The 66689-nt window shown below is 38.5% G+C and overlaps 5 protein-coding genes across 7 annotated transcripts; 2 read left to right on the top strand and 3 right to left on the bottom strand.

Moving 5' to 3' along the window:
* Positions 1-10949: 10949 nt before the first annotated feature.
* LOC131777099 (uncharacterized) lies at positions 10950-14102 on the bottom strand. 2 transcript variants are annotated; one of them, XM_059093321.2, is made up of 3 exons: positions 13672-14102; positions 13072-13344; positions 10950-11869 (listed from the first exon to the last, which is right to left on the bottom strand). In XM_059093321.2, exons 2-3 carry the CDS (start codon positions 13253-13255, stop codon positions 11394-11396), a joined length of 660 nt encoding a protein of 219 aa, XP_058949304.1. In that variant the 5' UTR covers positions 13256-13344; positions 13672-14102; the 3' UTR covers positions 10950-11393. The 2 variants fall into 2 exon arrangements, with proteins under 2 accessions (XP_058949304.1, XP_058949305.1); XM_059093322.2 differs by lacking the exon at positions 13672-14102 and having other exon boundaries at positions 13072-13436.
* A 3338-nt stretch (positions 14103-17440) lies between these two features.
* Positions 17441-20296, top strand: LOC131777066 (uncharacterized). The gene is made up of 2 exons (XM_059093280.2): positions 17441-17727; positions 19012-20296. The coding sequence occupies exons 1-2, from the start codon at positions 17547-17549 to the stop codon at positions 19500-19502; spliced, it is 672 nt and encodes a 223-aa protein (XP_058949263.2). The 5' UTR covers positions 17441-17546; the 3' UTR covers positions 19503-20296.
* A 3025-nt stretch (positions 20297-23321) lies between these two features.
* LOC131777035 (androglobin) lies at positions 23322-47583 on the bottom strand. The gene is given in 40 exon segments (XM_066172743.1): positions 23322-23837; positions 24257-24440; positions 24597-24711; positions 25128-25254; positions 25363-25458; positions 25595-25654; positions 25839-25963; positions 26102-26213; positions 26527-26610; positions 26917-27062; positions 27692-27806; positions 28079-28160; positions 28347-28534; positions 28893-29046; positions 29482-29710; positions 30322-30643; positions 31023-31175; positions 31509-31623; positions 32040-32199; positions 32815-33121; positions 35363-35426; positions 35875-35893; positions 35896-36162; positions 36543-36864; positions 37492-37666; positions 38209-38233; positions 38236-38476; positions 39007-39041; positions 39044-39118; positions 39838-40064; positions 40334-40376; positions 40379-40422; positions 41056-41195; positions 41716-41864; positions 41867-42005; positions 42441-42521; positions 42945-43043; positions 43187-43237; positions 43663-43786; positions 47452-47583. Coding segments are annotated over 40 exon segments (5475 nt in total). The 5' UTR covers positions 47523-47583; the 3' UTR covers positions 23322-23627.
* Positions 47584-50391: 2808 nt separating this feature from the next.
* On the top strand, positions 50392-56170 carry LOC131777056 (snake venom 5'-nucleotidase-like). The gene is made up of 8 exons (XM_059093268.2): positions 50392-50498; positions 50772-51149; positions 51896-52104; positions 53021-53229; positions 53750-54012; positions 54499-54703; positions 55223-55378; positions 55766-56170. Exons 1-8 carry the CDS (start codon positions 50430-50432, stop codon positions 56164-56166), a joined length of 1890 nt encoding a protein of 629 aa, XP_058949251.2. The 5' UTR covers positions 50392-50429; the 3' UTR covers positions 56167-56170.
* A 465-nt stretch (positions 56171-56635) lies between these two features.
* LOC131777046 (histone-binding protein RBBP7) lies at positions 56636-66167 on the bottom strand. Of its 2 annotated transcripts, none has more exons than XM_059093260.2 (16): positions 66060-66167; positions 65836-65983; positions 64272-64322; positions 64038-64144; positions 63380-63455; positions 63068-63165; positions 62255-62370; positions 62099-62134; positions 61696-61752; positions 61296-61363; positions 60520-60583; positions 60320-60382; positions 59788-59942; positions 59002-59059; positions 58661-58771; positions 56636-57461 (listed from the first exon to the last, which is right to left on the bottom strand). In XM_059093260.2, the coding sequence occupies exons 1-16, from the start codon at positions 66082-66084 to the stop codon at positions 57393-57395; spliced, it is 1302 nt and encodes a 433-aa protein (XP_058949243.1). In that variant the 5' UTR covers positions 66085-66167; the 3' UTR covers positions 56636-57392. The 2 variants fall into 2 exon arrangements, with proteins under 2 accessions (XP_058949243.1, XP_058949244.1); XM_059093261.2 differs by having other exon boundaries at positions 64038-64132.
* Between the last annotated feature and the right edge of the window lie 522 nt (positions 66168-66689).

Genomic DNA, 66689 nt, shown 5'->3' with positions numbered 1-66689 from the left:
CCTTTTCTTCAGGTTAGAGAAAGATAGGAATATTTGTCATTTGCAAAGTGGCAGTAGTTAACGGGGTCGTTTTCAAATGACGAAAATCACGTTTAGACTTGTGTACTAACAAAAGAGTCAAGGTCGATTGCATATCATATTTACCGGAAATTGAATAATTGGTAAACAGACTACAGATAATCGTCATTTATTTCCATAAATATTCTATATTCTGTTGAACCATTTATTGAAGAGAAGAATGCACTGCATCACGTAAAACGAATTCTTATAATCGTTATAAAAATTAAACTTGAACTTTGCCAAAGAGGAATTCTTCTGGTCTACCTGAGTAGACTATGGCTATAACTGCCTGGGATCATTGTTGTTAATTGATTTTAACTTGTTTTCAGATAAATAATAATTTTTTTTTTGTGACATTGTCACTCGGAAGATAACTTCTTAACCTGTCGAATGAATTTTTTTCCATTAAAAATTTTGGTTCGTGGAATAAGCATCAAGATTTTCATGACTATTATTGTCCTCAAAATATTTTGGTTTCCTTTCAGCGGAGAAGAAATTTGAAACTAAATTTGCCTTTCTTGTTGTCGCCCATGAATTTCTGCATGTTGCGTCGCGGGTTTACGTGACCAGAATGTAAACTCGTTGTACTTGACATATCTTCAACCATTTCCGTTCTAAAACGTTAACACCAAAACAATAAAATGCTGTTGCTTTTGTAAGTTGGCAGAGAGCCTGGCTTTCCACTGAGGCAGACTTCTTCAAAATTTGCTTTTCTGCATGTGTCTAACTTGCTTCCCTTCTTGCTTGCACAAACGAATAAAGGACTTCGAAATTTGAAACTAAATTTGCCTTGTTTGCTGTCGCCCGTGACTTTCTGCGTTCTGCGTTGCGGGTTACGTGACCGGAATGTAAACTCGTTTCACCTGACATATCTTCAACCATTTCTGTTGTATGAAGTATCTACTTTCGTAAAAGCATACGAGAAACTTTTAATGCCCAAACAATAAAACGCTGTTGTTTTTGTAAATTATCGAAGTGCTTGCACGCAAATTGAAGAGCCTAGGCAAGAACGAAGAAAAGTGTCAGCGACAGGAAGCGAAACTCTTAAGGGAAATTTGTAGTTTAGGAAATTATAAGAGTCATGATTTATTTTCTTAAGAGCTAGCGTTTCCCGTAATTTCTCCTGAAAATGGTATCAACGATCTTCATATGGTAACATCAGACACAATTCTGTTTATCATCGCCAGTTTACTCAGTTGGGTTTAGGAGGCGTTGTTCGTGATGGAATTTTGATTAGCAGCGTTGGTTTAAGTGAACTTAGAGTTTTTCTTAAAATATCTAAATCATCCTGTCACGTTTGCTGTTACAGGCTGCACTGTTGGGACGATGTATATTTAAACTCCAATTCCTTAGAGTAGATCTTTTGGAACGAGCTGTTTCCCGGTCGCTAGTTCCGTATAAGACTGACTGTCTGCAAATACTTGACAAAAGGAAGTAATTATTTAACGATTCACAATAAAATGTATGCAACTTAAATTATTTTAAATGAGTTAAACCCTCTTAAAATTTTTGTAGTAAAGTATTGCTTTTATAGGTCAAGAAATGACATTATCCCGAAAGGGATACTCAAATATATATTTTTTTTAAGATTTCGGGGGAATCAAAAGTGCTTACAAGCACAATGCTCATTTCGTGAAATTCGCCGGTCGGCTATTTTCATCAACGCAAGAACACATGCAGCTGTCTTTTACGTGATGAAAGCGTTCTAACAGCATAGTCAGCGATCTTCCAAAGCTCAGTATATGATAATTACTGAAAAGCATATTTTAAAGCAAGCAGAAATTTTGAAATCGAATTGGTGAAAGCCGCCCTTACACGAAATAAGGGAATCACGTTTATCACAAGTTTTATTAATGAGCAATTGCATTTATTAAAAAATATATGTTAATCCGTATCCAGGTTAGCCATTCTGTCATTGTTCCAAGCAAGATAGATGTTTATTTCCTAATTTATAACAATTCATGTATTCTATTTAATATTTAAGCCGTTTACAAGGCGTTTAAAGATCGATCAAAAGTTAGTTGGAAGGGGAAACTCTTTAGACGCTATGAACGTTTAGATCAAACCACTCTACTTGTAGAAGGAATGGGTTGAGGAACTTGGTGCATTTGCGGAACTTTTTGAGGGTCTTTTTTTTTTGGGAGGGGGTGGAAGGAGAGGAAAGTATTGTTTTATTTCCAACACGAAAACTGTCTAGGGGTCGGCGAGACTAAAGGGATTTTGTTACACTTGGCAGTTTCGTTTCCTTGTGAATAAATTAAAGACGTTTACAAAGGCGTAATTTCCCAGTAACATAGGAAGCCCTGCAATTTCCGTCAACATGTCGGCCGCGCTATGTAGTAATCTATATGTGTCCATGCTTCTTCCAAAAGCATAAATTATACACTATTTTCTCCGTTATGAAACGGAATGAGTTAAGATTTATTCGTCGTGCAGCATACCGCAAATATAACCCTAAGTCTAATTAAAAAAATAATAATAATAAGAAATAATAAATAAAAACCCTATGCAATATCCAGAATTGAAAATCCAGCAAAATGTTCATGCTGATAGGTAACGTGAATCGATCATGTGTGATCAGAATGTTTATGGCTAGCGGGTTGAAAGCGAGACGGAAGCTAGAAAATCGGTAGGTTTCCTTTGCTGCGGCAATCGTACTCTTTCCAAGTTTGTTTCAGATAGAGACCACTTTGTACTGAATCGGCTCCAGACTTTTCACAAAAGGTGACTTCGGAGTTTTACACATAAGTTATGAAAATTTCAAGTCCAAACATCTCATTTACATCACTCGAGCTAAAATTCAGTCTTATCTGCGGCAGAAGTTTTCATGACCATTTAAGGTCACTGCAGCATATAGCTTTAGACGACATTTTTTAGGCTTAAAATAAATATTCAGAAAATTCTATAAGATTACGAAATATAAATTGCTAACAGGTATAAGTTTCCTGTGCGTTTTATTATAAATAGCGTCAATTTTCAACTGAAACTTGGGAAATTTATCTCTTTAGGTATTTCAACGTGGGAAATTTTAGGACTCTGCGTCACAGAAATAAAAAAAAATAAAAAGGGAAAAAAATGACTACCACTAAGTCGGAGTAAAAATACACAAATTCGTCGAACCTGAAAATAACGCTCAATATTTGCATCTTTTTACGTCTCCTCTTTTCTTTAATTAACGCGCTTACGCACGAATTGACGTCTGTCACAAAGGCGATCTAATATGCAAACTAGAATAATTTCCGGGATCAAAATAGCAACAAGGAAGTCTAAATTAGGTTTATCCACGTATTTCTAGCGACTTATTGTGTTCTAATAAGAAGGCAAGGATGACTAAAGGGAAATCGTTTGACACCGTAATCGAATAAATTTTTGACTTAATTGTTGGATTCAGAAAAATGTTGCTGTGAAATACGATTCAAATTAACTAAAATACCTACGCCATGTTTGTTTATAAAGGAGTCACGTGTCAGATATTTAGTTGTTTTTTTTTTAAATTCTGGCTACTTAGAAGCGAAATACGTGAGTTCCGGTTTTCGAATTCGATCTTTTATAGTTTTCTTGTCATCGGAAGAAAAACTGGAGAAATTGAGAAGCACGTTTACTTTGATCCTTTTTTAAATATTTGTGTAGAAACGGGTACTCGAGGGAAGTACAACAATTCCCAAAATTAAAGAAATAGCTAATGACTGTGAAATATGGTTGGCTCATAGGGAAAAAATTGTCTCCCTGAGGGTAGCAGCAGACCTCGGGGGGTTTTTATTGATGATTGGTGTTATGAATGATGGAAAATACTTTTCCACCGAAATTTGGAAAACTGTAAGAGTTGTATCCTTGTATTGGCCGTACCGCCCTACCACTTTTCATCGGCCAAGTTAATTCTTCCGGTCGCAGACTGTAGAATCCTAATTTTCACTTGAGAAAAAAATACTCTGTGCAAAAGAAAAAACATCCATTCAATTTTTTTTTCGACATGAATCCTTATTGCTTTTCCCCTAAATATAAATAACTAAAATCTGCGTGTGGTCACCATTATCTTTAGCTCTGAAAACAAAGCGCCAGTTATTCACACGAGGTCTAATTTTACACAATCAACGGGCCTCAGTCTTTCTCTAGGAGCTGAGAGGGTTGTTTTAATTAAATAAATGTCCTTCCGCTGTTAGCTTTAGGCCCTCTTGACACCGTTCACTAAAATAAATGTTCAGATAAAAGGAGATGGCTTAAAATAGGAAAGAATTCAGGAATGAGAGGTAAGTAAGGCCGCTCAGCTGGTAGGGGTCTGGGCACTGATCCCAGGTAAACCTTTCCTCTACTGATCCCAAATCTTTCCTCGGACAGAGGGCTGCGAGACCAATATTAAGGTTACTCAGCTGGCTAGGGAAAGGTTGTCCAAACTGTTTTTTCAACCATCGATTACCGTTCCCTTGGCGATTCTGCGTAAATAAACACACATATTGATTGTTTTTGTATTTCAGTGAGTGAGGTCAGGGGCCCCGGCTGAGGTGTATTTTTAGAACTCAAGGGCCGGAGTAAGTTTAATTTTGAACAATGAACAAGTCGCTTATTGTCCAGGTCAATTTTTGTGATTCAGTCGCATCAAAGGGGTAATCTAGATTTTCGAACTCTATGAAGGCAGCAGAACTAAATTTAATGACTGCATAATCTCACATTTGGACCGCTTTCTATTGTCTAACACTAAGCAATATCACCCCGACAAAGCAATTCATTTCTGATATCGTATTTTCCTAATAATGGTAACTCATTTACTTAATCTTCTAACTAATAACAAATTAAACCTTTCCCTGAAACATAAAGGCCTGTAGAACAAAGACCCATTCAAATTTCACAAACTTACTTCTTTTTTTAATCACCAACAGAGCAAAATAAAAAAACAATAATTAACTCTCTCTGAGTCTTTTGAGCTGAGCGGGTTTGCATCGAGGGTTTGTTTCTTGAAAATCAAGTCCACTGGTGAAGAATAAAGGTGAGAATTAATTTCTGTCGCTACCACTTCGACGGGATAAATTTTATGATAACAGTGATCTTTAAAAGCGTTTGTTTAATGCACTAACAGAATAAAAAGTCTCATTGCGATGGGCGCTATCTCTGCTCACCTTAAAGTGTAAAAATGATTGAGCTAAAGCAAAACTACAATATTTTTCTGGGCTTTAATGGTTTGGACTGAACTCGCTAAGTGCAAACAGAAATTGCTTTTAACAACATTCCGCACTGAAACATAAAAGCAATTGAATGAATCACTTTTTCACTTTAATTTTACCGAGCAGTGAATGCGCACAATGTATTAGTACACGGCACCGTGAACTTAACCTAAAATTGTTTGAGCGCTCAGTGCTCTTGAGTTTAGGTTAAACTTTCTGTTATTGCATAACTTGATCACACCACATCAGATAAAAAAAACCCACAAAATCAATTTTAACGTAGAATCAGAAGAGGCGCATGGCCAGTCGAGATCATATTAAAAAAACTGCAGGATAAAATACTGATAACAATAAGTTTATGTATTTTTTTTTTGGCTGAATAGAAAGATTACACGAAATTGTGACCTCGAAGTTTCCCTAAAAACTCTCAAATAATCACGGCCTTTTCTCATTAGGACTAAACGCTTTATTCAGTAAACAGCAAAGGCAAAACATTCCGTGATTGCTCGGAAAGTTTAAAATTGCTGTAAAAATATTGACCTGTGTAGTAGGCGCTGGTTGGCATTCGTATAACGCTTAAATGATTTCGGTCAGCGCGTGCAAAGGAGAAGACAAGTGTCTCCTTGCTCGTCGCATCATCTGAGGTTCTGGGTATCAAAGCACCATCCTAACTGGCTAACAAAAGCTCTGCTTAACAGCTCTAAGCCCCGTCTACTTTCTACATTCCATATAGCTGGTCAATCGGTCTCAAGAAGCTAATTACGGACGTATATTCCTCGTTCTTATTAAAGCGTGTTGTGCTGAAAAAATTGGCATCACTTACCCGCTTATAAGCAAACCCGAGATCTCTTTTGGGCGTGTGTTGGCCGGGGAGCCAGTCTTCTATCCGCTGAAAAGAAGAAAAAAAACCGAAACAACAACAACAACAGGCGTGCACGGAACAAAGGAGATAAAAATGATGAAGAGAGTTCAAGAGCAGTCTTACTCTTTTCTTCAAATGATCTCTTGCGCTTTATTTTCATCCCTTGCCGCTAATCGGAGTCGCACAACACCGTGAATCGCGCAGCTAAGTTCGATGATGCCAGCCTCTAGATTTTAATTACCATTTGTTCTTTATTTATTTTTTCAAAAGTAAAATAATCTAAGATTTATTATCTTCTCAGAGGTGGTTCCCAGCACTTCGTATGGATAAACCCCGCATACGGAAGCCCTCAAAATGGTGCAGCGAACAATGCGTCAAAAAGATGATGGCGCTTAACAGAAAAGAAGATATCATGCTGCAACAAACGTTGGATCAGCTCCATCGTGAAGAAAACCATCTCCTGCGAGAGTATGAGTACGACATTTGGAAAACTGAAAAAGCTTTTGACGCGCGTGTCAAAAAGCTCTCCAATGGATCAGGAGGGTCCAACTTGATGTTACGAAGAAATAGTTTACCAGCCATAGAACCGGATAAGCCCAGGGCGGGAATGATGAATGCAAGATCGCACTCTTTGACGCAATGTTCTCCACGTGAAAAGCCGAAAGATGAACATGATAAAAAACCGGCAAGCGAAGATGTTTTGTTTGAGATAGACAACGACTTCAAGTTTTTATCAGTCGCTTTTGGTACCGAAAAAGACCAAAGCCCAACAAGCTCTAGTGCCACCAAGTTTCCCAGAATTAGGAATTCTACACCAGGCTCCACCGGCTCGTACTCAAAAGCTGCTCTAATGCGCAGACGCCACAGTGACGTTACGACATTACGTGATCATATGCAAAGATATCGAAATGAGAAACGCCGTTCTAGTTTGGCTGATATTCATACGTTTGGATCTAGAAGCTAGAAATCCAAAGATTTCCTATGTGAATATGACAAAGATATTTTTGTGTGAATAAATCGAAAACTGAGTACTGCAATCGTCTAACGATCCTGCCAACCGCGCATGCTCTTTTCTTTACTTTCTAAGCCGCTAGGATAAACTGAGGAGCAGGCCGTTATCTATCGTCTCGGGGGGGGGGGGGGGGGGGGAAGGGATGGAGGATTTTGGGTAGATCACAAGGTTTTCAAGGGAAACTGAGGGGGGAACAGCCGTTGCCGAACCAAAATCTCCCCGCCCCCCCTCCCTCCCCCCTCACAGTCCCTATGATACCCTCACTGAAGTCACAATGTACAATGTAAGCGTAGGTAACCAAGCTCGGTGTAAGAATTTTTTCTGTCATCCATGGATATTATATAACAGTAGAAATATAGAGGTTTCTGCAAAGAAAAAGGTTGAATTGAGAAACACTGCTCATTCCTTCTTGTATCTTCTCCCAGGAAAGGATTGATAAAGCCTTTGCCAGGAAAAATGGGAGGAACGAAAACTTCCTAGATCGCTGAAAATCGACCAAAAATCCACAGGACTGAGTCGAAGAAAACATTTTAGGGGTTAAATCGCGGACAGCTTTTTGGTTTAAGCGCAACCATTGTGCTGATACAATTCTGGTTGCGTCATAACAATGCAGGCTCTGGTTGTTCGAAGGGTGCATAACGCAGTTCACCGGGAAAATCTCTATCCGGTAGATAGCACAATACGTTTTTTTAACACCTGTCAACTGGAAAGCGATTTGTCTGTTAGATAGCGTTCTCCGCCCTGTGAACAACTGGGCCCAGATTCACTGGTACATCGAGAGCTTGGGATGCCTATGCGCGATACAATGCACGGTGCAATTGAATCGGTAAAATATTTTGGGAAAACGATGCAATTTTTTAAGAATAAACTGTTTTTCACCCGTATTAGAGTAGAATTCCGTTATTGTTTAGTACCTTTACACTCACGTTAAATTCTCGGTTGCAATCGGCGTAAAGGTAACATCTGCGCACAGGTTACGTGATGCTTTGTAAATCCTTGGTAAATCTCATTAAGACCCACAAATAAAGGTTATTGTTTTTCGTATAATGATCGATATCTCTTCATCTTTACGCCTTACTTTTGAAGGATCACTCAGAAGAAGTTTTAACCTTACATCTTTGTTTACAACACGTTGTTTACTGATATGAGCAGATACAACCTTCATGGCCGGCAAGATAACTGAACCACAACTGTGGTTTATAATAACCTCACTTCAACCTTTTCCTTTCATCAATTGAAATTAAATTCCATAAATAGCGCAGAAATGTGCATAATTTATACTCCTTCGCACGACTTGAACTTGTTACAAACACTGTATTTACCGGCAGAGAATATCTTAATTCCGTTGCGGAAACTTTAAGGGTGAAAAGAATATCAATAAAAGATTTTACAGGTGTTAGTTGTTTAATTGAATGATACTACGAGGGTTCTTTAAAAGGAATCATAGTTGCCTCTTTTTGAATCGTTCTCTAGGGAACCGCAATAAGGACAGCTGAAGTCGAACGATATGAAAAAGTTTACAGAAAAAGTTTCAAACGCTTATTGGATACTTTCAAAGAAAAAGAATTAAGTATCATTTGAACAAAGTCTCGAATTTGTGAGGCACTTTTTTACCTTTCCAATGGTTGCTTAAAGAAGCTTAAAATTAGCATATTTGAATAGACGAGAACCGCACGCTTTTGCAAACTTCGCGCGTAGAGTAAATCGATGAAACCGTTAACTGTTTTACTTAAATAAATTCACAGAAATACTTTGGGTAAATAAAAAAATGTGATATACTGAGACCGTCCATCAATTCACGATGTACTCAGAAAGCTGTTTTCAATGAGAGACTTGATGTTCCCTTGGCGATGGTAGGTGAAAGGAAGAGGTTATAGCGCCACTCATTATAATATTACGCATTGTGATATTACAAAAGTGAGGTGTGTTTCTTGAACTGTAAGCATCGTAATAAATATCATTCCAAACACTGTACATGTCCCTTTATTTTCTTGGCGGTAGATCTTTTTGATTCAACAATTCAATGCACTAGAAAGACTCGTAAAGCAGTCATTGACTCTCTTCCGAGGCTTTTGGGCTTAATGAGTTTGCATCGAGGATTTAATTCCTGAAAAAACGAGAGCACTTGTGTGTCCCAGGTAAAAATGAATAACTGAACTACCAACAAGGGTAAATTGTACGTTCATACTCTTACGAGCGTTTGTTTATCATCAAAACAAATAGTCTTACTGCAAACTGCGCCATCGTTTTTCCTTTGAAGTCTAGAGACAATTTTAAGAAGAAAGAGTTTTCTCTAGGAAAATCTGGCTCGAAGAAGTTTGGACCAAACGCGCTAAGCTCAAGCAGAATTGCCTTTCGAAAGTATTCAGCAATGAAGCATAAAAGCGATTGTCAGCTTGAATGAGCTGCAATCGCAGCTTGTGATTATACTCGCAAGGTAACTTTTGGAATTTTCCTAGTGTCTTACGGGCAGCTCAGTCTTAAAATATTTAAGCATTAAGTTTCGTGAGGAAAGACTATACTTTCATATATTACGTAACATGTTTACATATTCAGTACCCAACATTTATTTTCTCCTCAGGTATCTGTTCTCGTTATTTCTTATGGATAAACACCGCATGCGGAAGGCTTCAAAATGGTGTAACGAACAACGCGTCGAACAAGTCATGGCGATTAATAGAAGAGAAGAAAGTATTCTGCAAAAGAAGTTGGATCAACTCAATCGAGAAAAAAACTATCTCCTGCAAGAACATGACCACAAAATTAAGAAAATTGGTAGAGATTTGAAGAAGGGCCCCACTGGACCAGAAAAGTCTAAGCTGATGTTGCGAAGGAATAGTTTGCCAGCCATAGAATCGACTAAGCTCAACGCGGGAATGGTAAATTCGAGAAAATGGCGCTCTTTAACTCAGTGTTCATCGTATGAAAAACTAAACGATGAAGTTAATGACAGAGAGGCAAGCAAAGATGTTTTGTTTGAGATCGAGAACGACTTCAAGTTTTTATCAGTCGCGTTCAATAAGGGACGAACGCAAGACTGTTCAAGCTCAAAAGTCACCGCGCTTCCCGGAATTAAAAATTCTACACCAGGCTCTACTGCTTTCAGCTCAAAACCTGCTTTAATGCGCAGACGCCACAGTGACGTCACCGCGTTGCTTGGACATGTGCAAAAGCATCGAGCTGTGGAACGCCGTTCCAGTTTGGGTAACATTCATGAGTTTAGAAGAAAATAAACGCGAACGAGCCAGCACGACAAGTCTGAGCTATGAACAATCTCATCAACCACGTAAGCTATTTGTTATCCGAGCTGCACCTATAAAAAAAAAGTATTATACCTCAGTACCATCGGCTATCCTGAATATTTTGTTTCTTTCTCTTATACTTACATTAAAATTTCACTTTGCTATAAAGAGGCCGCTTTTCACAGTCCTTACATCAACTCTTCGGTCGCAAAAGCTGCGAGAGCGTTTCGAGATGTAGAAGAGCTCTTCGTCACCAAGGCTAACGCACACCCCGACTTAAATTTTCCATCTTGCACTGCACTGTACGTGGTCATTTGGTGCTTGCAAACTCTTTGCAATCATTGTCCAATGTAAGCGTAATTGATTTAGGCAATGTATAAGCAGGAAGCTATTAAAAAATACCAGCAAGCGTGATGAAATGATTAGAAATTAAACACCGAGGTTGAATAGTCTACCATGCTAGTCTCTGCTGCGCTTGCGATAATTTGCGCAACAAAAAGTGGCAGGGAGGAGGAGAGGGGTTTGGGGGGAAGGGGCTGTTTCTCACTTTTTTTCGGAGGGGGGGGGGGGGTCAAAAACCTATTGCCTCTCCACTGTGACACCTATGAATCCTGCTTGAAATAGCGAGCTGGTTTGTTTCAGGCCAGTTAAAATCTCTTCTTCTCACGTGGTCACCAATAACTGAAGCCTGAAACTGACTGCTTTCTCTTTATTTTCTTAGGCTATGAGAAAGGGGTTCGGTATTTACTATTGAGTAAACTGAAAATTAATTGGTTATGGGGGGAGATAAATGCTGAAGTTCCTTTAAATTTTCTTTTACACTGAGTGGTAGGATTGTGATTCAAAGTCTGAACTGTCAACGTAAGCCTTAGGCATCTTGTCTTATTTCCGACTTGTCTAACTTTTTAAATAAAACTTTAAAATACTCTAAGAGATAGTCTTTCGTAAATTACAACTCAACTGAGCAAAGTAGCTTCAAAAGTCAGTTTTTTCCCTTGAGGTCGTTCTGAAATTTATTCGGGCAACATATGCATTAATTGGTCACGTGACATGTAGACAGCTCAATGCTTGTACCAGGCTTGCGCGGTTATACAGACTTTACCTCCTTTTTTCTTCACACCAGACTTCAACAGGTCTTCTCCAAACCACACACGGAGCTCTTGGCCCATAGCAACATAAATGGGATTTGATGCATCTGTAAGGATTATTTCCGGTGAGTGAGGGTCCACTTCTGGTTTGTCGTACCAATAGGATCCCTTGTTGTGTTGAAGAAAAAAATGTGTCGGAAAGAGAATGTCATTTCTGGGTGCCGTCGTTACGACAACGTTAAAGGGCGATCTGCCGTGTTCAGGATGATTGCGAGAGCAACCCCAGTTACTGTTGTATTGGGGAGAATTTCTTTTGCATGAGCTGAGTCCACTGACGTGGGTCAATTTGACTGACATTAGGAAGCCCTCTATTGGTACCACAAGGGTGGCATATTCGTTGCCACTCCCTCCAAAGCAGACAGCTCCTTTTGTTAAGCTCAGCCACTTCTCTGTGAAAAGATTAAACAAGTTAAATCAATTTGATGTAAATGGCGTCGGTGACTTAGTGGAAATAGATCCGATAATTTTTCATTTGTAATTGACCTCAATTTGCTTAGGAAATTTGGCTTATCTGTATTCCCAGGTTGAAAGCAGAACTAAGCTTATTCAGATATCAATCGTTTAAATTTCAGACCTATTTTTGGTTCAGTTGTGGGCTTTGGAGGGTTCTGTTTTTGTATGTTTATTTTAGAACTGAAAGTAAACTTAAATTTCTTCATTGGATTACAATTTTATACGCTTTGTGTGATCTACGGTGAACAAAGACTTAAACTTTCCTCTTGCATTGATGCCCAAAGCCTTTAGCTCACAACATTCACCAATTTCAAATTGAAAATCGGTAGAGTATTGCATTTTCCCGCGTGCCTATCACTACCGTTTATTAAGAAACCGGTACGATAGGGCATGCATCTCTAGTTGCGCAGTGAGCGAATACGTCTTAGGTCTGGGAAGGCGTAGAGGAAAGCGGGTAGAGCTTTGCGGGATGAAAACGGATGTTAAGTTTGAACGGATGTTAAGTAGATTCAACATAGAACAGTGACTGATTTTAGGTCTATAAATGATTCACTTCTATTTTGTATCTCTTTTGCAATTGGGTTTAGAGAAATGTCAACAAAGTGGTAAAGCTTTTTTAAGACCAGCAAATAAGTATGTCTCTTTGGTGTTACGAATAAAGGACTGCAAAAATAGGAATTTTCTGTTTACTGAGTTTGTTATGATCACAAGTTCCGCGAATTGCGAGGGTTTCGTGTTTTTTTTAATCAGGGTATTCTCATCATTTTTCACACATTTCTTATTACAAGCGTAAACGTGTTTCTCTCTGTTTCGAAGTTTAGCAGCACTGAAATTAGCTCATGCAACCTTTTCCAACGAAAGAATTTGCGAAGATTTAATTTCAGATGTGTAGGTTTCGCGGAATAAGGCGCATAGTGTTTCCTGAATTTGCTTTAGTATTTAAGCGTCTTGGCTCGATTACCAATAAAGAGGAAATTGGTCAAGTTGTGACTGAAATATATTTCCGAGTAAAGCAATTTTCTTTCATGCTTGCATTATGTAGATGAAAACTGTTTGCGTTATATAAAATTCCCCTTATGGTAATGAAGGCAGCTGGCACTCTACTGTGTTGTTTGTGGCGTAATTCTAGCAAACATACCTTTTTCATAGGAAAGACAAAAGTTCCTAAAGTCTGCTCCAAACGAATGACGTTCACTGACTAACACTCTGTCAATTCCCTTTGTAACATTCTGATGTAGTAAACCACAAGACTGAGATCCGTTGCACAAAATCGCACAACAACCAGCTGCGATTAGCATTACCAACAATCGGGAAGTCGTCATTTTTGAACTTCGGGGCCGAGTTGCTGGGACAATGCAAGTTCTTCAATCTTTTGGGCGAAAAAAATTGACGATGTCTTCACTGGATCAACCTAAAAGGTGAACGCGGTGATTAGTTATAAAACCGTAAAGTTAAAGTTTCACAAACTTATAATCGGACCAAGAATTTTAAGGGGGCAGAGGTCTCAGATATTTTTACTAAAACTATAACGTAAAAAAGGCAAATTAAATGTGCGTGGGCGGTCTTCCATTAAAAGGATAATCTTCATTGGTGATTGGGTTCGTTTTAGTCCACACTAAATGGAAGAAAATTTGAGGCGGCATCTTTAAAAGTCGTCTGCAAAGATTGAAACAATGCCGGCCAAGTTACTGAATTTAATCAAATTCACAAAGTTGCATGACAGTTTAGGATTACTTACATTCCTGAACTTTGAATTCGATGAAAACCGTTTCCATCACGTTCGGACCTTTTTTTCCTCATAACCGCTTTTCCTACAATGCAATCACGTCGACATGCGAAAGTTTTCAGCTCGCATGAATGGCAAACCTCGTAAGATTAAAGAATGTAACCATCAACCAATTCACGTTCCATTATGTTCGGCGTAAGCAGCTTATCGCCGCAGCTTGTAATGTACCGCCAAGTTCAGCACTACCAGAGGTCAGCGTTGAAATTCCGCGGAGAAAGAACAGCTGATAAAAGTATGTGAGTTTGCTTGGTTCCATATAATCTTGGCTGATCGCAAGGTCACCCTTTCAAATAAATGGAGCTTAAAATTCAAAGTACTCTACCATTAGAATAGCTAGAACAAAGTCTAACTTTTTCCGTTCGCGAAATCATGCTAAGCTTCTTACTTTTTGTGAGGAACACGGTTTTGTTTGAATGAGAGTATATACGTAAAGAATACATCAAACGAGTCTGCTCTGTGAAAGAACTAAAATCGAAGGAGGTTCACGTGAAGATAAAGTAGTTGATGAAATCTTTCTGAGCCTTTTACGAAATGTTCTCTTGGTTATAATTTCGAAAGATTATACTTGTTCGATTATAATTGTTAGCGTATTAAAATTGTAAGCTTCTTAGAAATAGAAACTGCTTGAGCCTTTGGTCTTTTGAGTGTTGGGAATATTTCGGCAGAAATTTAGGATCAAATAACCTGGTGCATACAGAACGAAGTTCCAAACGTTTTTGGACGCTTCCCAAAGAGATCTTTTGGAAAAAAGAGAAGAAAAGCTCGTCTTGATTTCTACTTTTATCCTCTTTCAGGACGGCAACTATTGTCGGTCATGACAATACACACCCATAGGAACGGCTTGAAATTCTAACGAATTGTTAGTGCGGCCAAAGATAAATTTTATTTTGAAATAAGTTTTCGCCGCTAGATTTCTTAGAGAAGAATTAAGATAAAGGTTAAGTTACGCTGTGCATTTCTATGTCGACATATGCAGGTAAAACTTCCTGTGGGATCAAGTTATTTTATTATTTTAGGAAATCAGTTGGTACATGTGCGGTCCTCTTGACGGATTCCAAAACGGAATTCGCGCTTTTTCAGCAGTAGTTTTATCCAGCCTAGTATCAAATATTTCCTTTCAAAAAACTTGTTACATGGAGTCTTTTTGACCGTGCAAACAGATATTAAAAGATATCAATTCCTACTACATAAAATAAAAGAATGAGATGTACTGAAAAGATTCGTGAGCGAAAAGCCTCTAAGAAAATGCAAAGGTCTTGCGGTATAAAATCAGTATTGATGTCCAGCCAATACTACGTTAACACCTTAGCAACATTTTCGATAAGCTTAAATTATGACTTTAGTAGTATGATTGTTACGTGGAAAATAAAGTCGAATAACGTCAGAGTTCACAGCATGTTTTTTTTGCTAGGAAAGTAAGTAAAAAATGTAAAAGAAGTTGATTGCCGTCATGCAGTCGATTTAGACGGGCTTGGAGACGTGCGGCGTTCTGAAAATTCCGGAAATTAGCTTTCCGTCGTGAAAAGATAGTATTTTGTTCTTAAACAATCAAATTTTTCGCTTCATTATTTTGTTTGCCAAGATTCTTTGAGTCTTTCCGTCTTTCCGCCCAATCTCGACCTAGTGTGGGTAACTGACCTAGGATCTTGACACGCATAGCGCGATAATATGATGCCAGTTCATGATGTAAGCCTTGAATTGAAGCTAAAATTTAATTAAATTTAGTTTAAGGAAAAAGTGAAATAACGGTAAATAAAATTAAAATTTAGCTAGGTTACGGAAACGGATAAAGTTTTCGACCATTTCCCAGCCTCCAGGGGCGTACAAAGATGATTACACAATGTCAATACAAATCACGAATTGCTACATTTCGTCATTTTGAACAGATAAATTTCTCGTTCTATGCCAGTGTAATAGGACTGTATCTATTTTCATTTTTCAAGAAGAGTCTTTCCCTTTTTCTCTGCTTTTAAAGCGAAAAGATGCTTTAGTAACTTACATCATCAGCTCCTACTGACCAGTTCTTGGCCATTTTCCCAAACTCTTCCTCTTCAAAACTCTATGTCTCTCTCCACTTAAACTGATCTAAGTTCAAAGTGCAAACGCCCTGAACCCATTGCGGACGGTCCTCCGCCATGCAGAATGACATAAAGATTTATTCTGTCATATCATTCCAAAACTATTTCGACTGAGAGGCAATCAAGATTGCGTGCACATCAAGCTCATTTTTTTCTGCTCTGCCGGTAGACTTTTGTCTCCTGCTCAGGTCTCTCCAACTGAGCGAAAACACAATAGCTTATGCGTCATTTCTGGCAGACTGGAAAATCCAACCCCCCTCGAACACACGAAGAAGGAGGTACTTCTTCAACTGACATTTTCATCATTATCTAATCTTTGAGCTTGAAAAAGATGCCCACAATTCATGCCTTAAGACCGTTTCTCAATGTAAAAGAAGCTGAAAATTTTTAAGCTTTTTTTTGTATAAGTTCAAACCAGACTTGAAGCGATAACTTCTAATCCGCCCACCTGCGAGTCCTCTTGGGCCTTCCTTTTCTTACATTTGCATATTTCCCCAAACTTCCACGTAGCTCACGATACAAGTTTTCCCTAAGGCGCTAAACATCAAAAAGCAATATTAACCCGATTTTGTTTAACAAGTTATAATTAAGGTACAAATAGTGGTTGCGCTTACCGACAAGCATCCGCTGTTAGACACAAAGCAGCTTTTACACGATATATTAGGATGTGGACCTTCGATGTTTATCAGGAATTGTTGAACAAAATCCGAAAATTGAAATAGACCACATCATATTTAAACATCGAAAAAAACTCCTTTTTCCGGGCATTTTTAGTGGTAATAATTTTTCCCGAACTGAGGCCGGGGCCCTTGTAACGAAATTTGAGCATATAATTCTGGAATTGTTAGAACCTCCCAGAATTCTCTTGCAAGAATTTAGACTTTGCAATCAGTATTGTACTACTCACTGAAAAAAGGAACGAGAAGAAAAGTATGACTATAAATTTTTGTGAAATTTTTTTAGTTTGTCTATTTGTATGCTTTTTCCATTTTTATTGCCAAACAATCTAAAATTATTTTCTCCTGGAACGCAATTGACATCCAAAACATGTCTTCCCGCCGATGACATTGTAAAAAAAACTCTGACGTAATCTGTTAACCTACGAAAATAACGTGCTGTGAATACTTGATATACTGTTAATTCACAGTTGTTTCGCTTGGAGCCCTCAATTTCCTTTCCTGAAGTTTAAATTGGTTTTTGCGTTTTTCAATGACATCGACAGTAAAAATAGTTTGCAAAATAATTTCGTAACGGTTGCTGTCGCTTGTTGCGCAGAAACTACTGAGACATATTTTATGAAATATTAACGTTCAGAATAAACATGGATTCTTAAAAGATTTCTTAGCTTTGCCACTGTGATTTACCTCTCTCTAAGGAGGTGAAACGCTTTTATTTTTTCTTGACTTACTCGCTGAAACTTTACGTATTTTAAAATTATATTCTTGGTATTATAACGCGTACTCCAAAATCAATTTAACACCGCTTTTGATTTACCTCCCGTGCAATAATCCTTCCGCCAGACAAATCCGCTCTCATCCAATTTCAAAGGATACGTGGTAACAGACGGATCTGCGCAATTTGTGTTGAGCCGATGAAAACATTTTAACAGTTGTAGGCGTCAATCCTGCTTTTAAAGCATTCTAATGAGGCCCCCTTCTCATTGAACGCTGATACCTGTGATATCAGGAACTGGTCTATTTGAGGGCCACGCGTGAAAAAAAAAACAAACAAACAGTCCTTGCATTCGACATGGCCAGATTTCTGTTGCTATTGGGCGCGATTACTTCAATCTTTTGTCAAGGTGTAATAGCCAAATTAAGTTGTTGCGGTGAATTTTCCGCGCAGCAAGAAGAACAACTGAGGAATCTACTGAAACAAGAGGCAGGGTCGTTGAGACAGGGCATGCAAATGATGTGTCCTAGAAGTCCAGGTAAGCTATAAACAAGAACTTGTCTTTCAGTTTGCCTTGCTTATCAGACCGTTTGTCAAAAAATAAAAGTGCTTTCAATCAAGGCGAATATTCTTCGTTAAAAAGACATCTGATTACAAGCAAACTACAGTTTGAACTTATTCCATTCTCGAGGGTTTCTTTAACGAGGCACGTCTAGAAAGAAAGGCGTTTAGGACCAGTTGAGCTTAAAGAATTTCTGATATGCTGACATTTCTTGACTATTTTACTCTCAAATTTGTTTTACACATCCAACCGAGGATAACAAGAAAACTTTTTCTTTCATAGAGAAAGAGAGGTTCATAGAGACATGCTTGCCAAATTCAGAGTTCATAAATGTCGAAATATAATTCTTGCAAGGCTGCCAAAATCATATTGTATTTGTTTTTTAGCTTTTATATCGGGAACGTTTCAAACGGTCAGTTTGTAATACACTATAATCCTTTCCAATCTTAATTAATATCTTTCACTTGCACCTCAGTTGATCATTTGGTCAAGGTTCATTTTAGTCAAGCGGTAGCTCCATTTGAAGTCAAATTTAGTCTTGTAAATCGAGCCGACTTGAGCTGTGATCATGGGGCATAAACACTAGATAAGATCTACAAGAAGATTAAAAAATAACAGTATACTTTATAGATGCCGTGTAAAATTGACTTAGGGAGGGAAAGATGGTTACTTTGTAGCTTTTCGTCCGATAAAGAGAAATGATATTTTTTAATCATGAGCGTGAGACAAATAAAAATCTAAATTTCCCACGAGAATTAGAGCTTCATATCTGCGAGTTAGATCCTCTAACTCTGAGCTCCAGAGTCCTCGATTGTGAGCAAAGCTCTTTACCAGGTTCGTATTGGGACAAGCGTCTTGTTTACTTTTAGGATCAGCAACGTCAAGAATTGGCTTCTTTCAAAACGTGCAAACGCTTGTAAAATGTTTATGTGGGCATGGGCTATTCAGACTATTGTCTATTTGCGAAAAGTCAATAAACCTCCGATTCTTTGTTCGCCTCTCGAATACTTACTAACAATTGAAATTTACGAGCTCACAACGAAAGAATAGCCTTGAAATAGGCAGTGACAATAATTGAAGAGAATTGCAAACGCTTTTAACCAGATTGAGGAGACCTTCCCAGGTTGTTCTCGGGGAGAGACTTTAACTTGACCATGCAAAGATCGACTGAATGGTTATTACCATGCAGCTCTATCTAACATCCTGTTAAGCTTTCATGAAAATAACAAAGATGACGTAACTTTTTCATTTCGTTTTCAGGCAAATGGCGAAAATTAAATGTGACCAACGCCTGCTTCAGTGCAAATCAAAGTAAACCTGGAATCTTCATTATCCCACAGGAGGGATTTGTCGTCGCTCTCAAAGTTGCCCATATCAGTGGCAAAGTCACGTGTGAGAAAGGCGACTTTCATTCTAAACACGCACATGGTTCATTTTACAGCAAGTGGGGTTGCTCAATAAATCATCCTTCCATCGGAACCACACCCTTGGGGACCTTCATCACCACGTCGTCCAAAGAAATCTTATTCCCACGTGAAAAGTTTATCCGGGACAAGGCGATGTCTGCCTGGTACGCACTTCCGGGATTCGGGCCAGATTCCCCATTCCTCGTTTTCCAAGACTTCTCCAATCCAGAATATTTCCAACACGGCCAAGAGCTTCAACTGTGGTACGGCGAAGTGCTGAAGGGGGTCAGTGTAAATGACAATGATGGCAAAACATGCGCTGAAGTTTATGCCTGGTATCTCTAAAGAACTGGAGTTAATCTTTAATGAACTTTATTACAATGCCTTTTAAAACTTTGCAGGGATTAAGTTGAGGTACTTAGACCTTGAGATACTGACCCTAAACTTTCTGAGATCATCATTTCCAATCTTTTTCATCCGTCACCATCATTGTCAGTTCTTTTCAGATTTCTTCTTCCCATTCAATGCGGTATTTTCTTTCTTATCATGCTAGTATTTTGTGGTTCTTTATGTGACGAGGAAAATTTTGCAGGACGAATGAAATGACTTACATTTTCAACTTCTGTGGCAACTTGAATCGTGTAAAGTAGTGAACCAGCCTGAGAAATTTTCGATCGACATTTCTTTATTTTATCAGAGGAAGGATCAGTCGAAGGTCGGCGCCATAATGCAGCATAGTTACGCTTGTCTCTTCACTACGCAAACTGCTTTGACAAAAAAACTGGTCTCGCGATATGGAGCCAAAAAAAAACGTGCAATTTTTGCAGCTTTTTAAGTCATTTTATAGCTGCAATTCGAGAAGATCGGATTATGTAATGATCATATCTCATGATAGACATGGAAAAAGTTGCCGCGAAAATTGTAAATGATCTGCCAATGTTATTCTTACGAAAGCCGTTTAAAGTTAATTTCAGAAGCGTTTTAATACTGGGATCAGTCTACTTTAAGAAGCAACAGAGTTAAATTGCAGTTTCAGATTAGAGGATTGAATTTATATGATTATAGGATTGGTGCTAGTAAGAGCTATTAATTGTTTCAGAAGCACCTTTTGAAAACAAATAAAGCCGCATTATTCAAGATGTGTTGGTTTTAGCTTTTGATAAGGAGTAAGCTTCGTGGGAAGAATAAAGAGTTGTCGGTAACCAAGTATTGTAGAGGAACTTTTCAAAAGGATTGTCATTTATTGCTTTATAGGGAATTGTCGGCATACGTTCTGAGGCTTGGTCAAGATCAGTTTTATTCTCTGTGACCACTTAAAACAATGATTGAAATAAAAATTGGTACTTACTTATCACAAATCAAAGGATTAGTGTCTCGAAATTCAGTACGGCATCGAGTGTAGCCAAGTGGAAGTTTGTATACCCCTGCCCAATTAATGAGGGCGAAATTAAGCCGAGAGAGCCTTCTCGAGCCAAACTGCAATATGAATAAAGGGATTAAGTTTCTAAACAAAATGCGGTGCTGCGTCGTTAGGGGGTGTTGCAAGGTAATTTGATTTTATCAACTGAGCTGATAAAATAAATTGGCCAACGTAAAGAAATTCTAAAGCTGAAGTTTCAAGTGTCAGCCCTTCGCCAGAGTGCTGAAATATGTTTGGTTTCATTCAATTCAATCCTGTCGAGAAACACACTAACTCCGGCCAGAAACAAAGTTTAATATTCCCAAAGCGCAGAGAGCGACGATTTGTCTTCATTTCCTCGAAGAAGAGGAAAAATTGACAACATACCCTGTGCACAAGATCCTTTGACATTTTTTAAAACGGACGTTGTAAACAAGAAAGATAAATGATTAAATCAGTTGTAGCGCATCCTGCTCAGCTACTTTACATAAACATTTACGCAATCAACGGGAACTCCGATAAAAATAAAGTATTCGATTCGCGCATAACATCCATTATTTGTAAACCTGTTCAGCCGTAATAGTTTTACAACTGCCGAGTTGAAGCACGAGTTTCACGTATGACGTATATGGCGGCGGCAAACGGCATAAAGTGAACTCTGATTTCTATTTCGCTTTCCTGTAATCCGCCTAAAAATGATCAACCCTTCAGAAAAATTGCCAAAAAACTTCTCTTTCTCAGTTAAGGCAAATATTTGAAAGAAAGTGTAGGAAAAGCTAAAAGCCGATGATAAGAAGTTTCTTTAACCCCGTTTACAGTTCATCATGAACGTCGTACTCAACTTCTGTCCACTTCCATTGGTCTAAATTAAATGAAATTTGAAGAACACGAATTCTAGCAAATTAGTTATACCAACAAGGAGATCCAAACCAAAAACATACAATTAATTACTGTTTCAAAACTGTTCTAACTCAACTGTCGCTTGTCATAGGAGGCACGTCGCCTGTCATCACCGGTTATTCATCCCTGTGATAAAATTTATCATTACTTTGTTCCTGTCCTGACATTTAAATAAGTTGGACATCCTCTCATCTGATAATAAGTCGCTGAACCAATCAAGGGAATCGAAAATTTGGTAATACCGGCAGTTAAATGTCTTATTCCACAATGAAAAAAGATCTGACGATCTCTGCTTCAATTAGTCATCAAAAGTTTTGATTAAAACATCCCTCGATTTAGAACTTTTTGGTCATAATCTGTTGGATTACAGCTTGGGCACGCATACTAACAAGCGTAGGCGAATTTTGTTTTTGTAAAGTCAGGCAAATTCAAAATGGTAGGTCAAGACGACAAGAGAAAACCAATGACTCAATTGTCTCTACCATCGCGAAGCAGAAGATTGAGATTTCTCCTCATTTGTGGGAATTGCGATATGGTTTCGGTGGCAGACAATGTGAAGAATAACAATACTCGTACCCAGGAAGGGAAAAACGTCATTGCAGTCAGTGAAAATCGCAGCGAAGACAAACATGAAACAGATTTAGAGCGACCATTCTTGGAAGTGAAAGAGGAACTGAAAAGTACCGAATTACAAGACCAAGATCAATTTGAGAGATTTAATCAAAGGGCGTTTGATCGTAACGACCATCAATCGCGGAATCAAGACGGGATCGAGAGAATATGTTGGAGTAGTGACCACGGCAAAGGAAATTGCAAGGAGAAATTGGACGTCACACAACAATCACAAGGTGATTTCCAAATTGCAGAAACGTTGTTACAACTGCATGAACCTGACATGAGTGAGCAAAGTGGAGGCAGAATGCAAGGAAAGCCTGCTTGCATCAGACCAAACCTCACACGACAACGAGTTGTAGGCTCTGTAGATTCGTTTCAGAGCCAAGGGAAGCTCGTCGGTGAACCTGAAATCCCGACTATGACAATCATTGAGAATTCCTCGAGCGACGAGAACCAAACTTCCAGCTTGACCAAAGTTAAGACTAATGGGGCTGCGGCTCAGTCAAACAGGGTTGAAGAGAAATCGCCCCGGGGTTCATCAATTAGTCCGTGGAGACGGGTAGCAGCTCTTAAATGGAAAATGAACAAAGTGCATGTCAAGAAAATGGAGAAAGATGCAGCTGTTGCCAATGAAGAATACGAGATGATGTTAGAGAATCTTACGCTGTACGGTGTCCTATGAAAATTATCAAGCCCGGGCGATAAGAGAAAAAGGAGGACTAGAAATGCAATCACTCAAATCCTTTCGTGTAAGATTCATAACTGATTAAGTCCACAGTTTTCTTAGACAATTGAACTTTAATTAATGACCTTTTTCCTCGATTAGCTCCGCAGGCTGCTGTATACAATACTGATCTTTCCGGCATGCAACGCGCAGTTGTCACTTGAGCAACTGCAGAATTGGAGAGTTGGGCAACCAAGCGGTTGTCTGACAGAGAGGCAGTGATTAGATTCCACACGAGACTCACACTTCGTTGTTGACACTTGCGACACTACAAATAATTATAATGAAATTCAAAATACCTTCCTTCTTCTAGTATCATGTTCTAAAACGGTACCGAAATATTAAAGTCAGAGACTCTTCAAAATATCAGTTTCCGGAATAAAAACAAACTTCTGCTCACCATCTTTACAAGCAAACGATACTTAACCTTGTGCGGCGCAAAAATATACGAAAAAATAGACAGAAAATATCAGATTGCATAAGTAGGATTAAAACTTAAAGGTAAAAAAAATAGAGAATGGCTATTTTATTTCGTCACGAGTTCTTAATATTTTTATTATTTACACGAGAAAGCACCTGTACACAAAACTTGCTTATGTACAAAAATATTATTCACACTGTACTCTACAATTCCAATAAATATAACATTTCAAAATGGAAACGCACGAATGGGAGAAAAGAAATAGGACAAGTAATAATTTGGGAATTCAACACAGCACGTTTCAAAAGGCGCTAAGACGAGCGGTTTGATGAAAACGTTTTCAACGGTCTTGGAACAGGAAATAAATATTGTGACGTAGAGATATTTAATTTCCCTACCAAGCAGCAATGCTTATTTTTTCTTTCCTTTGGCGGGACTTTTCCTTCCACCTTTAGCAGTAGAAGCACTCTTTCGACTCTTGCTCGGTGACGGAGATCGTTCTCTTTCTTTCGCAGCTTCAGCCGCCTGTGCTTCCTCTTTTTGTTTCTCTGCCTCTAGGAATTTCTGTCTGTACGCTTCCCGTCTCTGGTTCACCTCGCCCCGCCATTTGTCAGTAGCGGCCTAGTGAAATAAAGGAGCAAACGGATGAGGGATTGACGGGAAGGGGAGAAAGGGAGATAATGAAACAAAATAAATAAAAACGGTAGGGCCGGGGAAAGAGACGGAGGTGAGATGGAGGGAGGCTGGGGCGAAGGAGCGAACGAAAGGAGCGAGAAAGATGAAAAAGAGATAGAAAGGAATAAGATGGGAAAGGAAGAGAGGACAGATATAGAGGCAGGAGAGAGGGAGTTAGTGGGAAGGGGATTAAATGATGAATAAGGAAGGACACTGGGTAAAAGGACAAGATGGGAAGAATTACAGGTTACCTGACACAAAAAAGAGAAGAAAGAGGCGGAATGGAAAAAGGAAATGGTTGAGGCAGCGAACAAGTATAAAGCACGTAAAATGAAAAAATAATTTTAAAAGAATTCAGATTGTACCTGTAGTTCTTCAGCTTCCTGTAACTGTCTCTCTTTAGCAGTGTTCCTGTCCAGTCTATCCTGTTCTCTCCTGTTTTCAACTTCTTTACGCTGAGTTTTAAAAGCTTGCAGTGTTTCTCTTCTTTCCAGCAGCCTTCTTTCTATTTCTTCCTCGTCTAACAACACGGGAACCCCGCCTCGTGACCTGGAAAAGAAAACGAGCGGGTTAAGCTACACTATGACTTGTGGTGTTTTCTTCTGGCCCGATGTAGAGTGGAGAAAAATGAAACAAAACAAAGTAACATCCACTATTTCATAATAATAGAATAAACTCGAGGAAACAAAACACTACAGATCTTACCTGATGGTCTTAGGTTCAGAAAGCGGCTGGAGAATATGATCCGGCTCCTTAGGGGGTGGTACTAAGGTCAATTCTCCTTGATCTGACTCAGACTGCACTGGTGACGTCACTGTCACTGAAATGAGACGAGAAACGGGAAGCTGAGGAGCTGTCATAGGTGGTAATACTCTTTGAGCCATTAAATCTCGTTGTAAAATAACTGACACACAACTGGCGCCCTGATTGGTTAAAAGTCTCGTTAGAAAATAACTGACATACTACGAGCTCCCTGATTGGTCAAAAGTCTATAATTTATTGCACCAGTAAACTCATAGAAGTTCATTTCATAAAAGCAATAGACAGCACATTTTATTGGTTTCCCAGTGTAATAACCCACGTTGGGACGTTGGGAGAGCTAGAGAAAACTTTGTAAATCACTCGCCTGATTTACAAATGTTTCTCGTTTTTTTCCAACCGATCCTGCGTTGAGTATAGCGTCAGTAAACCGAAAGATAGCGCGGTCTATTGCTCAAATATACACAGTGAACTCACGTATTTCACTGGAAGCAGTAACATCTTTCTCTTCTTGTTGTTCCTCATCGCCGTTTTCTTCCTCGATTGCGTCTTTTTCCACCTTAACCATGTGTTCGTTCAAAAACTTTTGACGGCTTTGTTGGGCCTTAGGAAGTAACAGAAAATATTCTTAAAAAATCATCATAGACCTTGAAAACATTCTGAGTGTTGTAACTGATATTTTGAAATTTTTCTTGAGTGATGCGTGCACTACCTTCGCCGCTCTGCCCGGTTCAGCGGCTTCCCAAGCTAGCTTCATGGCCTTTATTTCATCTTGCCTTTCTGTGTCCTTCTTGACCTCAATCTCTTCCTGTACACAACAAAGCAGCAAACACATCAATTCCAGTTTATAATAACATAACGATAACCTTAATCAGTGCACCATACTTTTGATTATAAACACTGCAGCAAATAAACAAAAGGAGACAAAACCACGTAAAACTTACAGCACTCGCATCAGAAACGATTCTGAGTGTCCAGTTTGGTTTGCTAGAATCGAATTGTTGCTGTAAAAAAAAAATAGAAGTTAATGAATTACTCTGAGAAATTAATAAACAAACAAACAAACAAACGCTCAAAGTTACAATCTATTTACCACATCTATTTATCTTCACAAACGTTCTTTATTCAGGGATGGGTGTCTCTAAATCGTAAAATGTGAGCTTTTCCTAATACACCTTTCCAATTTACCTGTGATGATGGTCTTGATCCAGCTTGTCCCTTACTTGACCGACTTTCTTTTCCTTCCTTGTTTTTCTTGCCTTTGGACACACTTGCAGACAGTTTATCTCCGCGAGGGGCGCTTTCCGCAGGGACTAAATATAGCAATAAAATGCATTGAAAAAAAACTTTACTACTCCTCATTGCTTGGGTTGCCTGCACTAGATATCAAGTACGACGAAATAACTATACCCGAAGGCAAAACGGTTTAAAACCCAAAAACGCAGAAATACCTTCTACGTCTAGTCTGTCAAGGCTCTTGATCAAGGCAACAAAATCCCAAGCACTCTTAGACAAAGGCCAACTGTCGCGTAAGACCTGGGCTTGAATTATATACTTGTGTATCTGAAACAAAAGTAAAAGGAATAAGCCTTATGTGCTTTTGCTTTGCGGCAACGCAGCTAACTGTTTGTGATACGCATATGGGGAGAAAAAGTGAATTGGCACCACAGCTTCAGACCAAAAAAATGGGAGTCGAATTTGTTTAGTAACCTAAAGTGATATTTTATCTTTGATAAAGCCATCGTTGGAGTGGTCTAATGTTCTGTGGACCACACAGATTACAAGACAAACGCAAGTCATCGCGTGGTAAGGATAGTTTGTATCTTGAAGATGGGGGTAACTGGCGACCTTTGATAAATGTACTTAAACCACGAACCTTGATTTCAGGCTCCGTATCTTCGGTGTCTTCGTCTTCTTTGTCTTCGGAGTCGTCGCAAAGGAGAGGACGAGAGCCTTTCTGCTAAAAGGAAAAGAAAAGTGTTCAAATCAAGTTCACGTTCACAGCCGCTGGAAATAAACTTACGACAGTATCATCTGTCCCTGACTCCGAGGCGTTCGTCGCCGTCACAGAATTGTTGTTAGAAGTTGTGTAAAGATGTTGTTGTAAGAATCTGGTTTTGCTTTTTGTTTATCTCATTCGATGCAACAACAAGAACTGCCAGTACTCACGGTATGTTCGAGAATTCAACATTAAAAAGATTCTATGGAACGTCACATATCAGCTGAAATGTCTGCACTGCACGAATTTGGGCGCCAGGTCACTCACCGATGATCCCGGCCGTGAGGAGTTACTGGACTCCTTTCCGCTCTTCTTACCACCCTTCCCTTGCATGGGAGAGGCTGCTGCTTTGCGGCTTCCTGACGGAGGTCTCTTGGCCGAGCGGGGGTGGGACGAGGTAGGAGGGCGCGAACCTGGAAAAACCAACAAATAAGTTTATTAACATCGTGGTCTCGTCCCTAACTGGTTCAGATCTAAGATGCGAACATTCCAGTCGGAATGGTCGCTATCTGGGACAAAGGACATCTAGGTGTAGATTGCAAAAGAACGACTGGTTTAAGAAGAAACAATTTTAAGCAATATTTACGTGTTATTGACCAAGCGTGAAGGTAAGATGGCTAGATATTGACCGGAAAAAAAGGCTAATATCCTGACATCTTGACCTCACGCTTGGTCAGTAAAGGTATTATTATTTCAAAAGGGTTTCGCTTTATTAAGAATTAAGAATGACTTGTTTATTTCTAGAGCCGGAAAAGAAAGCCAACTATCTTTGTACCACAATAAATTCACACGAGTCGTTTTTGTTTTCTTTTTTTTGGACTGTCTTCTGCCGCTTTTTGCGTCTCCATCGCTGACATTGTCCAAGAATAGCCAACTTAGTATTAATTCAATATTTTCATGTGCGGGATCAAAGGGGGCAATCCCGTACTAGCAGGTAGGCCCATCTTGCCCGCTCGCTTAGCCAATCAACACTTAGGATTCGCTTCATATTGCCCACGGGCGCTGCCAGCGGTGTAATAAACAACAATATTTACTTTCTTACCTCGTTTTTGTTTTTCATCTTCATCGCCTGTACGGTCGCGGTAAAAAGTAAAAGCAGGGATGACTGCGTGACTCTTTCCGGTCGTGCTACATACCTCCTGTTCATGATCCAAAATCTTTACAAAAAAATAAAAAAGTAAATGAAAGCGTTTGTAACCCGCCTGGCGGACAAATGAAAAAAATAAGTCATGGAACATTAGGATCAATGTCAGTTTCTGAACAACAACGCACCTACCCCTCCCCTAACCCATCATTGACCCTAATTTGTTATTAGTTGACTGTTGTGTGGTTAAGGGAGGGGTAGGTGCGCAGTTGCTCAGATACTGGCATAGGGCCCAGCGTTCTGCTGTCTTTTCCAGGGAAGGGAAATGATTCCTCGTCATTTTACCTGTAGCTTGATGTACACGTCTGGTTTAGACGTCCCTAGCTGCAAGCTGGCCATGTGATCCTCCTGTACCTTGACTGTGTACCTAGCGCAGCGTACAGAAAATTACTTAGCACCTTAGGAAATGGAAAGCATGTTAGGAAATGTATAGAGAACAGTGTGGAGACTGTGCATACTGGTGTTAGGATGTAGTACAGGGTTAAGAGTCAAAACACAGTTTATCTTCAAAGTAAGTCAGGTACTGACTGAAGAATTTCATCTACCATCTAACCTGAAAATGATGTTGTATTTGTTTGGAATATAATAATCTCTAATCTCCTTGGTGACAAAGTGACTGTTCACTCCCTCTCGTCCAGGGTAGGGTAAGGGTTCTGTGGAACCGATCACGCGCAAACGAAACTTTCCCGCCGGGAGAATAGCGTTTGGCGTTCTTGCTTCAGCCACAAACGTGTAACCACGCTGATGAAACAAAGGAAAATCAATGACATCAAAAGGTAACATTGAGCACCATTGAAAACACTAAATAAGCATCAAGTAAGCAGCGATGTCGGGTCAATCAGTAACGCCGAGAGCGCCTCTTGTCTCTACAGGCATCACAAAACAATCACCACCTTACAGAGAGATGTTTTTTCCGTCTTCTCGAGAGCGTGGGACAAAGAGAAAATTCTGAGCCCCCATGAAGAGTCGAACCCGAGAGCTTCAGATTCCGATCTCGGACGCTCTTCCACTGAGCTTAAAACTCTCTTTGGAGAGCTAGGCTACTCTCTCTCCCTCTCTCTTTCTCTCTCTGTATAAAATAGCTGACACAATAAGTTACCTTATTCTTCTTTAGGTTATTGGGTGCAACTTTCTGAAAGACCCTGGTCAGTTCTTCCCCCGAGTCATTGTCTACAACCCGCAACAAACATGTCGGTAAGGTAACGTACAGTTTAGGGACCATGAGCACTGGTTCATCAACGAAGAACACTTCCCTAAAAAAAAAATTCCACAAAAAAAAAATACTAATTACGTCCAAATATTCCCACAAAATATTCGCCTATCTTATCTCAATGAATTTTCCAATTGCATTATTTGGAAAATTTATGCGATTGTGGCAGATGCGTCTAGATGCGATCTTGACTGACGAAATTTAGGTTGTCACACGTAAAAAAGGCAACTACGGCACTGATAATAAAATTAAGAAGCAATTTCACTCGGAGAAATTTGGAAATTTTCCTTCGAGTAACGTCCTTTTACACTAAGTCCCCTTTCCGAAAGAAATTCCCGCAACGTCTCCGGTCCATTCCAATCTTCTCAATCCTCAGCCATCCTCGCATAATTTTGGTTTCTTATAATTTTGGAGATTCTCTACCCTAATATAAAGTCACAAAAAAAACCGAAATAAAAAGCAAGGCCTTTTTTCTTACCTAAAAACCACAAACCAAGACTGAGGAGGCTGCTCAGGATACCCCCCGTTGTAGTCAGAGTACGCCACGCGACTCCACTCATCTTTGAAGAAAGGAAACAAAGGGAACAGTTCTGAATCCCGTTTGAACATGAACCTGAAAATCTGAATGGCAAAGCTCTCCAAGTTAGGTTCGATAACACCCCAAGCTTTGGACAGAAGCTCCCATACTTTCTGGTGCTCGTCGGTACCTGTGAGAAAAATTTGGAAAATTACTAATCTCGAGAGATGACGAAGTGATGCGTCCTAGCTCAAAGGTAAAAACTGTTACGAAACATCTCTACAGAAATAATTTTTTGGGGAGTTCGACCATCAGTCATGATCCATTAGCAACGATTAAGATGTGTGAGTAACCGCACAAAACAATTTAAACAACTGAGGAGAATAGGAAATAGTGTGGATAGCTTTCTCCGTTATCCGAAAGATTGCTTATTCGTCAATTGACTCTGAGTGCATGAACCTTTACCAGGTTTACCAACTGTCGGAGTGGGCTTCAAAAAGTTCAAGTTGCCAAGTAGAACTGTTGAAGATGGACTCAGTTGCTTTCTTGCCCATACTCACACAGAACTTGTTTTTTCCCGCCGCGAATGGATCGTCAGATTTTACCTTGTCTTTGTAGTTTTCCAGCACAGGAACTCGGCTAAAATTTTCTCGTTCGCCTGTTTCATATTCGTCCTCGTCCTTACTGATAATCTCTCATCCTAACCTTTACTAGTGGCCACACATTACACTACAAAGGCTCAATCACTTCATCGCTGTTTTTCTCTGGTACATTGTTAAAAACTTAGCGCACCACACCAACCTTTTACGTATGCTCGTGCCAGTTTTCGAAGGAAATAACCCCTGAAAGCGGCCTGGATCTTAGTAGCAGCGCCTTCCTCTTCACTGTTTGATGTGCGATCTACCCAAGTGGGAGGTACTGCACCAGCACTCTTAACGGCCCGCTTCTTTGTCATTGAACCGATCCTCGTGATCTCCGCTGCTGACAAGGGCCTGTGGCCGACTCGCTGATGCAAGCAGAGAGAGGCTTGGAACTGAAAAGCTTTCCAGGCAAAGTGCATCGGTAAATCGTAAGAATCGGCGAGATGGAATCTGACACTCTTCAGAAGACACCTCATAAAAACCTGATGAAAATATGTACATGTCGGTGAATACAAAATGAATAAATCAGTAAATTTAGTGTAAGCACACTCCACGATCTTAAAGATTCAAGCAATGTGATTGGTTCGCTATCTCGTTCCGATGAACATTCTCCACTCTCTGGCGAGTGAATAATGCGTGTTTTGAAACAAAAACTCCATGGCTGAGAAAGACATGCAATTATTAGGTGTGTGGCTCAACGGAGACTAGGAAGCACCTCGCAAGTTCATTCCACATCCCATCATTTCGTTTCTATCGTAACGCATCATAAAGCTTTTAACAGAAACATTGTATCCCAGCGTATCCCGCACGGACGTATTCCAAAGTGTAGTATTAAATGTGCAATCAATAACCTCACCGTACCTTGTAATGCCTATCTTGAATGTCTTTCGTCTGATCCTTAAGTCCAAGATCCAAGTCAAACTTCCTGTCAACAGGAGGATCAGCGAATGATCCAACAAGGCTGCTAACTGACTGAAACACATTCATGGCGTGCTCCAGGAAACGACAACTTTCCTAGCAGAAAAAAAACACGAGGTGTGTCACCACTTGTCAGCCAGGTTTCCCCGGCTGATTGCAAAAACAGTCATACTATAAGGCGTATTTAATAACGTTTAAAGAAACGAATTTTTCTTCTTCCTTTAATAACAAAATAAGAAGATCACTAACGAGGTTGTCAACCTTAAGGTATAAACATCTTCCTACACCTAGTTCTACACTTAATTTCCAAGTCGAGAGCTAACTCTTAACAAGAGAGTATAATATCGTTCATAATGTCTTGCTCTGGATGTGCTTCAAACGTAGGTCTGATGGACACGTGTAAGACATTGATTAGTTCTGTACACGTACCTTTGTGAGACAAGTCATTACTGTGTCTTCGTCGCCATAAACAAATGGCGTCTGTGAAGCCATTTCCACGTGATAACCGTGAGGGGCTTGGACAAGAAATCTTAACACGTGACGCCTACAAAGATAGAACGTGAGAGAAACGTAACAAGAAGTTGTGTTTCCTGTTATTTCATTTGCGGCTTCGAAACCTTTTCCTCTTGCTCTAATTTTCCATAAATTCCTAGAGAAGAGCGAAACTAATAACTAAAATCCCGCTCCTATGAGATTATGAGATATCTGTACAGCGTCCGGTGTTTGGTCAATCGGTTTTGAATTCCACGTGCAAATTCCCCCCTTTCCCCCTCCCCCCCGAAAAAAAGGAAAATCCAGCAAGGATCTCTGTACAATAGATTGTAATCATGAAACCTTTTGCTGAAGATTCCAGACCTATCGCATCACAGGGGAAAGCTGAGCTAGCGAGAGAGACCGAAAAGGTTGAAATCTTCTTTGATTCAATATACGCAAAGCTCCGCCAATTTCATTCCAACCTACCCCGGCGGTAGAACAAGGACGGCTGCCTTGGTGCCTGAAGTGCGAATGCGTAGAATTGGCTGACCCGTCACCAGGCTCTTCCAAGAGTACGGTTCCGCAACGAGTAAGCCTGGGGTGGGTGGTATAGGTTTCTCCTCAACCTGAGCTGCTTCCCTTGGATCTGCTAAAAACAGAGAACAGAAACAATCGACTTGGTAACACAGAAACATTGGTTTACACCACGCTGGTAGGTTCCCACGCTCACAGCTTAAAATGATTATCAATCCTATTTCACAATATTTGGATTAAGAACCTTTGTCATACCTCGAAAAAAAACTGTTCACCAAAAAATTGGAGTACTTTTCAGTAAATTATGAACGAAGAATCATCACAAATAGGTTTTACGCTGCTGCCAATAATGGATTTTTCGGGGAACATTTGGGTTGTTTCAGACAAGTTTAAAAGAGTCACGTTCAGATGTTTGTGATGAGCGGCTTTCGTTCCATTTTGTATGTTTCTGCTGTTAAATGACCATTACTATGATTCACAGAAGGTTTGGCTTTCACCCTCCTTCACGTTACTGAATGGCGCATCTACACGTCGAAATAACTTCTACACGATGATATTGGTTTAAATGTTGCTATAATACAATATAAGCCCTGAATCCAAAGAACCTACCTCAGCTTACTGTAAAACACTTGGTTGACGTAAATAGGCGACAACTTGCGAACTACATTTACATATAAGTATAGATTGGATGACAATGAAACACAAAGCTCTACTGTTCAGTTCTCACCTGTTACTATGCTATTAGAATCCTTTTCCTTTTCCTTTTCCTTATCTCTCTCTCTGATAACGGGCTGCGGTGGATCAAGCCACCTAGAGAAAGCAGTGAAGCTTACCACAATTTCGATGGGTTTCAGACTGTCAACAAACAGGAACGGTGGGGGTGGGTCTTGATTTTGACTTAGTCCCCCAAACGAACCGTGATATGGTGACGGACTGAGCCCTGTGGCCTTCCCAGGTGCAGGCGTAGTTGCTGTGACTGACGAGGCTGGTATCAGGCCTGACTTTTTACTAACATGACTGGTCATTGCAACATTCTGGAAGTTAACAAGATTTAGGCCAGAAATGAAAATAGTTTACAGAGATAAGCTTCACAAGGAGGTGTGTGCTGGATTTTGTTGGTTCCCAGTGCGAAGGTTTGAGGGAAACATGAAAAGCATAAGGGAAAAAGACAAATATTACAAAGACGTCAAACTTCCCGCCAAGAAAAACGCAAAATGCCTCGCCCACGACCTAATTGCAGCCAGGGCTTGAACCCTCAGCTCTTTTGAACCAGAATCTTGCGTGTTAGGTGGCCATTGAGAAAACACGTCTTGCTCATATTAGAAAAGTGGAGTAATTGTGAAACCTCTAATGATCCTCTTTGTCCAAAATGTTAAGGCGGAGTTAGAAATATTATAACGAGCGTGGTTACACGTACAGAACGAAGTAATCTAACAGTGCTTGGTGGAAAAATTAGATGAAATTAGGTGGACGAGAAGGAATGAGGTGAATTTGTGATAATTTTGTTGTTGATGAAAAACTCACAGATAGCAACGACATTTCACTTTCTTGTCTTTTAAGCCTACGTCCCATAACAGAGGACATCTTCCTTTCAGATGTCACGGAATTGTGATGATGTTGGTGATGATGATGAACATTAATAGGAATGAAAACCCAGCTCTGACAATAATTCATGCATTAGTATGTATCAATTAGTATGTTTTACTTGTATCAATTGTATCTATTTTCTTTAGTTTAACTCTTTGACACTATCTACAATGCTAGGCGTGTGATGATCGTCGGGGAGAGAGTAGCTCAACATGCTGCTGGATTAAAGAGACAAACAGGACACTAAATGAGGGTAAAACAGTTACGGTATCAACACTAAGCACGATAACCTCACTTTAATAACCGATACACCACGTTTGAAATAAGAAACAACGTCATAACAACAACAACAGAACTGAAGATAAGTGCATATGTTGCATTAGTTTTAGGGAAGCATTTCAAAATTACTCGGTCACCAACAGCCAAACTGAACAAACATTTGGCAACAAGGGAGAAGTAGGCAGCTGCCATAATCAAAGGCAATCAAAAGATGGATTTGTATTTAAAGACCACAGCTACAGCAGAATAAGGAGTTCAAATGTAATGTCAATTTAAAAGGATTCGGTCTGAAAGTTTTCAGGTGCAGCTTCAGACAAACATAGCACCAGAAATGTAAAGTACAATGACACAGTGAAAGCCAGTTTGGTGACAAGCAGAGGGGAATCACCATGTTGAAAAAGAACGATATAGAGAACGATAAAAGAGATATAAAGGTGAAAAAGATCATTTGCTTTAAAAGATCAGTAAGAAATCCCAGTTGAAAACGGCGACAAGCAGAAAAGACACGAGCAAAGCAATAGAAGATACATGTACCTCTAAAGGGCTTGAGTAAGTTATTTCCACTTCTGAGATTAAAGATTGGTTTAGAGATGAACACTTATCAATGTGAGAGAAAGAAACAAACATATTGTTAGAGACTTTAAATGTTACATATGTTAAAAAAGTTAAAGTTTATCTTTGGGATATGGTTAATCAGACGCTGAGTAATCCTGAATTAAATGACAGCTATTTTTTTTTAAATTTTGACTTCGCCCTGATAATCAAATAACCTACCCTAAAGTTACGTTGAAAGAAGTAGAAAGAAAATGAAAAGATCAAATGGTACTGCAGCAAGGTAAGTCCTGCAGGTAAAGGCTTTCTTTTTATCACGGGGGGGGGGGGGGGGCTCTTTTAACTCACTGACATTCAAGAGTGAGTGGCATCTAATTTCTCCTAACAATATCACCCATGAATCGAACACTAGGGTCATGAGAATGAAGGAAATGATCATCAGCTAAAGAAGCTTTTGATTATTGAACAAATTCTCCTTGTCAACACCTCAGGAAATGTATAGAGAACAGTATGGAGAATATGCATACTGATGTTGGGGCGGAAATAGCTAAATAGTGTACGGATTAGAACCGAGGAGTAAATTCAGTCCTTTAACATGATTGAATCAGGACAGAGAGTAGATTAGGAACGAAGGAATCACTGAGCCATCACATATATTGATAAAAGAAGAGAGACATTGCAGTTGTAGACATCCGTTGACATACTGATCCATGGAAATTCATTGTAAAGAAAACAGACAGAGAAAAAGGAAGGAAGGAGAGAAGAAAGGAAAAAAAAAAGGCCTGACGGTCGCAACTGTGTATATATCATTGTATCAGTAGGAAATACTACAAACCACGCTAAGAACTATTCCTCACCTTTAATTCAGAATTTCCTTTGCAATAATTGTACGTGTTAGGTTTGTGGAATATGTACAAATGCCTGCAAAAAGTCAAAAATAATTTAAAAAAAACACAATTAATAAATATACAGGAAAGGGCATATTTCTTCGTCTTCAAGTCACATGAACTAAGGCGATAGAGTGCTTTTTCAATTCAGCGTCGAAAAACCAAAACCAAAGTCATCCTGGCGACCAATCAGAATTAAGGCATACATCATCATTGGCCAATTAGAAGTCAAAGTGAAAAAAAGCAAACTGCTTGAGGCGCGGGAAAACGCGAATGACCAAGTCGTGGTTAGTTTTGAGTTTTGCATCTGATTGGTTGAAAATATACCATGAGTTTTTTGGACCAATCACAGAGCAAACGAAGTAAAATCAAAGCAATCACGGATTACCTTCTGCACAAATTGAAAATTGCCGTAATTAGTTATTACCAGTGGATTGAAAGAGTGCCATCAACACATGCCATGCCTTGTAAGATTTACCTACCTAAAACATTTGCAAAATCGGCGTACTCCATCCAGATTTTCTTGTCTTTGTTGTTGTTCTCTTTAAACTTGTCGCCATCCTCTGTCTTATCTCCTTCAGTTTTGTCATCAGTTGCTTCTCCATCAGTGCCATCAGCAGGCACTTTGTCTCCCTCACCAACAGAACCAGGCAAATCAAGCACGGGCAGTTCATCTACGCGAATGGCCTCTACTTTGTGCGACGAGTCTCTTTCTAGTTCGATCTTCACTCCTTTTTCCACTCGTGACATTCGTCTCGTCTCAGGCGGCGCTAAAAGGTAAGCCATTGACATTATATGACTGTATAAACAAACGTTAAAATACGTTTAAAAGTGATCATTTCAGCATGCTGAACTCTGGATCAGAAGTACAAATAGATTAAAACGGAATATAAAACTGAAAGTAAATAGGTCAGTCAGTAAGTAACGTAGACTGTGAATGTGTTGGTGTTATGTTGTATTGATACAGAGTATTATTAATTAAAAGAAAAAATTAGTCGTAACTAGATGAGAAAGAACAAGTGTACTTATCTTCAGTTTTAATTTTCGTATGTAAGTAACTTGAAAAATAAACTGTGTAGTGGGAGAAAACGACGAAAATAACAACAACCAAAAACAAAACCAAACAAACAAAGTAACAAAAAGCACTTACTTTTGATCAAATCTCCGGGTTTTTCCATCCTTGACATTCTTCGACTTGACTTGGGTGACGGACCACCCGACTTAGTTCTCTCTGGTTTGTCCACAACACTCAGTTTGCTACCACTTCTACTTTTATCACTCTTGTCAGGACTTTTAAGCAACTTATCTTTCTCTCCTTTGTCACTCTTTGCTGATTTTTCTCTCTCTTTTGATTTAGAAGAATCCTTGGTACTTGGACGGTCTCGAAGGCTTTCACGGCTCTCTTTGCTTTCTTGATCTGGCTTGAGTTCATCGTTTTCTAGTCTTGGCGTTGAAGTCTTGGACTTTTCGTCCTTGATGAATAGATCGGAAAAAAAATACGAATCTGTGATCATGTAAACAAAGATTAATGCAAGAGTTTCATCATAAGCCGGTCTAACGCCGCCTATAAAACCTCTTACCGCCGTCTGTTTAGCCTGCAAACTGGCTCTCGCGTTTGGGTTTCACCTTCGACTCCTGTACAAGCATAGCGACCTATTGTTGTACACCGTCGGCAGCCGTTTAGGGAAAAAGTTATTGAGATCCCTGTACATGTAATGGTGAATACGTACAATATTTGCTCTACTTTCTAGGAGTTACAGTACTTTTACTTATCTTTATAAAACACTGTTATTGAAGCACTTTAACTGCTAAATACAATTCTCTCATCACACATTTTTCAGTGGTCATTTTAATGTCACTTTGTAAAATTAAAGAGAGGGGAGCTACAGAGTAGATCGATGTTAGAAGATACTCACACATGTGGTGACACAAGGCCTGCATGCAGAGCTTTTTAATTACGGCTGTGGGAAAAAATAACCTGCCAAAAAAATGCCATAAGAATTCTGGTGGCATTTCATTTTGCGTTTATCTTTTTCTATAGGATCTAATCTGCACAGATCAAGGACTATGGTTATTATAGGACATGAATTCTGTAGTACCTCTTTAACAGCGGCACCATCATCACTAAGCCCTTCTCTCTTTTCACCTGAAGTCTTCTCAGCGACATCCTCACCCTCCCCACCCTCTGTCTTTTCTCCATTGTCTTTATCGCCTTCTTCAAGTATCTCACCCATTGGCTTCTCAGGACGATATTTTAACCACCTCACAGGGGTCCTGAAAAGCAACAAGAAGTTTTGTAGTTTTAAAAGCGACTTGCTTTCTTGTCTGCGTAACAAATAATACAAAATGACGAGAAGATATGAGTGTTTCATGTTAAATTTTCACCTCTAAGTGACCACTCAATGTTTTATGTACGGTGTAATATTTCTTTCAGTCTACTATAATCGTTTGTATCAAATGACCTGTACGCTTTCATTCAAAAACGTTAGACAAATATCTCCGTATGAGAGGCGTAGGCGATGCCGTAAGCGATGCCGTAAGCAGGGACGGAAAAATGCGAATAGACTCGCTAGATGCGAGTTGAAAAAAGAAAAAAAAACGAGAAAGAGCGACGGTAACATGATACAGTGCTTATTGAATGAATCAAGTCATGCCGGACGGGACAATGATTGGCCCTCGGTCGGTCATAGCGTAAGAATCTCGCCGCGCTCAGCCCGTACGTCATGACCTTGAGCCAAACATTTTCCCGTTCAGTCTTCCCATTCACTTAAAAAGTACAAAGAGAGCTGAACAAGATAAATCTTATTCCTACATACTTTGCTCTGCTGACAGGTATGGGCTGACTTTGTGATTAAGAAAGGGAGATACAACTTCTAAGAACTGTGGATCCTTGGGAGGTTCTGGTGGAGTCAGCGCTGGCTCCACGGGCTGCTTCTTCTTCTTCTGCCGAATAAGCTTCCATCGAGGGATCTGAACTGGAGGCGGAGGAGGAACCAAGGGGCAGTCCCTCACTGTCGTCAACAAGACAGGGTGTGGGTGGTTATGTGACAAACCAGATTGTCGCAGTTTCTCAGATGCATCAGCCTTCAGAGAAGACAACAAAATTTTCTGTTAATAAAGGCAAACACTCAGCCTTGCTCTCAAGGAATTTTTTTTTCAACGTACAAACTTAAAGTGTGGTGTACATAAGAGCAACCAATCTCTAAATTTGATTACTACCAGCAAAAAGATCCGATGGAAACAGAAAGGAGAAATAATCTAAAAGTCCTCTCAAGATGAGTCATAAATTACCATTCTTGACTAATGAACGTTTCTGATTTCATCTCAGGGTTGGTAACATTTTGTTGTGGTGTACATGTACCGATGCACCTCAAAAAGTTCTCTACCACCCTTACTGGAGTGATTGATTAAGCTGCAAACAAACAAACCTAACCAGTACATATGGTGTGCTGTGAGTGATCATAATAAGCATGTCACAGAAAATTATTGAATATTTGGAAGCGAGTAACAGAAATACGACTTGCATTGCCAATGTAAGTAAGTTTAGTGTTTAAATAAAGTTATTGACAAAAATGAATGGTATGTTCTTATGCAGCAGACCGCCACGTACTTACCATTTCTTTAAGAACAGAATGTCTCATTGGCATATTGGTGGATGGGAATAACTGGCAAAAATCACAAACTCTGGCTCCTTTGGTACGTCAACAAGATTTGCAGCTGGAGTGGCTGGAACAAATAATAGTGATCCATCAATTCAATTGCAGATAGCATGCTGGTGGCCACCTTGGAAGTGATTAATTTACATGTGGATTCCACAAAAAATTTCATTGTTGAGTTGAATTAATTGAATTTGTCGATTTTAATAAAAAAAAAATTTTCATGTCTGTGAAGAAAGGTGTAACAAAATCAGCAAAAATTAATGGAGAATGACTCCCTGGCATGCTGTGAAGAAGAAGTCCACTCTCTCTCCCAAATTCATGACATTTACACAAACTATTTTCATTTTCCTTTCAATTGATGAAAAAATGAATATTGCCAACTATACAATCAATTGGGTACCACAGCATAACATCAGTTTCATCCAATCACAAAAGAAACTGTAAAAACTCATGCTCCTTTAACCCTTTAACTCCCATGAGTGACCAACACAGAATTTCTCCTTACAATATCAATACAATATCAACCAGGTAAGTGATGAGAATTAAGAAAAATATCAATTTGGAGATAATTAGTTGATTCAATACTAAATTCTCTGAACTAACATGATAAGATAATATGGTTGACAGAAAGGAGAATTTCAAATTTGATCTGGGAGTTAAAGGGTTAATGGTGATGTGAAATTTTCTCAGTGACATAATTTAGTCTTTTCAATAAACTTTTGAGATGCCAAATATTTATTAGCATGTACAGAGTATATCTATCAAAGTTACAAAAAGCCAGCAAACCTTTCTCTTTCTCCTTCTCCTTCTCTTTCTTTTCTTTTTCTCTCTCAACTTTCTCAGGGACTTGACTTTTCTCAGACTTTGTGGATTTTCTTTCCTTGTCTCTGTCGTCCTTTTTTCTGCATTCTGTGGCATGTTGTTTCTTTTCCTCTGGTGGTGGAGTGTTCTCAAGTTTCCAGTGAGGCAATGTTTGGAGTAGCAGTTTCCAGATTTCACCAGTATGACCACACCTTGGGGACACAAAAACCAAAGACATTTTGCAATTTTGCTCAAGTACACCAGCCTACATCCATGCTTAGTATCTCAGTTTTCTTTCTTGCTGAAACAATATTGATGAGATTACTGAACTTATCTTTTAATCTCTCACTTCAAGGCATCCCCTATTAACAAGCATACCCAAAGCTGCATTAAGTCTAGGCTCACAGTTCTGAATTGATAGAGCATGAAAATGCATTTGCTCACAGCACACACATGTAGCAAGAGCGGAAAAGCTTGTTACCTCAGTGGAATAATCTCTGGCATCCACCCTGTAAGGGCATGACCACAGTGAAGTCACCAAACTCACACGCATTATAACCACCAGCATAACTAAAGAGAAAACAAAAAAAAAGAGATGCTTAGGAATTTGAACTTCATTTAAAAGCATTGCTTAGAGAGTGGTTTAAATTGTTTAAATTTCTTGAATTTCAATTGCTTCTTAATTGTACACAATTCATGTAACTTCCACACTTCATGCAAGCTGCAACTGTTTAGGTCACCATGGAAAAAGATATATTTTGGTTATTAAATTTGCAGCAAAATTTGCCACTTTGGCAACCTTTGTTGGGTGGTCAGACATGTAACAAGAGATGATGTTTTTTTCCTTCACAATGTTTACAGCATGGTTACAGTTGGATACGCTTTAGCCACTTATTATGTCTTGTCATTGTCTTTTGTAGAATATTGCTTCCTCCTTAGTTGTGCAAATAATGTGCTTTAGAGTGTCTCAAGAATCTTAAAAAAGGATTGCTGGCCATACTGCCTATATTCAAAGATTGGTAGTGTCACGAAGAATTCAATTAATGTAACGTTTTATGGCACAAGGTGTTTTTTTGATGAATACAATCTTCCTCCTACAGTAACAACCCTATTTCATCATTTCAAGTCACCAAAAAGTGACTTTGGAAAAACTTGGGTTACACTGTAGGAGCACCAAACTAATAAGAGAGAAATCATGCTTACTCTAATGAAGCCACTTTAATGAGAGCTTTTGACAATAACATGGGCCATAATTCATGCTCATAAGGTGAAGCAGGTAACATAAGTTTGCCATCCTCATCAAAGGGCATCCCGTCATCAACTGTTACTTTCCGCCAAGTACCCTAAAAAGACCATCACATTCCAATAGTCACTTAAATGTTCTTTTAAAAGAAAATGAAATATAATTACACAATCAAAAGGGCAAGAAGATAGTGACCAATGAGAAAAAGAATTATAACAGCTCTTGCAAGGTCTACACAATTAATGCTTCACACTTGAACATGCCTTCCCATTCTTTAACTTTTGTTTATGGACTGCAACTTTATCTTAGTTTGAATCATACAGGGGCAAAAAAAAAAAAAAATAGAACGTAGCCAACTTAAGCTAAATGTATCCTCACAGGACAAATTGGTCAATAATACATTTAAATATCAAATTAACAAATCCTCACAACAAAGAATTTTGCAATGGCAGGAACAAAGCAAGCAATTGTGCTTGCATACACCTGTGCGAGAGGACTATCTCCAGAGTTACTCAAGTGCAGTATCCTATCAGAACACACAACCATAAATGCTTTATCTTGCTTTGGATAAGTGAAGAGCCACCTTCATGAAATAAAATTCAATATGACAGAATGTTAACTCACCATCCAGATATTCTAACACAGTACTTCCCTCCAGGGTTATAAACAGGAAGAGGACTGCCTTTAGTTTTCTCTTTTGGCCAAATGTGATTCCATGGTTTCCATGTGTTGTCTTCTAACAGAGCATCTTTGTCTTTCTCTCCTCTGTCTTATCCTTCTCCTTGTCCCTCTCTTTATCAGCTTTGTTGCTCTCCTTGGTATCTTTAGCACCTTTGACAGTCTCTATTGGGTCTACTTTAAAGTGAAGTTTCCATAAGCACATCACCTGACCTATGATACATCGGAGCAGCTGCAAAAACATAGTCTGTGTCAAATCATCTACTACTGACAATAAATGATCTCACTCTTTTAGAGTGTATATTACATTTATTTGATACATTTACCTGTAAATACCTGTATGATAATCATAGACGGGGAGAATATCCATGCCAAGAATATGACGAGCCACAGAAATTGAAAAGGCCAAGGTTCAAGAGCCCATGACCCAAAACAAGTAAAGGAACTCTAATAATCCAAGGTTTATTTTAAGGAGGATCAAGAGGGTGGAGGAAAGTTTCAACACCAAGAAACAAACATTTTCTTGTTGAATAAGGGGTATGAATCACCAGGGCCCAACTACTGTATTTTCTGGCAAGTACAGTGTAATAAGTATATATACCATTAGTTACATGTAGGTGCATTAATCACAGTTCCACTGAGAAGTAAACAAGGATTGGTATCATACCTCACTGTTGGTCAAATGATCATTCACTGAAAGCAAATCTATCTCCTCTGCCAGACTTTTTGGATCAACAACAACTGGTGACTGAAGTGGTAAATAAAGGAAACATTTTATTGACAGTGTTTTACTTCAGTTCTTGAAGGTGTTAAAATATTATAATTCAAAACATAACCTGCATGAGAATTTTCAGCAATTGAAATGACCTTTAAAGAATACATGCTAAGACCAAGAAATCATAGAAAGACACCATACTAGACTACATTTAGGCCAACACAACATGGCTTGATTGTTTTTGCACAAAAATCTATAAAGTACACCCTGTATGTAGATCGACTGTGGAGAAGTCAACACATAGCATTGGTTCAACTCAAGCTCCAAAAATTAAGAGATGAGAAACATTTCATCAAGTACCAGCAAACCCCTTTTTTCTAAGAAATATATATAAGGAATAGCTTACGTGGCTTATTGACAGAATCATTAGAGATAAACTGAATGACTCATGTGTACCTTTTCCAACATAAACTCAACAGGTTTCTTCCAGTGATCCACATAAGACTTAATTGAAGATGGTAAATCTATCCTTCCTTCAGGATCCTCGTAAGGATGCTGTGAAAGGCATTTAGGTAGTAGTTGTTAGTGGAATATAAACCTTTGAATGCACTTAAGTGATGTATAATTCTCTAGTTAATATATATTTATCTTAAAGACAGGTGAAATGTTTTGTGTTAAAACTAAAATAATTTCCTTACTAGATTTGGACTTTTGCCCTTTTCTTTTTCTTTTGGTTTGTGTGATGTATCCTGAAAGATAATAAAGCAAAAAAAATAAGGATGATTTGATTTACATTAATCCTGTAGCTCTACTGATAGTATCAGCCTTATATTTCAATATTATACAGGGTGAGATTGTAGTCAGTCCCATGCAATGGATTGTGTGGACAGTAAGTGATGATTAAATTATGTTCGATAAAATCTGGTTGGTTTTTCAATCTACAGAATTGATATCTAAATGAATAAGGTAAAAGACTTCAAAATAATAATGCAAAAATACTCTAAAGTTAATATCATAACTGAATTGCCACAGATCACCCTTAAAGTCCTACAAGTTTACAACATTATGGTACACTGTCTTTGCAATTTTTTCTTCATTTGTAAAGCACATTAGACTGTAGATTTAGCACAGATGTTATTCAGATGTCTTGTAAGTACAGTCATTTTTCAAGTACCCATTTTTCCTGACCAATATCTTGTTCTGTCCACTCAGGCCAGATGACAATGGGCGCTTTGGCCTTTTTGCTTTTTTCATCTTTTTCATTCAGTGATCCTACCACACTAGGTGCCACTGACTGCCTATAGAAAAAAAAATGCACATCACATTAAAAGAGAAACTGCTATTATAAAAATTAATCAAACATGAAAGGACAAAGTAACTGTGCCTCATACAGTTTGTTAATAACCAATTCTAGCACTGTGGAGGACAATGTAATTTGTGACAGTATTATTCAAGACTCTCATTTCTTAAATTCCCATTGTTCAAGTTGTTTGAATTATGTTCATGTCTTAGATAAAAGTATCCAACAAGCTACAATGTACAGTAATCCAGTAAGTTGTTAGAAAGAATTACATGGATGGTAAGTACCGAATCCTGTCTTGCCAATACATACAACTACATGATTGTACATACATGTACATATAAAAATAAATATATTTTAACCCTATGATACCAAAGAAGCAATGCTGTTACACCTTCGTAATTTAGTGCTCCCAGGATTAAGCAAATGACTCATCTTGCCCACAAAAACTTCTTTCACTGTATCAAACAACAGTTCTTGTTTGTTACAGTAGAACTTAGGGACAGTCAGACTCAACAAATTGCAAATAAAAATATCATCTGACTGTAGACTTCTCAATAAGGTATCTTAGCAACCCAACTATTCCAAAATCAAATGAAAAATTGTTGACAAAAGGCAAATTTACATATGATGGACTCAAAACTTGATGTAAAACAGATTACTTACTATGAAGAACAATTGAGGATCTACTCTCAAGATCTACCACTTTTTGGCTTTTGGTAAGGTTAGTATGTTGAGATTCACGAATTGCATTTCAAAAACAAGCTGAAGACAACATCTTATAATTCACTGCATGATGAAACTAATTGAGAAAACTTGTAATCAGATAATGTCAAGATTAACCAGCCTTGTGTAACAATTATTCACCAAAGGCAAAGTGAGTAATCCCCCAGATGAAGTCAAAGAGATTATTCCACACCATTATCTTTGCCTTTGGCAAATAATTAAATGTACCATATAATTGCTCAGGTGCTTTCAAATTCTGTTTAAATTCATTTCGGGATTGAAACCATTCTGTAAATAAAGAAAGCTTTGCACATATTTTGCTCTAACTGTTTTGATTACTTGTATCATGCCTGTTTCCACTAGAATTAGGTAAGTTCATTTATTATAACTAAATACAGCAGCAAAAAAATTGTGTTACCCCAAACTTTATGGTATTTTCTGTGCTCTTCAAAATTGAATTTTCTGCTATTGCATTTATCACTTCCTCCGAAACATTGACAAGTTAAATAGGAGGCAGCCAATGTGAAATTCAGTGCCCCTGTTATAGTCACTTCACACAAAGTAATTATGGCAAGGTATTATGCAATCCTCAACCAATCAGAGCATGTGAATTTATAATTATCTGAGTAATTATACCAGAGGCCAGATAAGAAGTTCTTAATTCTTAGAGCATCTAACAAGAACTGTAGAGTACAGAAAATCCATTGCTCTGTACAGAAAATCCATCTCTCTGTTCAATTATGGCAATAATGTATACATAAATTTTTATGGTATCAATACTGAGCATCAGTTACATTATGAAAAAAATCTTCTAACACATTGTACATGACAAGGCATGCATGCAGGTATACATGTTCAAGCCATACATGGCCATTGTGCTGATAAACTAACGCAAATTTAAATGTACAAGAAGTTCACTTCACCTTAGATTAATTAACAATGTCACTGAAAAGGATTATTAATTTCTCTGTGTATAAAAGTACAATAACTCTCTGTTGGTCTAACTCAATTATGAAATAACTTGAAAAAGGAAATTATAGGCCTAGAAAACAATGCAAAATCATTTGGGAATTGAAATAACTTGAAATTATACTGAATTAATGCTCAGGATTATGTTTGCAAGGCTTCTCAAACATCAACAGTAACTACATCCAGAGAAACTGCAACATAGTGTAAGGTTTTTACAAACTAAACAATGGAAAATTAGAGAGAGATGTGAACAGCTTTAAAGGCTCTTTATGATAAAAAGTTAATCATTCTTCCCTAAGTCATTCTGAATGAATGATTAGAAAATTGTGACATTATGAAAAATTATGCAGATCTGCTTTTAAGAATTCACTCTAATCACCCATGTATGTAAATGAAGTGTGTTTGTTTGTATTGTGCCAAGGCTTCAAAAGTAAACAATGATATTCTAAAAGGGCTTTTGCAAAAGATATCCAGCCTTTGTTATTGGTAGCAAAAATAAATATGCCAATTTTGACAGCAAATTAAAATTATGTCAAACCAAATATTATTACAGCCATGTGGCAATAAACGAGTTAATTTCGAAAATGAACACACATATTAAAAATGAAAAGCTGTAAAGGCTCTGAAAGACATACAGAAGTATAAAAAACAACTGGATCAAAAGAAACGTACAATTATTGCTTTTGTCTCTGAGATTCGCAGGGTCCTAAAAGTTAAACATCGATAGTCCCGGTAAGTTAAAAATGATTGAAGGTAATGTGGTCCTTTATATTCACGAGGCAAAAACCTCTAGTCGAATTCATAATTTAATCGATTCGTGCAGCTCATTCTATCTATCGTAAAAGATTAAGTATTGAGAAAGACAATCGGTTGATCGATTCCAAAAACCAGATCCCATGCATGGATAGCTGTAACAGATTTTACATCTCACGTGAATATTTCGCACGCAAAGAAATGAATCCAGCTAACTCAAGCAGGTGTTGCATGTTCCTGTGTGTATTGAAACAGTAGAAAAGAAAAAATTTCTTCAACTTGCCTAAATTTGGCGGAGGATACCGTGGCGAGTCTCAAATCCTTCCACTGAGATCCTCGTGAACTCATCTTTCGCGAAATTTAGAAGGGGAACCAGTGACCTCACATTCAACTTATTGCTATCACAACAACAGACGAGCTTGTTTGCAAGCTTAATATCCCGTTGCCTTTAGTTGACAGCACTTATTTGTTAACGTGCCAAATTGTGTTAAGATCGCGCGCAATACGATGGTCTTTTTGTCTTATTTCATTTCACTATTGTTCTCATGGAAACCATCCCGGAGAGTTTTACCACAAGGAACCTAATACCTCAAAGTCACAACCTATAATTAGTGCTGAACGTCACAAAACGTTATCTGCCTCAATATTGCATTCAGGAAACAAGATGAAATACAGTTAAGAACATACTCGCATTTCTAACTTTGTTTTTTGTCATGGACCAACGATTGTAAGCTCAAAGTAAAGCTGTGTAGGAGCTCATTATTTATGTGTGAAATCCCGGTGAGACTCTCACAAATTGACTTGATTTCTTTGTTTTCAAAGGGAAAAGGCGAGATACCTTTGGTAGAATATTATTTCAAAATGCAGTGAAAGTAAAGGCTGAAAATAAATAACAACATTCGACCGAAAACTCTTTAAAATAATCAGGTTGTGTATCTTGATGAGATGAACCGAAAATATCACAGTCTCTGACTAACTTACACCAAACCTGTTTCAACTATCTACAAATGCTCCAAGCTACCTAAACTCTTGATGTAATGAAAACTTTATCCATAGTTATACTTCTATATAACTTAGACTTCTATGTTAAATATATATTAACAATCTAGGTCGAGAATTGTCCAAGATGTCCGCATGGATCAAGTTTGAAGGTCATGTCATTTTCAACGCGAAGTTTGCCGGGCATCGAGTCAAAACAGAAATAAATTTCCTTACTCTGGAATGGTTCTGGCAGCAGAGGCAACTCTCTCTTTGGATTCTTTCTTCTTCATTGCCTTAGAGGCCATATTTATCCAAATTTTCAAGTATTTTGGATTTTGAACAAAAGTTGATCTTCGACAAAGCAAAGCTTTGTTGTCACGTCAACCGATGATACTCTCCTCAGTACCACTCGGCCAAGTTAAACGCGCTGGATTGTGTTCCGCAATAGGGGTTGGGGTCGGATAGGTAGAAGCAAAATCACCAGTGTAGCCTTCTTCTTATTCCTTCTTATCCTTGAATTTCGAGGAAACTTTGAAAAGTATAATAGAAATGAAAACTGGAAAAAAATGAAATGTTATTTTTTCGGTTTTTTCAGATTCCCAGTAGCTGAGTAGCTACAGGGGCTCCTAGTAGCTACACATGGTTCAAGGCGGAGGCTTCCGCTTCTTGTAATTAATATTTACAAAAAAGGAGAAAAATTTGGCGTCAGTTACCCTTTAAATCACGTTTTTCATCATGTAAAATAATCGTAAGACACATCATGTGAAAACCAATGAAATGAAACACCCACCGAGGAGTGTTTCTCATGTCCCCTAATGACTACTTACGGTGTCTTCTTAGTCGGTGACGGAGAGTCGCCACTAGTCTTAAGCTTCCATTGCGACAGTCGACTTTTGAGCACCTTTGTTCTCAGCACTTCTGAATGTAGGTTGCTTATCGCGGAGCCCGATCTTGGTGATACGGCTGACGAGCGGGGACTGGTCGGAGTAAATCGGGCATCCATGCTGGCTTAAACGACAGCAGAAGAGCTCTGTGATAGATTTTCAGAAAAATATTGATTAAATCAAATCTAATAAGGGTCCAAGTAGATTAGGGCTTAGTCCGGTACATTTAGCTTCAAGAGATAGCACTAATGCTACTCTCCCAAGATGGGATGGTAGGCAGTCAAAGGGTGACGTCTCGCCCCCCCCCCCTCCCGTTTTGTCAGGTTTCCCTGGCAACACGCCGATACTCAATCATGTATTCCCGGGTGGTTAGAGGACGGAAAGATTCTGTTTCTAGTCCAAGAGCACAAAAATATGTATGACCAGGGCTCGAATTGCAATCCATCGAACTAAGTCTGGAGCGCAAGCCCCAAAAATAATAATCTAAAATTCATTTTATGAATTGAAATGACGAAGAACTTTATGGGTACGGCCATATTTGTAACGAAAAAAACAAATGCGCTTTGTGAAGGCGAGTCATTTGCTTAATTTGGCTTTAAATTTAATTTCAAGGCTATCAACGAAATTAGACTGAGAATTAAAAACATACAGATCAACAATAGGATAACTGATGTCACATTTCTTTGATCATCAAGAATTCATTTCAGTCTGAATGTGAATCAGTCTACTTTAGTTTTGGAAACGCTAGACGAAGAATCAAACTTTGAACATTATCCGCTGGTCTTCCTTGAAAAAGTTGGAGTAAGAAAAAAAAAAAAAAAAAAAAAAATATATATATATATATATATATATATATATATATATATATATATTTAATTTTACCTTTGAGACAGTGCGATGTTTCTGGGGACTTGCAGCGTTTCTGTAACGAAGACAGCAAATAACCTAAGCGCATTCAGTGTACGTTGTTGACTAATTTAAAGTTTTTAATGTTATGATTGTAATAAATTTTCGTGGTAACATGTATCTTATACTGATTCAAGGATCAATTTATGAAAAATGAATTTAAGCATCGACGAAAATCATCTTTAAGAAGCTCATCACACACTGCTAACTTAAACCAACATATCTTTCCTTCTTCGTTTTGTTATTCATTGCGAGAGTTCTCGGTAACTTACAATTAGTGAAGCATCATGACGACTAGTATCGCACCGATGATGGGTTGTATCGGATCGCATTTCTTTTAGTTTAGTGAATAAAAATAAAAGTCTTACTTTGCCTCTCCAAGATGCGTTATCAAGATGCCCCTTCGAATGCACTGTTGGAAGTCCTCGACTCTTCAAACTTCGTGCATAATATTTTCATGCGGGCATAATTAAACCACTTCTTATATTAAACAGATTGTGTAACAAGTCTTCCAAAGTTTCCCCCAGCTGCGGTGTCAAATGATTTTCAATGGCATAAAACCACCTGCTAATAACTAAATATGGTATAAGCCTTAGAATTGGCGCATAGTGGAGGCGGGACTTTGGGGCTTTAAAGCGTTTATTTGTTGTGTAACCATTAAGTCATTTTGTTACCTTGTCGCTGAATTTGATTGACAATTATAATCGATGAGCTCGATGAGAAAAGTGTTTAGTATAACTGCAACGGGTGATTATCAGTGACTATTGTGTTTTTTAAGTTTGTTTTCGCTTCGAAAAAAAAAAGGAATAACAAGATCACCTTTTTAATAACAGTACTTCAGTATTGTAAATTACCACCGTACATGAGCTAACTCTTCTCTAAGCCTTCAATTTTGATTCACTTAAAAAAAAAAGGAAAAAACAGGCGCTGCGAAGTCTTTTCCATGTCAAGTCCGTTCATACCGTTCTTGGAAAAAGTGCAACATTCTGCTATTTTTCAAAAATTAGACTGGACTGGACTGGATGTTGTTATTCGTGCAGTTCTTAAAACCTATCCACTTAACGATGAATTAAAACGCTAGGGAGAGTTTACATACTGAACAATCCTGGAAGTCAAAGGCGTTACTGTAAAGCTCCTAAAACTGTAAACACCGGACATCTTTTAGAAATGTGAGTGAATTAAGGAAAAAAAGCCAACGAAGCGTGAGAAATTTTTTAGCTGAACGCACTAATTTTGGTTTTGAGGTTTGTTTACATGACCTGATCTCTCATATAAAAACATATAAACAGCATTACATAACGTCTGTACGACACAATTAACAATGCACAACATAAATAAATAACACGATAAATATCGCAGACACATCTTTTAAGGTGATAGCTAGACAATAATGGCCAGTTACTCTCCGCACTTCCCCGTCGCATGAAGATGAATAGAGGGAAAAAAACCATGAGGAAACGGGAAAGTGTTGTGTATTTTGGTAACGAGAAGGTATTGTGACAGAAAACAAAAGACCTTCAATTTTTTTTATTCCATTTTAGACACAGAATCTTAATAATAATGATATTTATTAATTCAATATTTCGCAAATAGAAATTTACTATTTTACAGCTGCGCATTACAAAATCTTATTATCTCCTCAGAGATCATCGTCAGGCCTTTGTACCGTAACAAAAATACAGGGCCATTTTAAGCGCGTACTGGCGTTACCTAAAAAGTATATACGCGTCTCCAATTTCTCAAAATAATATCTGAATTTTTTAGGTACGACTGGCTCTAAATCGGGCTCTGTTCGGCATGGCTGTCTTGCTATTCAAAGCATTCACCGCTGTACTGCTGATATCATTTGGATTTTCCATGGTTCATGGATATTCGTTGACTGTATTGCACACGAACGACCATCATGGCCGATTCGAAGAAACAGACACCAGCGGTGGCCTTTGCTTCCCGAGATTGGCAAAAGCAGGAGAGTGTTTTGGTGGAGTGGCGAGGAGAGCCACTATGATAAAAAAGATTCGAGGGGAGGAGAAAAACGTGCTGCTTCTCTCTGGCGGAGACGTGTTTACGGGAACGCTGTGGTATCTAGCCTATCGTGGAAATGCTTCAAGAAAATTCATGAATGAACTTGGATACGACGCCATGGTATACAGTTTTTTTTTCCACTTTAATTCATACCGGTTTAAATAGCATGATTAGTGAGCCGAGGCCTGTCATCGATCGAGGACATCGATTCACGCAAGTTGTCGTGAGTGCCCTTTGCGCCTGTGCTAGAATTTTAGCGGGGACCTTTGTTCACAAATACTTTCCAAAAAGGCAGAATTTGTAGGTTACGAATTAAGCGGTCGCTAATCACAGAGTTTCTTAAACAAAACTAGACTGAGTGAACTCGAGTTTTAAGCCCACCCCAGTCCCTCAGAAACTCTTTACCAACGGTTGCTAGTAATCCGGACTGCCAGTCTTTTGACGATGGGCAGGCGATGCAAAGTTTCCTATGGAGAAAAGGAGCTAGGATAAGAGACTCCAAGAGACTCCAAGAGACTCCCAAAACACACCCTGTCTCCCTCGCGTCTCGTTCTCGTTCTCGTTCCAAATCTCTAAATTTTTGCACAGAGCAGACCACCGGAAATCGAAGAAGTCCTTGTAAGAGCATGGAAGAAAATACACCGTCGACCTGTTCCAGTCCATGTAAAGAACTAAGTATTCTATAGATACTCTCAGTATTACTTAAAATCTCTTAGTGATTGCACAAGATCTTGAACACTCCTGTCCCGAACCCAAAACAAGAACAAGGCGCTATTTCTTAATTTTTATTTCCTGCTCGCTTGTCGAACTAATCTGAGAGGAAAAAGGGCTGCTCGTAAACTAATCTCCTTTTCCCTTTCTGTTAGGCCCTCGGAAATCACGAATTTGACGACGGTGTTGACAATCTCGTTGCCTTCCTAAAAGCTGTGAATTTCTCCGTTGTGGTTTCAAACTTGAATGTCTCCTTGGAGCCGAGCTGGCCTAAGTTGCCTCCACTCTTTGTTAGGTCAAAGGTCTTTGACGTTGGAGGCGAAAAAATTGGAATTGTGGGATATGTACTGCAAAAAACGCCAAAGTGAGCAAATGTTCTAATAACTTGCATAGCTGGCGGAATTATGCGCGCAAGTGCTTTATATTAAAACAAGTAGAGAATTCCTGAAGGGCTCAGTACACTCAGAGTCAAGAGATGATGATTCATCAAGTGACTGCGAGTAAGCCCTCTTTATTGTCGCTTCGGCAAGAGTGTTTCTTCGCCCGCGGGAAAGTATGAGACTAAGAGTAACACGAGTCGGCGAGAGGTCTGGTAAGGTGCTAGCATTCATTATTAGTGCCAGACCCCTAGCAAACCTCTGCCCGACTCGTCTAAAATCTTCCCGGGGTCGGAAAAACGCGCGTCTTTCAGCGATAATAATGATTGCACACAGGCTCATACACAACATTTGTGGCCGAGAGATGGTTTGCAGTCGATCTATAGGATCGATATCGTTTAATGTACGAAATGAGCATAAACTCAGATATTTTGAAAGACCAAAGCCTGAGAGTAGTAAACCAGGCGGATAAACGAAGAAGCAAATGAGTAAATAAATAAAATAATTAAGCAGAGCAAAGATTTAGAGCCTTTTTGCTGCGAACGTGGTCGATCACGAAATTTGTTTTCTTACAGAATGGTAATGTCACAGCTTTGACTTATTATTGACTGAGAAACTGACTGCACGTAAAATTAGAAAAAAAAAAACACAAGTCTCCTGTCCTTCGCTGGAATATCTTAGTTGGAATGTAGCGCAACGTAGTGGCCAATTAAGGTTGCCACGCTGACGATAAGAAGCAGGAGACTAGTTGCTTCAGGGAAGAAGAAAGTTGTTTTATGCATTCTCAAATTTGTATATGCTTTATACACTATCCATCATATTAAGAAAAACAGATTATGAACTAAGAAAACACCTTCTTTGACGTTTTTACTAAGATACATTTTTTACATCTGTCTATGAAAGGGTTTCCAAACCTGGCCCAGGACTAAACGTGAAATTTCTACCCGAGGTAGAATCACTCAAGAGTGCTGTGCAGGAGCTAAAAAAGCAGAACATCAATAAGATCATTGCTGTGGGCCACTCTGGTATTGATATGGACAAGAAAATTGCTAAAGAAGTGGATGGAGTCGACATAGTGGTGGGTGGACATACTAACACCTTCCTTTACACAGGTAATAGTCGTATTAGAACCAAACATTTAAAGATATAGATTTCCTTTGTTCTGTAAATTATGTGATATTTATTACCAAGATCTCGCCAAGAAGTAAATGTTATCGCTCTAAGGATTCTATTCAATTGTATCTTCCATTTCGGTAGACATCGAATTTCGACGCTTCCGCGAAAGAAAGTATAACTAATTTCCAGCTTCATATATTTCCGCTACATCCGATGGCTCAATTCCATTCCAGGTGGAGATGAGGGGGGGGGGGGGGGAAGATATGAAATTTTTCATACCTCTCGTAAGGCTCTGTAATATTCTTCTGATACCCTCACTGACAGTCATTTCAGTGGCACTCAATTTTCTATAGTCCCCTCGGCTCTATATATTCTGTCGGCGACGACTGATGCCCTGAAAACTATGTTCTCCCTCAAAATCCTCCACCCCTCCCCCTCTGAGGCGTCAAATAAAGACTGATTCCTGAACTTCTCGCATGAATCTGTTCGATTTCTTCCTACTATGCAACATTTTAGGTACCCCACCCTCTACGCAAAAGCCTTACGGCCCGTATCCTCTAGTGATTACCCCAGACAGTGACCCTGATGGTAAAGTGTTGGTTGTTCAAGATTATATGTACGGTAAATATCTAGGACGTTTAAACGTCGAGTTTGATGGTGATGGTAAACTTACCTCCTGGAATGGGAATCCCATAATACTAAACAATTCGGTTGCGAAGGATCCAACAATAGAGCGAGAAGTTCAACAGATGAAGGCTAAAGTGACCGAACTTGTTGACGTGAGTATCACTTCTTGTTTATGAGCTTCATAAGTCAGTATCAGAGGGAGCTGCCAGGTTTAAAGCTTGGATTTCAATTCGCTGTGCAAACCTGGAATCTGTTTGGGTAAAAAGAAAAGAAAAGAAAAAGAAATAAAGACGAATGAAAAAAATACTAAAAAAACTAAACACTTAAAAACTTAACGACTCAAAATGAGGTGAGATGATTTCTCATCTTATCACGAACGCGAAACAAAGAAAAACTTTTTGAAATCCTATTAGGAGTCGACCCTTAGACCTCTGGATTCCGCTCGCCATTCATGAGCCATGCTTCTCCATTCATGAGCTACACGGAAATTTTCAGTGAGTTAGGCCATTACCAAGTTCATGTGTGACACGTTTCTTGCAGTCTGCTTTGAACAGGCCACGTAAGCACTTCACTTTACATAAATACGAGATCATGCAACATTAAAATGACAAAAAAAAAAAAACGTTTTTACAATTTAGTTTAAAGTGGGAACGAGTTTCGTCTTCCTCAACGCTGAAAAACCAGACTGTCTGTTGAAAGAATGCAATTTGGGTAACCTTTTTACGGATGCCTTTGTTTTCCACTACGCTAACCTGACTGCCAGTGAAACTCAGTGGACTGAAGCGAGTATTGCACTTCAGAATAGTGGCAGCATTACAGCATCAATGTTCGTCAGTGCTCAAGGTAAAAGTCAACCTGACCTCGTTCCCAGGGTCCTCTCTCTTCTATTGGCGAGAAAATACTTTCTCGAGAGAGGACCCTTGGAACGAGGCTGAGTAAGAGTATGTTTATTAAGAGAAAGGGGGAGAGGTGGTTGTCATTCCATGCTCGTAATTGCGTCACAAAATAAGAGAGTATCTACCCGACGGAGCAGATTTTAAGTTGAAGAAACGTTTTCTTCGCAGAACCGGTTTAGGATCTAATCAAAGTTACCTTTCTCAAAATATATGTCTAACAAGTCTTGTTGCTGTATTCAACAAAATTGTCTTTTCTGGGCGGGGTACTTTTCTTGAATATTTCGAAGGGGAATAATTTCGAGAGAAGAAAACTACGAGGAATGTAAGGAAAGGAAATTAAAAATAAAATCGTATTATTTACAGCCAGATACTTTCAGTATTCACAAACTGACACGAGCTCGTTTAATTTCATGCATCAAGATCTTTCAACCGATTTTTTTTTCCCGCTTATATTTCTCCTGCACAGAAGCTGTCACTTACGGTTACGTTGTGAACAGCTTCCCGTATAGAAATACTGTCGATATTGTGGAACTCACGGGCAAGGATCTTACGCTGGTCTTCGAACAAGTAGCTACATTGTACGATAAGAACGACCCCAGCAATTCATTTCTCCAAGTCTCAGGTAATTGTGTCCTTTTTTCTTCAAGTTTAAACATCATTTGGGTTAATTTCAATCGAAAGCCAGGAATTGCATCGAGTATGCTTTGCTTCGCCCTCCGATTGGTCCAGAAAACTCGTGCCGCCCTTTCAACCAATCAGATACAAAACTTAAAGCAGCCGCAACTTGGACACCCGCGTTTTCCCGCGCTTCTAATAGTTTGATATTATTTAGCTCTTCTGTTCTGATTGGGCATTGTGTTTGATCAGGTTTTGGTTTGCAGGTACTCGTCGATGGGCGAGTAGAACGTAGTTACATGAATGCGATAAATTTTGACTGCTAAATAACGTTGCCTAAAGTGATGCATGCTCCAGAGAGGGGTTCAATAAACTTTTTCTCACTACTTTCTAGGACTCAAAGTAAAGTACGACATGAAAAAGCCTGAAGGTAGCCGAGTCGTAGAAATCCAGGTCCGCTGTGCTTCCTGTAGATTCCCTTCCTATCAACCAATAGTCCTGTCCACTGTTTACAAAGTGATCCTCTCGTCCTACATTGTCCGAGGTGGAGCGGGTCTGACTGCCATTGACGAGAAGAAACTTTCTCATCAAGTTGGTAACATTACCGTCGACAGAGTGATTGCAAACTATTTCAAGGCAAAATCGCCCATTATGACAGGCGTAGAGGGCAGGATAACTTTTATGAACGACAATGACGACAAGCTCTGTGTGAATGGGGTGAACACGTTCGGATTGCGTTTCCCTCTGCTAATTGGTGCCATAACATCATCAGTTTTTAGGGCAATTTTCAACTGAGTGTCGAAAGTAATCCGAGATTGCCTTGCTTTTGCTTTACTTCGCTCTGTGATTGGCCCAGAAAATTACTATAGTAATAACAATAATAATAATAATAATAATAATAATAATAATAATAATGATAATAACAACAACAACAGTCATTATACAGGAGGCTTACGCCATTCTCTACTTAACACCAATCATGACTTGGATTGCTTGTTTTTACCTTGAGTTCTCGTGAACTCTTCAGGATATCTTCGTTCTCTCTGTTCGCCCTTTGTAAATACTTAAATACAGTACTTTGGTTTTGTTTTTATGACACTCAATGGAGAAGCGCTCTAAACGTGTTCAACTGAGCCCAGATAACTGGTTATATGAACGTTTGTTTCACAAACGTAAGAATACTTCTTATCTCAATTTTCAGTTGAACTTGTATCGATTATAAGTAGTAATAAGCTAGTTTGTTTATCACTGAAGATGTCACATGTAGTTTGTGATGGTAAACTTTTAATTGCAGTTGTAAATGCATCCTATAAAGTAAAAGTCAACTCGCGAGCATTTGAAAAGTACACCCACGCTTCTGTTTCAGAGATAAACGAACAAAACCTCTTTAGTTTCTTCAATAGAACAGTTTAACACTCTTACTGATTGGTAAGAATAGTGACAGCTCATCTAGGGTTTCTTTAACAGAAAAATCCAAGTTTTACCACAAGGAAGGTGTGCAGCCTTTCCCTTAACACCAGGAAATGTCGTTTGTACAGTATGAATTGACTAGGAACAACCTAGCAGCAGAGCGCGCTAACATCACAGAAAGATTCTGATCTAAACTCCGAATTTTTCCGATAGCTATAACACCAACTGTAAACAGCCTGCGTGTGGTATTAGCGACTCCTTTGCCGTTGAGCTTCCCCTGTCAAAAAACCATGTAGCTTCAGTCCATAAGACGCCGTTTTCCATAAAAGTGATTGTAATTTTACTAACATGACTCAGATTATTCTCGCCGTTGATGTGGAGGTTGTTGAAGGAGGAGAAATTTACAGTGTAAACAACCTTACTAGATCTCACCGCCTAAGTGTTTCCTAAATGAAGAAAGAACTGGGTTCGCTAATTAGGGTAGTAAAGGCCTCCTCTACAAGACTACTTTGAGAAACTTTGCTTCTGATAAGGATAGTTTAACACAGTACAAGGCTAAAAGGATTTTCACAGATGATATTTTAACTGATAGGCTATTTTCTCAAGAACTTTCATGATGCACCTGACTCAAGCTCAGAGGCTGGAGTGTCAGGATCCTCATCATTATAAATGTTTTCAGCCTGAAACAAAGGAAAAAAAAACATTGAGATCAATTAAAAAAAAAAAAAAAAAAAAAAAGATGTCAACTTATTTCAGGTATATGGCTGATGAGAAACTGGTATTTCGTAAACTGAGCAAATTTTCATGCAACCTGTCTTCTCACTCTAATGGGTCACAGAATTAAACTTAACAGGCTGGGTGAAAACTGTAAATACAGGAAAGTCACTATCTTCACGTGAAAAATTCAACCTAAGACAACTGTCAAACTTTGACAGTTGTCTTAGAAAAACTTACTTTTTGTGTGTAAAAGTGAGTTCTCATGTACAGTGATATCAATATCTGACAAGAAATGGTCTTAAAACAACATCTGTAACCAGTCAGTTTTATGGTAATTATGAGATCTTGCCATTTCTATTTTGCATTCCGCCCACTCAGATGACTTGACATGGTTCAAAAGTCAACTGTACACATGGAATGCTAAATAAGTTTGTTAAAAAAAATCAGCCACCAAGACCACACCCACCCCTCAAGAGGACCATCAACAGTTTACACAGAACCTAGTGTAGTCATTGAGGTCTGGTTGTTCAAAGAGTGGATAATGCTTTCCACTAGAAAAATCTGTGACCTGTGGATAGCACAGCAAATTTTGCTAAAACTCAAACGCTGGATAACCATTTACCTGCTGGATAGCAATATCCACCCTTCGGAGAACTGGTACCAGGGGTGGTCTCAGGTAACCTTCTCAAATTTTATCAGTTTATTAAATGTACCTTATTTGTTCAGTTGAATGCCATTTCCACCAAATGTACTTAATTATGGATATTAACCCTTTAACTCCTGAGTGACCAAGACAGAATTTCTCCTTACTATACCTATACAATAGGCTGATTTAGCAACAGGACGGGAACGTCAGATGACGAAGAGAGAGCGAGCGGAATAGTCTGGATTCTGTTCTAATTTGACCATATTTGGGTATTTGCACTGCGCGCGCTGTCGTCAAGTGAGGTTCCTGTTGTCTTGCTAAATCAGCCTAATATCATGCAGACAAGTCATGAAGAAAAATATCAATTATGGGCTTACTAATTGATCCGATACCAAATTCTCAAAAGTAACATTATGACAATCATTTGGCAGACAATAAGGAGAATTACTAATGAGATCTTGGGAGTTAAAGGGTTAATGATGTGAAAATGTGTAAGCAGCTTTGTGTTTCACCTACCATCTGCCACACTTGCATAATGTTGTCCTCAGAGACACTGCAGAGAACCCAAGGTTCATTTGCATTCCAAGAGAAGTCTGAAATTTTGGCTGTGTGACCACCATGAATGAACTAAAACATTTCAAAAGAAGATAAGTGAGGAAGTGTGCACAATAATATCAGTGAGGGTGAAAACTGAAATAAACTCTTGGAAACACTAGCATAACAAAGTGTACCTTCCCAAACAATGAGAATTCATTGTTCTGTTTAGTCATGCATTTGCCAGAACTTTGGTATAGCTGTGGAACTGACAATGATTATAAAAACAACAACAACAAATAATAATGAAAAGTACTTCATACCAGGAGCTCAGGGGGGCCATCTTCAGCATCTTCTGATGACTGTTCCTCACCAATTTTGCTATGAAAGAGAAATATGATGAGAACTTTTTCTCCAACTCCAAAGGGTTGAAAAAGGTCTTTGTTTTAGCCAAAGTTCGAGACAACCTTAGCTTTTGAGGTTACAATCAATAGTTTGAATCCAAGAGGAGTAGTCAGTCTCATATTACAATAATCCACAAAAGGTGTATAATTTTCATGTAGTTCTGAAAAGGACTGCTATTGACGACTGAACAGTAACTTGTGTATCTAATTAACCCTTTGACCTCTTAGAGTGATCAGCATCTAATTTCCCCTCACAATAACACCCCTGAATCACACATTCAGGTCATGAGAATAAAGGAAATGATCGCCAACTGAAGAAACTCTTGATTGCCAAACAAATTCTCCTTATCAGCACCTTGAGAAATGTATAAAGCACAGTATGGAGAATAAGCATACTGATGTAAGGGTCTGAAGGGTTAACAACAGGGAAATCAAAATGAACTTCAAACCAAACAGTTACTAAAATTTCAACACCATTCCTACTGTCACCATCAAAGCTGAGCACTTGACTCAATTGAAAACTTCAACAGCAGTTGTAAAAATGTTACTCACTGTCACCAAAAAGAGTCCTTTTCAAGACATCTTCAATCTCAAGCAACCTGACAGTCTGCTTCAGTAACATTCATCCAAGTAAAGCCCTCTCAACTTAGATTATCTTATAACAGTGAAACAGTGACACACACTGTATAACAGTGATCATTGTACCTCAGATCCCAGACATGCAATCTTCTGTCCGTGCCACTTGAAGCTAAGATTGTTTCATTATGCGGTGACCATTGGACCTGGAATATTTCATCCTTGTGTGACTCAAAGGAATGTAGTTTTAGTTTGAGATTTCTTAAGTCCCATAATGCCACAGTCTGATATATAAAAAAGAACAACATAATTTAAATAAGTAGAGGAGACATTATTTAGCCTTCACTGCTTTAAACAATTAAAAATTCCTCATAGGCTTTGAGAGAATTACACAAGATCTTGGCAGGAGATCAGTGATAGCAAAACATACATATTGGAAGATTAAATCAACTGGATTGTAAGTTGTACACCATTCACAATAAAATTAGGCTCACAACCTCTCTTGACTTGTACAATTTTGAATCACCTGTTTTGATGTTCTGGGTGCACCAAGAAAATCACTTTTCTTTCCCTTTCAGAGACAACTTAAAGCAGCCGCAAATCCTAAGTTAATTTGCAATAAACCCCTTTTTTCTTCAATTAAAACATACAATGTTTTCACCTTATCTGCTGATCCTGTTGCTAGAATAAACTCACTGTATGGATTAAATGACAGACAATTTACCTACAAAAGAGATAAAAAAAAATAAAAAAAAAAGCAATACAAAATCACTTTTAGAAGAGGGTAAATGGGAAAAATGAACAATGAAATTTAATTTTTTTAATGACTTTGTGTAGAAGGACAACAATCACTTCACTCACTTCAGCCGTGTGGGCATCCACTGTGTGTGTTGCTTTGGAGCTGTTATTTGAGCGCGTATCCCAGCTGCAGAAAGAAATAGCATTTAATAGCAAGTCACAAATGTGAATTATTCATAAATAAGATGAGTTTTGCAAGCATATGGGGTTTCACCTAAAAAATGGCTCTTGTCGTAATAAAAAGGAAGAACAGAATATCATGACCTGCAGATAATTTTCAAGTAAAGAAAGGTTGTATCAGGGAAGCATGTGTTTTAATCCCATCAGTGCCTGAATTTTGTCACACCTTTTTCCAGCATCTTCTTCAGCTGCAGCTCATCTGCTGAGATCATTTCTTGAATCTTATCCAAAAGTCACAATATTTTTCATTCAATTTTATTGCGATGAGATTCATTAACAAGAACAAAGAACCCTTAAAAATTTGCCTCCCTCCTAACTTGTGGCTTTAAAGCTCTGTTGGTTGTAGCACCCTACTGGTATCAAGGAAGTAAACTGTACAATGGAGGTACAAATTTGAATCCCATCAAAGCATAAATCTTTTCAGGTTTCATTTCTGCAATTTCCTTCACAGCCTCTCACCAAAAAAAGTCCTTTTTTTTTTTTCTCAAAGATGGCTCACTTTGCGTTATGAGTAAAAATCTTATCACAACAGATGACTGCCAATATTATACTAAACATGCAACCTCTTTCCTGGTTTCAGACCTAACATTACGTGGATGAACAAGTATCATCAAATAAGTGATCTTGTCTGTTCTGAATTCTCTTTCTTCAGTACTCACATCATAAGTTTGTGATCATCAGCCACTGATCCAAACAAACTCTCATGTAAAAGATGCCAAGACACATCCTGCACAAACAAACATTAAACTTAGAACTCTGGACATAGAAGAATATTTTATCTAGGAACAGCGCTTTGCATCATTCCCCTTGATGGAATGATAGCTGCACACTGATCTAAAATAAAATATAGTGTTATGCTCAAAACATGAATGTATACATGTATACTCATACTGACAATCAATGTCAAGTTGGCTTTTATCTTTTTATTCCTCATGACATTTAAAGTTACATTGCTTGTTCTTTGCGATGAACGGAGTTTCTCCACCAAAAATTTAACAGACAGGGCTCCATCTTAGATCTAAAAATTAGCAAGGGTCTGTTGTTATCATTGCACTGTACCTCCACAACTGCTGTGTGGCCAGTAAATATACGCTGGGCTTCCATTTGTTTTGCTTCCTGGGTAGACAGAGATCCAGCTGGTTAGAAATAAATCTAAAGAGAGTTCTGCATTCCAAACTATCCATAGCTAACCCAACAAACATTGTTCAAAATTCATGAAACACCATAAATCTTAGTTAAACCTTTAAAGAGTAGGAGGTTGGGGTCCCCTTGAATTTCTGGAAAATAAATGCCATTGTTTTATAACTGAAAAAGCTAAGAATATTTTCCAACATAACCCAAAACAACTAAGTCTGGCTGTAAGAGAAGCAGCCAGTCATTCAGTGAGCTACCTGTATCTCCACATGACAAACAAAAAGAAAAATTAAACCTGTATATTACTGGTAATTTAGATTTTAATCACCTTTGCTATATTGCTGATATCCCAGAGACAAACAGTCTGTTGACCAAATAAAAAAACTGACATAAATAGACAAAACAACAAAAAGAGTTCTAATGGAAAAAAACTTTTTTCACACCAAATGACTTTGCTAACTACAACTCTTTTTCAAAGACTTACATAATCATCTGATGCACTCAAAAGATTGCCGTTAAGGTTGGGATTCCAAGACAAGCCATAACCCTCTTTCGTATGACCTTTGAGTCTAATATCTGGACGGCACTCTCCACTTGGATCTGTAAGGGAAATGCGCAACTCAAATTGAACTATTTAACCCCTTAGATTGACTAGCAACTAGTTTCTCCTCACAATATCACCCTTAAATCAAACATTAATGCCACAGAAATAAAGATGATCACCAGCTAAAAAAGCTCTTGATTTTGAAACAGATTCTCGTTATCAGCACCTTAGGAAATGTAAAGAATACAGTATGGAGAATATGCATACTGATGTTAGGGTGTAAGGCTTCAGTAGGAACATGGAATGCTGAACCTCATGAAGGGAAGAGAACTAGAAATGTCCCTCAAAAATTCCTGCCACAAGGATGAGAATCAATAACACACTCAATATACAAGTGAAGCCAGCGTCACAATGGAAAAAAGGCTCTTAATCTCACTTTTGCATCGTTCCTATTCCCTGATACTAAGCTGGTACTTTTCTCAGTGTCAAAAAAAAAAATGGTTACATGTCTTACTATTGCCACAAAATTCAAATTCACACTTAGTCTTGGGCCTGACAGCAATAAATCATTATCCATTTATCAATGAACCAGAAGTACAGTATATTTATGCAAGGTAGCCATGTTTCTTTCATTTTAAGGTCTGGTCTCCAACCTTCAATTACAACCTATTAACGAAATTTCCCATGAATTCTCATTATTCTTGATAAAATTAGCAAACAACTTAAGTTTGCCTAATTGAATAGAATTCATACCTGGTTTAGAGGGATGCTTAGTGTAGTCAAACACAAGCACATCTGCTGTTGGAGTCTTTGTTGCTATAATACAAGGATTTTGTGGCATATACCGTGCTCTAAGAAAAAATTATTGAAAGCAGTTAGAAAACAACTCAGTTAAATGTATGTTTCATTTAGAACCAGTAATAATTTTCTTTAAATATTTTTGTGCAGAGAGGGGAGGGGGGAAGAAGGTGACCATTTTACAATTGAAGGGCCACTTTAAGAAAAATTGAATTTGGATCCCTAAACAAAAAAACAAAAAAGATGTGACTGCATTTCATTATTTACCTGTTCACTTCACCTTCATGGTTGATTTTGATTTCAATGTCTATTTTACCAGTAACAGAACCAAATCCTCCAAACTCTGTGAAGTAAAACAAGAAGGGAACTTAAGCACAGACATTTTGACACATAGATGGTAAAAGGAAATGGTACTTATAAGGATAATTTATCTAACAATCAAGAGCTTATTGAGTTTGTGATCATATCTTTTATTTCCATGACCTTAATGCTTAAGGTTACAAGAATGAAGGAAATGATCACCAACAACAGAAGCTCCTGATTGTTGAACAAATTCTCCTTGTCAGCACCTTAGGAAATGTATAGAGAACTGTATGGAGAACATGTATATAGATAAAAAATTGTTTATCACTCTCCTTGCTTGCTTAATATGCTTTCATTGGTAAAATTCAATGAAAACAGGCTAGCATGGATGGTGCATCTCAATCAAAAACAACACAGCAAAATAAGAAACGGATAACTATCCTAAATATTAAAAATGTTTTTGCTTACAGTGATTGAACAAAATAAATTTTCTAGAAATATACTGGAAAGTAATACATACACACAAAACCTTCAAAGGATTATGCCAAGAATATCTCTAATTCATCAAAACTTCTGTATGATAAGATACTCATAAATGAAAGTAGTAAAGTGGGTACTTCACCTCCTTTTTCACTGTCATAATGGCTTGTGTCTAGCTGAGAATCATCACTAGGGACTTGTACACTTGCTATGACTAAGTGATTCTGTTCATCAGACCTAAAAATTGGACTTATAGTAAGTCATGGGAAGTAAATTAGGCTATATGAGATCCATAGATTATCAAGTTAGTATTGAGATAAACTGTTTGCTTGTTTACCGGGAAAAATGTGTAGGACAAAAAATAAGCTTGACATACGTGTGAGTTCCAAGAATGATTCTATGTACTGAGTAGTCTTTTCCATCTGGCCTGCAAGTAAAACAGTTGAAAAGACAGTTTTACATTTTCAATCAAGAGAACCATTAAAAAGGTGTTAAGCAATTAAACAATGCAAAACTTGCTCCATGTTAAATCATTCAACTCCCATGATCTGATTGTTAGTTATAATAATACGGTGTTAGATCAAGATGAAAACTTCTAAGCGATTGGTTTGAGTATTCTTATTATCTGTTCGATAGATAATGTATGAATATTACAGGGAGAGGTAACATGTCAATCACTTCTGAGAGTTACAACGGCTTGCCCATCCATTTGAAATTTTTACTCATCTGTTCGAATGGCTAAGCAAACCGTTTGAATGGCTAATCAAACCGTTCAAATTATTTATTTACCCGTTCGAACGGTTTGCGCATCTGTGTGAAATTTTTACTTATCCGTTCGAACGGCTGACCAAACCTTTCTAACCATTTATTCATCCATTCGAACGGTTAGGCAAACTGTTTGAATGCTTCAAGGACAGTTCGTTAACCATTCATTACTATTGGCCAATGAGAGTATTAAGGCCCAGTTCAGACATTATGCTTCTCTCACACCGAACTTAATTCAACCTTAACTGTGACAAAAGCATGGCAGAAGCAAGGCGTCTGAATCAAAAGTTTTTAATCAAGTTCGGCAAAGCAATTAAGTTAAACAAGTTCTGCCATGCCAAATGACTCTAGCACGACTGTGACTCAGATATTGTACCCCTGTCATGTGAAACAAAATTCCCAAACTATATCAATGTATTTTGGCAGGACTGCGTATCTGCAGGAGAGTCACGAGAGTAATTCTCCTTTACAGAGTATGGGCTGAGGGTGCTTCAGTAAATGCTGAATTTCACAAGACATTAACCCAACATCTGAGTCAGAGTCCCACTTCTGCCATGCTATAATCGAACCTAATTTCAATTAAGTTCGGCATGGCAAAAGCATGATGTCTGAACTGGCCTCAGGGTATCTTATCATTTTGAAAAGCTGTACATGACAGAGACAAACCAGGACATGAGACCGGAAATTAAAAAAAAAGTCTAAGTCTCATGCAATTAGCAAACAAGCTAAGGTATGTAAGCAGGCATGACTCTCCAGAATATAAAATGATTTGCCTCTTAGTTTAAAGTCTACCCAAAACTGTTTTGTTTGGAATGAGACTACCAAATTGCATACTGAATCGACTGCAGCTGTCGACAAAGTTTACACTAACGAATGCATAAATCTTTTGGTGCTTGAAATGTTGAAAAAAAAAACTTCACAAGTTTAGTTTCACGGAAATAGGGAATTCACCGGTTAATAGAGCTGAAAGAATTTTTGTCGCATACTAGATTTTTCTTTTTTTTCTTTTCCTAAAAAAGTTTGATCCGTTCTGGCATAGTTGATATCAACAATACTGATGGTACAATCTAAATGTACACGATGTTACAAATAAATAATAAGTTTCATTTGACACATATTCTTCGATTGCACTCTTTCCAAAAGCTTACATGGCACGTTTACCAGTATCCACTTACTTAGTAACGTCAGGTAGCCATTGAACTGTAAGGCTAGGCCATTCCAAGGCATGAGTCATTACTAAATCGTACAAAAACGGTGTATTCTTTTTCCAAATTTTGTATTCCTCATTGATTATCCTCTCTTCAACAGCATCGTCGAAAGGTTCTTAAAGAGACACAAAAAAATCATATCAAAACCTTTATTTTCGGAAAATTACCTTCAAATATCACTACAATCGTACCATTTTCCTTTGGCGACCCAGCCATTGCAAGAAGTGAAAACAAATTTTCCCTCGTGGCGAACACAAGCTGACAATCGGAACAAAATGGCGTGCGTATTCCCCGCCAAATTCTCGTGTCACATGATTTGAATAGACCAATCACATATCGCTGATGATGGCAACCGCTGTCGCAGCCAAGGTTTGGGACTCAGGCCCTGTCGAGGGTCACGCAACGGCTTAGAAAATTATGGATGGAATTCGCGAAAATATGTTGTTTTCTGGCTTAGAAGTTATGGGTTGGAATGTATTACCCACTATTCCGCAGCGATGGTGGTAGTGTGATGGATAAGCATCATAATTTTCAAAAGACCATTACATGATTATTTTTCAGATACCGGAAACAAGGTTCAGTCGGGGTAGACGCTGTTAAGTGATTTGAGTAAGGAATATCCAAGCTGATCGATCGATTTTTAAATTCGTGATTGGAATATTAGCTGTGTGAGTTCTTAGAAATTTGACGATGTCCCTCACTTTTTTTAAGGTCTGACCGGTTGACCTTTTCAGCAAATAGGCTTTCAAAGCTACATACTTCAAATGTATACCAAACCTCGAATGTCACTCACTTGAATGAATTGATTCCCTCGGAATCTG

Source organism: Pocillopora verrucosa, chromosome 9, assembly GCF_036669915.1.
Source record: "Pocillopora verrucosa isolate sample1 chromosome 9, ASM3666991v2, whole genome shotgun sequence".
NCBI classification, from domain to species: Eukaryota; Metazoa; Cnidaria; class Anthozoa; order Scleractinia; family Pocilloporidae; genus Pocillopora; species Pocillopora verrucosa.
Note: the sequence above shows the minus strand (reverse complement) of the source record. Positions and strands in the feature narration are given on the sequence as shown.

Excerpts from the sequence above, each read along its gene's own strand:
- LOC131777066 (XM_059093280.2), top strand. The coding sequence starts at position 17,547 with ATGGCCAGATTTCTGTTGCTATTGGGCGCGATTACTTCAATCTTTTGT. Across the intron at positions 17,728-19,011 it reads GATGTGTCCTAGAAGTCCAG|GCAAATGGCGAAAATTAAAT; the intron begins GTAAGCTATAAA and ends TTTCGTTTTCAG.
- LOC131777046 (XM_059093260.2), bottom strand. The coding sequence starts at position 66,084 with ATGGCTGGGTCGCCAAAGGAAAATG. Across the intron at positions 64,145-64,271 it reads ATCATTCTTGGAACTCACAC|TCCAATTTTTAGGTCTGATG; the intron begins GTATGTCAAGCT and ends ACTTACTATAAG. Across the intron at positions 63,166-63,379 it reads CATGAAGGTGAAGTGAACAG|AGCACGGTATATGCCACAAA; the intron begins GTAAATAATGAA and ends ATTTTTTCTTAG.
- LOC131777056 (XM_059093268.2), top strand. The coding sequence starts at position 50,430 with ATGAAGATGAATAGAGGGAAAAAAACCATGAGGAAACGGGAAAGTGTT. Across the intron at positions 52,105-53,020 it reads GTACTGCAAAAAACGCCAAA|GGTTTCCAAACCTGGCCCAG; the intron begins GTGAGCAAATGT and ends TGTCTATGAAAG. Across the intron at positions 54,013-54,498 it reads AAGTGACCGAACTTGTTGAC|TTTAAAGTGGGAACGAGTTT; the intron begins GTGAGTATCACT and ends TTTACAATTTAG.
- LOC131777099 (XM_059093321.2), bottom strand. The coding sequence starts at position 13,255 with ATGACGACTTCCCGATTGTTGGTAATGCTAATCGCAGCTGGTTGTTGT. Across the intron at positions 11,870-13,071 it reads TTGTCTTTCCTATGAAAAAG|AGAAGTGGCTGAGCTTAACA; the intron begins GTATGTTTGCTA and ends ATCTTTTCACAG.